The sequence below is a fragment of the Monodelphis domestica genome, chromosome 3 (assembly GCF_027887165.1).
Source record: "Monodelphis domestica isolate mMonDom1 chromosome 3, mMonDom1.pri, whole genome shotgun sequence".
NCBI lineage: Eukaryota > Metazoa > Chordata > Mammalia > Didelphimorphia > Didelphidae > Monodelphis > Monodelphis domestica.
The window spans coordinates 100,960,038-101,032,126 of record NC_077229.1 but is presented as its reverse complement, the minus strand read 5'-3'; the positions used below and the strand labels follow the sequence as shown (position 1 = coordinate 101,032,126).

The following is a 72,089-nucleotide window of genomic DNA, read 5'->3' as shown; positions in this document are numbered from 1 at the left end:
GAGGCAGAGACAGAAATAGAGAAAGATAGACACACAGAAATATAAAGAGACATAGAGAGAAATAGACTGAAAAGGAGAGAAATAAAAAAAAGAGAAAGTTCTGTAGGGAGAATTAGAGAGGGAACAATTAATTGAGAGGAAAGGAAAGAGGAGAGATGGAAGAGAGATGGAGGAAAGGGAGGGAGAGATCAGTCTACTCTTTCAATTCTTGGTTACCTTTTCAGTGGCCCAGGAGCAGGAAGAAATGTTCTGCATATTTCAGAATTGAGCACATGGCAAACAGCATGAAATCACAATTCTAATAGAAGTGGACAGGAAGATCATCCAAAGAAATGAGTCCATCCGTTGCAACTTCTCTATGTAAATATATCCTGCGGTGGGAGTCAAACCCCAAAGCCCATTAGCTAGTGTCCAGGCCTGAGCATATCTGAGTGATTGATTTCTACTTTGATAGCACACCTAGCAGTCCCCAGTGTCCTTAACAAGCATAGAACTAAAGTTTGAGCTACATTCTAAAAGGGCAGCATAATGAATGGAGTGAGTAGGGGCACATTAGGGATAAGAGTTGCATAGCAATTGTGGGGCCTTGAATTCTAATTTCATTTTGTTCCCTCCCCATATCTCCTTCCCATCTTCCCCAACTCTTTACCTTCACAGATCTTCATCATCCACAGATAAGAAATGAGAACGCTAATTTCAAATGTTGAAGCAACAGTGATGATCCCTTTCACATCCAGCATCCATGCAAGGTCCTGGGGAATATGTTCTGAAAGGTATGTGACAATAACATCTCTGACCTCTCTTATTCTTCTCCCCATCAATTAAGGAATAGCTTTTCTTTATGTCCTCCTTCTCCATGTTTTTAGTGCCTCCCCCTTAAATTAGCTTGTATTTCCTTTTCTTACATATTCTGCATATAATTCAACAGTTACTTCATTGTTCTTCCTTCTTAAAGCATGGGTCAAGATCATTCCACTTAGTAAATCCCTGTATTTGGCTGTTAAAACTCTTCTGGACTTCATCCTGTCCTACCTTTCCATCCTTTACACATATTGCTGACCTTCATTTATTGGCTCTATCACCTAGGTGTATGGATATACCTGTTGCTTCTTATGAAACTCCACTTCTCATCTTTATGCTTTTGATAAGGTTGTCCCTCACGTCTGGAATGCTCTCCCCCCTTTTTCAAGAGTTTGAGGTTGAAGAAAGGGACAGGAACCTTTTATCTCCCTACCCTAGGTGATAGCAGACACTTTGCCTATATAGTTGGGACTTCATCCACATTTGCTGAATAAAAGTTATGAGTTCTCAAGCGAGTTAAGGTTTTGATGATGAAACAGTGAGTAAGGAGTGCATTCTAGACATGGGCGATGTCTGTGTAAGGAAATGTAAATAAGAAATAGCTTCATGAGTTTATAGAACATTCCTGTGTGGCCAGAATGTATCATGCATGAAGGAGAGTAATGGGAGAAAAGTCTAGGCTTGAACAGGATTAAGGCTAGAAAAGAGTGTATCTGAAATAGACCTAGACTTTTTAGTGGACAACAAGCTTATTATGAGTAAGCAGTGCCCTGTGGTAGCTGAAGACACCAATTAGATTTTTGACACAGTAAGAGATTGCTTTCAGGACCATGGAGATGATCATGCCCCTGTACTCTGTCTTCATCAGACCCCATCTGGAGTAATGCTTTCACAGTTCTAGAAACTGCAGTCTAAGAAGGATATTGGTAATCTTCCATGTTTCCAGAGAAGGACAGACAGAATGGTGAAAGGCCCTGAATTTTTGTCATATAAAAATCAGATAAAGGAATTGGGTATGTTTAGCTTGGTGAAGAGAAGGAAGATTCAGGGAGACATGTAAGTGGTTGTCAAGCTTTTGAAGGGTTAGTATGCAGAAAAGAGATTAGATTTATTCTATTTGGCCCCAGAAAGTGTGGAACAAAACAAAGGGTGGAAACTGCAAAGAAATAAATTTAGTTTTGTCCTAATACTTTAAGCTTCCAAAGTGTGGAATGGGTTGCCTTTAGAAGTGTTGAGTTTGTACTCCTTTGAGGTTTCCAAGCAGAGGCTGGATGATGGATCACTTGGTGATGTTATATTGGGATTCAGTTTTACATATAGGTTGCCCTAGATGGCCTCTGTGGTCTTTTCCAGTATTGAAATTCTGTCATTATATAACTGTTGGATGAAGACTTAGGGATGGATGGGAATTTTTGAACCTTTCAGAGTCATCCTACTGATGAGGTTTTGTGTATATGTGGAGAAGGGAAATTGAAGGGAGTGAGAAGAATAGTGACTTTGAGAGGAAGGGTGCATTAGATGGAGTGACCTTAAGGTGCAGATCTGGAAGCAGTGACTTATGGGACGTTTTTGGAGATGGTGCCCCCAGGAGTGTTTGGATGTGTGTAGGAAGAAGTGATCAGTGGCTGGGAGATGGATGAGAAGTCAGTACTCTGATTCCTTATTTCTCTCTTGCCCTTCTTTTTTAGATATATCCAGTATGCTGGCCAATAAACTGCCCCCCCACCCCCCAATCCCCTTTATAGTTACCTCTGAATGGTAGGAATAAAATCTCAGATATAATAAATGTCGGTATCCAAAACACTGAAAAGAAGATAGTGACGTTGCTCCACCAAAGTATCTGTTGCTCAGTTCCCTCACCTAAGAGGAGATGGTTTAAATATTACTTTGGAATATTAGCTTTCTGCCACATGGGAGACTATTAGGCTGCATTAATAGAGAGATTCATAATAATTTTATACAGAAATAAGTCAGTTTTCAGAAAAAAGTGGCCAAAAAAGCCTAAAAAGCTCCTAGTCTGCTTGACTTGTCAGACAGAGAGCATCTTCAAATACTTCCTCTCTACTGGTTCCTTCTCTGCTACCTGTAAATGCAACAAAGTTTTCCTCATCCTTTAAAAACTCTTGCTCTCCTACTATCCCTGACAGCTGTCATTCTATATCCCTCTTTTTTTTCTCAGCTTATTTTCTCATTCATTATTCATGAACTTTGTGTACACATTAATTAAGGACATCCTTGATGAGGGTATTAGTAAGGAACAAGACGACTTTGGGCTAATGATGCATCATATCTTTATAGTTTTGTGAATGACTGAAAGCTATAGAGAAAAGGCGATACTTCAGGGCTAACTGTTAGTTGATTATCAGAAAGTATTGACTTTGGTAGAATAAAAACAGTTTTAAAGTTCTCTTCCAACAATGTCTCCTATCCACAGACCAAAATCATTTAAGATTCCCTGGAAGCTACAATAACAGACACAATCCTGTTCAATGATGTTCTGATCACAAATATCAGGCAAAGAATAAAATAAAGAAGCTTATATAGGTTAAGAGTGATCATGATTGTGAGAGAGGAGATTCAGTAGAGTGCTTCACTGACTTACAATTTTCATTATTAGGAGAAATGAAGAGAGATGATGTCACTTAGGTGTTTCAGTAACAGACAATTTCTAGAATGAAGAATATGATAGTCTCACCAGCATCTATCCTGCTTGTATTGTATTTGGATGTAGGGTTTGGTTCTGGAATGACAATAATGATAACAAAAATGCATCTTAATAATGCTTTATAGTTTACAAAGTACTTTCCTCACAACAACCTGTGAGATAATCTGGGACTTGTAATATTATTGAGGCTCAGAGAGGTGGTGACTTGTCCATGGTCACCCTAATTGCAAATGCGACACTGCGTCCTCTGATTCAATTCCAAATTCTCCTTCATTTATGATCAAACGTAAACTACTTTGCTACTAGTAGCAATGCAATGGTCCTAGACAATCTGGAGGGACTCATGAGAACTAATGCTACTATCCATATTGAGAGAAAGAATTGTGGGCGTAGAAATGCAGAGGAAAAACATGATTTATCACTTGTTTGCATGGGTATATGATTTTGGGTTTTGGCTTTAAAAGATTACTCTGTTAGAAAATGAATAATATGGCCAGGAGCAGGGAGGGAAGAGGGGAGGGACAGAAAATGAATCATGTAACCATGGAAAATTATTTAAAATTTAAAAACAAAACAATAACAAATCCTTAATTTGACACAAAAGGCATTGAAAAGCTAGAATAAATCTAGAGTTTGGAGAGTATTGGAGGCCATGTCATCAGAGGAACAATGAAAGTATTCTCTAATTTCTTCCCTCTATAGAAACCTTTAAGAAGAGATAAGCAAACCACTCCTTGGTGATACTGTAGAGGGGATTCTTATTCAAAGTGTGAGTTAGATTAGATGACCTCTGAGGTTCTTTCTGCCCTGAGGTTCCATGATGCTAAAACTTGTGTCCTATCCAGCTCCATTCCAACATGGTATGACCCATATTTTCAGCCCAATTATAGGCCTAGACCAGTGGCTTTTGGGATATCCAACTGAAATTAATAGCTTCAGATAAGTGAAAAAAAAATCAGAAAAGTCTGCATAAAAAGGCTTCACAGGAGATATTCTGGGCTTTTTAACCAAAATGCACTGGCAGAACAAAGAGCTAAAATATGAAGGTAGGAGAAAGGAAAAGGTGAGAAGTAACTCTAAGTCAGATTTCCTCCTAAGACTTTACAGATAAGAGCTGAGAGCAGTTTCAGTTTGCATTAGGGGTTTGGCTGCCACATGCTAATTGCAAATCAAACCAATCTTGACAAATAGCAGATAATGCGAATGAAAAAATGTCTCTTTAGCAGCCCTGAGTATAGCAAATACTTGAGAAAACTCAGAAGAGATTGCAGCAAGAGCAATAAAGAAGTGAGAGTTTTCATTTCAGCATAAGTTGATGGAAGTTGCTGTAATTTGCAGGGAGAAGACTGCATTTCTTAAGGAGTCAACAAATAATTAAGTTCATGTATACACACAAGGGCTGTTCTCCTTTCTAAAGTAGGAGAAAGACTGGAGGCCTGGGGTTAGAGCCATGGAACTGAGATAAGATTAGACTGGAGGAGCAGGTGTGTGGTTGCCCAGATGCCCAGATCCAGGTTAAGAGCTCCTTTGCTTTTCCCTTTTCTTTCCTTATAGAAGTTGCCCAAGGAGACCATTCAATTGATCCCACATTCCCTGCCCTATCCCCCCACTACCTATTTCCCCTCTGCAGTATGGAGAGTGGAAAAATATTGATTTCTGCCTTACGGGAGGAAACATGAATAGTTTTATCCCTTTTGGTGTTCATTTGGATTACAATGGACTTGAAGCTGCCAAAGGGGTAATTTACTATGATTTTTGTCTGGGTATGTGGAGTGGGAGAGAGTTAATCTCAAAATGGAGAGCTTTTCTTTGGCTCAGGCTGTGGTGGTCCCAGACTCAGTTAGACCGTGTGTCTGAAATGTTAGTGATATATAGATCACATCTATAATGTGATATAATATAGATAGAATGTGAGATAATATAGATAATAATCTATAATATAGATCACATCTATAATGAACTGGAGAAGGAAATGACAAACTACTCCAGTATCTTTGCCAAGAAAACACCAAAGATGGGGTCAGAAAGAGTTGGATGTGACTCAAAATGACTGAATGACAGTAACAACAAAAGCTTGTATGAAAAACACGTCGTAGTTCTGTTGGAGTTGGGAATTAGTTTAATTTCTGGAAAATAATTTGTAATTTTATAAAAAATAGTCATCAAAGTATTCATATTCTTTTGAATATAAATTTCACTATTAGAAATAAACCCCAATGAGCTAAGGAAGGAAAGGTTATAGATAGACAAATATGTAGAACTATAAACCGTATTTTTATGGTGGCAAAAAAACTTTAAAAAAAGAGAACAAATTTCCTATCAGTTAAGAGAATGTCTGACCAAATTATGATTTATACACACACATATAGGTGTGTACACAAAATATACATGATAAATAGACTATTATTGTGCTATAAGAAATTATGGATATGAATGTAGAGAAACATGGGAACTTGTAAAAACTGATATAGGAGGAAGTAAGCAAAAATAATAAAATAATGACTATAATAATGTAAATTAAAACAATGTTAAAAAGTCTTTGGAGAAGAAATATGGAATTATGTTGTCAAAAAGCTGGAAGAGTATGGGTGTAGAATGGTATTTAGGGAGTCAGACCCTTGGCTATATTGATTGGTTTTGTCTGACATTTTTTGGTTACAAAGTAGAATGACCCACTGGACTGTGATGTGATAGATGGCATATTCAGAAATAAATACTGTGTGAAAACAAAAGGTACAGATAAAAGTATTCTTTTTTTTTTTAAGAAAAAAAGTTCAAGCAAGACATAGAAAGAATCACAAAATGTAAAATAAATAATTTTGACTACATCAAACTAAAAAGCTTTTGTACAAACAAAACCAATGTAACTAAAATCAGAAGGGGAACTACAAATTGGGAAAAAATCTTCATAGAAACCTCTGACAAAGGTTTAATTACTCATATTTATAAAGAGCTAAATCAATTGTACAAAAAATCAAGCCATTCTCCAATTGATAAATGGGCAAGGGACATGGATAGGCAGTTCTCAGATAAAGAAATAAAAACTATTAACAAGCACATGAAAAAGTGCTCTACATCTCTTATAATCAGAGTGATGCAAATCAAAACAACTCTGAGGTATCACCTCACACCTAGCAGATTGGCTAACATAACAGCAAAGGAAAGTAATGAATGCTGGAGGGGATGTGGCAAAGTGGGGACACTAATTCATTGCTGGTGTAGTTGTGAACTGATCCAACCATTTGGAGGGCAATTTGGAACTATGCCCAAAGGGCGACAAAAGAATATCTACCCTTTGATCCAGCCATAGCACTGCTGGGCTTGTACCCCAAAGAGATAATGGACAAAAAGACTTGTACAAAAATATTCATAGCTGCTCTCTTTGTGGTGGCCAAAAACTGGAAAACGAGGGGATGCCCATCAATTGGGGAATGGCTGAGCAAATTGTGGTATATGTTGGTGATGGAATACTATTGTGCCTAAAAGGAATAATAAAGTGGAGGAGTTCCATGGATACTGGAACAACCTCCAGGAAGTGATGCAGTGCGAGAGGAGCAGAACCAGGAGAACATTGTACACAGAGACTAATACACTGTGGTATAATCGATTGTAATGGACTTCTCCATTAGTGGTGGTGTAATGTCCCTGAACAATTTGCAGGGATCTAGGAGAAAAAAACACTATTCATAAGCAAAGGATAAACTATGGGAGTGGAAACACCGAGGAAAAGCAACTGCCTGAATACAGCGGCTGAGGAGACATGACAGAGGAGAGACTCTAAATGAACACTCTAATGTAAATATTATCAACAAAGCAATGGGTTCAAATCAAGAAAACATGTAACGCCCAGTGGATTAGCGCGTCGGCTATGGGGGGTCGGGGGGGGTGTAAAAGAAAATGATCTATGTCTTTAATGGATAATGCTTGGAAATGATCAAATAAAATATATTTAAAAAAAAAGAAAAAAAGTTGATTTTGGAGAACAGCAAGTTTGATTTGAGAATGAGACATAGCTAAGAAGCTAATTCTAATAAAAACAACCTCCCCTGAATAAGGGAGATAATATTTTCATAGCACTGCTCTGCTCTGAGGACATCTGAAGTATTGTGTTCAGTTATGAGCTCCACGTATTGCAAGGGCTTTGATGAGTTGAAATAGTTCCAGAGAAAGATATCCAGGAAGGGAGGAGAATAAGTATTTATACAGTGCCCACTCTGTGCCAGGCACTGTATAAAACATTAATCTCACTCCACAATATCTCATTTGATTCTGATGACAACATTATAAGTTAAGCTCTATCCCTACTTTACAGTAGAGGAATCTGAGTCAAACAGAGTCTAAATGATTTGCCCATGATAATGTAGCCAGCATCTGAGGCTGGATTTGAACTCAGATCTTCCTGAATCCAAACCTAGTGCCCTCTCCACTGTGCCATTAGCTGCCTTGATGTGGAGTGGATTTATGGGTATGCCTTATGGAAATTTTTTGAAAGAAAGAAAGAGATCTGATATGGAGGGGAGATTTAATCTTTGCCAGGATAATGGAGAGTGCAAGAGGATAACACAGAGGAGAAAGAGAAGGAAAAATATAATTGTGTGATGACTATTTCAATACACACTTGAGGTTCTTTAAAAAAAAATCTCTTACCTTCCATCTTAGTATCATTACTGTGTATTGGTTCCAAGGAAGAAGAGTGGTAAGGCCTAGGCAATGGTCGTTAAGTGACTTGTCCAGGGTCACACAGCTAGGAAGTGTCTGAGATCAAATTTGAACTCAGGATCTCCTGTTTTTTTGGTCTGGCTCTCAATGAACCCCCTAGTTACCCCTTGAGTCTCTTCTTGAAGAGGAAAGAGTTGGATCATCTTGGGAGGATGAAGCTGCTTATTCTCTGAAGGATGATAGAATAGAGCTATAGTGGACATCAGATGAGAGATCATCCAGTTAGGGAAACAGGACTAAGAGAAGAATTATAATTGGTGATTCTTTACTCAGAGACACTAAGGCATCTATTTGTCTTCCAGGGAGCATTCTCTCTCTGTCTCTGTCTCTGTCTCTGTCTCTGTCTCTGTCTCTGTCTCTGTCTCTGTCTCTCTCTCTCTCTCTCTCTCTCCAAGAGAGAACAATTAATTTAACAAAATGTATAACAATTGTTCATTTTCTGTTAACACACCCAAATGATCTAAAGGAATCAAAAAAGTATGCCAACAAATATTATTTTGGGCAAGAATCTAAAGACTGAAGTACCATGGATTATGTTTCTCTTAATACTGTCTATTAAAAGAAAGCGATACTGAATTGAAGTAAGGTGATAGTAAGAGAATACCTAATGAATTCAAATCACTTGGCTCCAATGAAGTACCTCCTCATGTTCTGAAAGAACTAGCAGACACAATTCCTGAATCTTTGAAACTGATATTTGAAAGATCACAGGAAAAGGGAAAGTATACTGTAAGATTGGAGGAAGACAAGTATGATGTTCAAAAAGGGAAAAGAAGAGTCTGAAAATTATAGGCCAATGACCTTGATTTTGTTGGGAAAATTCTAGAAATGAAAGAGATTGTTGGTGAACATTTAGAAAAGGGAGAAAATGAAGAGCATGTATGGACCCATTGAACAAGTAATGCCAGACAGACACCATTTCCTTTTTTGATAGGATTACTAGGCTAGTAGATGAGGGAAATTCTGTAGATAGAGTTTTCCTACATTTTTAGCAAAGCTCATGATTTTAGCAAACTTCAAGTATCTCATATTAGAGTTGTGGATAAGATGGAAAGATATAGGTTCTTCCTCTATTTTTTCCCTCTTTGTTTTCTCTCTTTCATCACCAGTGTCCCCTCTCATCTTTCTTTTTCTCTTTCTTTATTTCCCCTTGCTCATTTCCTTTTTTCTTGTTTACCTCTGAGACCAGTATTGCTAAGCTGTTTTAAATTTCCTGTCATGTTTTCTATATTTCAGGACCCAAGTTTTGTAAACCTTAAAATTTCTTAGTCTTATAAATGTTGGAAATTTCACCATTGGGAAATTTCATACTTGAAAAATTTCCTATTGATAGTGGGTCTTGACTATTGGAATGTGAACCCCATTGGCATGGGAGGTTCCTTCTCCTCCCTTCTTAAGATTACTTTAGGACAGAATTCTTTTGCTGAACAATGGAAAGGACTTTGACCTATGCTTAAGCATAGAACAGAAATTTCTTTGAGTCATGATTGATTTTAGAATTGTTACAATGGAGATACTTGGAATCAATCTCCACCCTATTCAGTCTTAACAGGATTGAGTAAGGGCTGCAGCCTAGATCAAAATTTAATTATTCCAATCTCTACCCTACTCAGGTTAACAGGATTTAGAAAGGGCTGTAGCAAAGGATCAAAGATTTAATTATTTGAAAATATGACCTTCAACAGACATGTGCAAAGCCAGAGACCTCTGGGCGGTCCTGGGTTAAGCTAGAGCCTCCATTGGCACAGGGAAATTGATGGACAGGTGATTGGTAGATGTGAGGACTGAGGGGAGGGAACTTGAATGGTTTCCTTAAGGATAGGGGGGTCTGAAGACTCAAGGTGGTTGAGGAGTTTGTCGGAGTGGTTGCGGTGTGGTCGGAGAAGCTTGCACTGAAGGAAGCTGAAGGTGGGGGCCTCGGGGACTGTTTCTACATTTTTGGTCACGTGAGTAATAGGGACTGATCTCCTTTCATTGCCCCAGCTATCTAAGGGCTTGGGCCTTTTGGCCCAGCCTAAACAGAAGGGGTATTTAAGCCCTATTCCCTTTTCTCCCCTTTCTCTCTCCCTCTATCTCTCTATCTCTAATTCCTTTCTTCCTCCTGTTTGTAATTAAAACTCCATAAAAGGTTGATGGCTGACTTGAGTTTTCATTAAGGAATTACATAGCTGAATTCCTTGGCGACCTTAAATTAATATATATCAGTCTTTTAAAAGTGATATCCTTGTCATATTGTGGCTGACCACACGGGAGTCTAAAGAATCCTCTCAATAAACTTCTGAAATTCCTTGCCTTTTTACTATACGTCTCACCACTTAGTCCCTTTAAAAAAAAAAAAAAACTTGGCTTAAAGACACAGCTGCTAGAACATGTGAGTATAAAATCCTTTTTCTCTCTTCTCTTTTCTCCTTAAGTTAAATTAGAATCAGCAGTTTTTTCTTTTTCTTCCCTTTAATCTTAAGGGACAGCTGGGTAGCACAGCGGATTGAGAGCCAGCCCTAGAGACAGAAGGTCCTGGGTTCAAATAGGACCTCGGATACTTCCCAGCTGTGTGACTCTGATAGACAGAAAACAGCTGTTTTAAATCTCAGCAACAGGACTCTAAAGTCCTGGCTGGAAGAGCTGTTTCTAAATATCCTTTCCCTTAAGGAACAAGTTCCTGGATTAGAAAAAAAAACCCTGTGGAAAGTTTGTTGCTTTGCCCTGCTCCCCACGTGTTTTGTGAAATTACAAAATATATATATAAAAATGAATACTACATTCTTTGGCAATTATATGGCAGCTGAAGAAGTAGGGGCATTGAGGAATGCAGGATACCTCCAAATTTTTATATTAATAGGTACTGTCATTTTTGTACTCCTCAATACTATATTTAGAGATGATAAAATAAAAAAATTGAGGATAAAATAGGAAAAATTGAGGATAAAATGCAAGCCCAATTAGAAGATCTAAAAAGTTTCTTACAGGATCAATTGGCAAACAACCACTCTACCAGAAACAGACCTGTTTCTGAACCTTTGAATGAGGAAATTTCCTTCCCTGAAATAGAGATGGAAAACACCTTCCCTATAGCCCAGTTAACAGACTGCTTCTCTCGTGTAGTGCAAATCTTGTCTGAATTTAATCCCCAAAACCCTTCCCCTGAAATCCCAGCTTCTCATGTTCCTTCTCCTATAGAAAACCAAATTCCAATGCAAGGGAGATCTTGTCCTCCTAGAGAAACCTGTCCTTGTCAAACTGACCCACAGGTGCAAAATTCAACTAGAGGCCTGTTTCTTCTAAGAGAAATACCTGAAATAGGACGAAATGGGGATGTGGTGACTTTAAGACATAGGATACCGTTTACTCCCCAAGAAATAAATGAATTTACACGAAATATCCCCACATATGAACAAGATCCTTTTCTAGTAACAAAAAAGAAGGGAGACATATTTTTTCAGTATAATCCGTCTTACAAGGACGTTGAGAACTTACCACAGGCTTTTTTAAGTGAACGTGAAAAAAATAAAATAATTGCTCATGTCAACAAAACCCGGGGGCGTAATGCAGCACATTGGCCATCTCAGGATCCCGAATGGGAATATAACAATCCTGAGGATTATCTACAACTATACCTTTGAAGAGAGGCCATCCTCACGGCTATGAAGGAATGTGCAGACAGTACAGATAAGTGGATGGAACTGGAAAAAATTAAGCAAAAGGAAGAAGAAATACCCTCCAGATTTATGGACAGAATTATCGAGTTTGGGGACAGATACTTAGATTGGGACTTAACTAAAGAGAGTAGTTTAAGACAAGTTAGAAGAATCTTTGTAAACAATTCTTGCAAAGCAATTAAGAATTATTTTAGAATACAATGCCCAAGATGGTCAGATATGGACCTTGAAGAATTGCGAAAAACAGCTATATATGTTTTAAAGGGAAACAAGGAAAAGGAGGAAGAAAATAATGATGACATAGAGGAAATAAAGAAAAAAATGAGATATTTAATAGATAGGATGACTAAATTAGAAAGTGGGCATGATAATGAACCAACGACAATTGCCCCTCTCCAGAAATCCAAATATCAATCCATTACTTGCCACTTCTGTGGGAAGAAGGGCCACAATATGATGGAATGTAGAACCTTTCTTAGGATGTTTGGAAGGAATACACAGTTTAATAATAGTTTTAGAAATAATAACTATAGAAATGATGATAATGGTTATAGAAACCAGAATTCCAGAAATTATAATAATGACTATGGAAATAACTATAATGAATATAGAAATAAGAACTTTAGAAACCAGAATTATAGAAATAGGAATTGGGAAATTAATGATAATGTTCCAATTAAAGAAAATTATAATGATAATGAACAACAACAATATATGAGAAATGGCGCTCGTCCAAAACATGCTCGAGGTGCTAATGAACCTCAGAGAGGTGCCCTTCAGGAGGGTGCCCAAGGAACTTCCTAATATAATGATGATTCTTCTTAGATTGTATTGATTTTGTTGATATTAATTAACCTTTTTCAGTTTTTTTCTCCTCTCCAAATAGTAGGAAAGATGAATTAAGAACTTAAGACTATGATTGGCAAATTATGCACTGAGACCCATTTAAAATGGCCTGAAATTCTCCCTCTGGCCCTATTTTATCTTAGAAGCAGGCCTAGAGGAGACTTACATATTTCATCATTTGAGATGCTTTTTGGACATCCGCCTATACAGGCTAAGCCTTTCTCCCCGGCTTATACATCGCTATTAGGGGGAGATATTACTATTGCTTCCTATATACAGGAGTTACAGCACAAACTACGTGAACTTTATGAATCCGGAGCTGCAGTACAAGCCGGACCATTAGACTTTTCTCTGCATGACCTGAACCCAGGAGATAAGGTTTATATCAAGAATTTCAAGCGAACTGGAGCAACTCAACCTTCATGGGAAGGACCATTCCAAATATTATTAACTACTCCAACATCTATAAAGATTGGAGAAAGAGACTCTTGGATTCACTGCTCACATGTGAAGAAAGCATCTTCTGCTGAGACTGATTGACTCTATCCTATCATATGAATTGTGACTCTATCTAATCATAAGAATTGGAGGTAATAATCCATAGACAGATGGATGCTGTTTTTTTCAAGAATATATTGAGTTACTGATTTTTTCTTATTTTTTCTTATTTCTTTTCTTTTATTTTTTTTTATCAGAATATTTGATTTTTTTCTCATTTTTGTACTGAAGGTACACATAATTAATATTAATATTATTTTTCCCTGCAGTAATACAAGTTAATATATATACTCTTGCTATAATATCAATATATGCCTAAAAGCTTTAAACTATGGGAACCTGCCATTTATTGATAAAATATTATAGGACTGTGATTAATGTTTGTGTCTGATTCCAGGAAAAGGGATAAAAACAAGGAGCACAGACTAAACCTGAATAGTGCCAATCGAGCACACAAGAAATATTAAAGTGAGACTCGAGGTTGCGACGCTTAACTTATGTTTAAGTCTTAGGACTTCCTTGTATCTACACTCTTTTCGAAGTACTCAAACAAGTACAAAGCTTGACTATCATGCTGGCTCCCTATATCCCTGAGGAAAAATCAGACAAGGGAATGACATTTCCCCATCAAAATAGAATTCTAATTCTTTTCTTCTTACATTATGGCAACTTCCTGTAGTCTTGGCTACAAATGGCTAAGTGAAATATTACTGCATTCTGTCCTACATACTTGTGGGATAGAAATTACTTTAAACTGGACCTATACAAGGTCTATTTTGAATTTTTCTTATGTTTTTGATTATTTTTCTATTCTTTTGATAATTGACACATACACCCCCATAACTGAACATTGCATTCTGAGCTAAACTTGATATTTTTTTTAAATACTTACTTCAGGGGGGATTGTATTTTAATTTAAAATCTAAGAATTTTTGAATTTTTTTTGTTTGAGATTGTATTTTTATAAAAATCCAAGAATTTTGTTTAAGATTTTACTTTTATAAAAAAAAATCAAAGATTTTGATTCTGTTTGAGAAAAGATCTTCAAGAAAGAAGCTTGAAACTTTTATATCCAGAGAATGAACTGTTGCAGAAAGATGCCGAAAACCTACACTTCATCAAGAAGATCAAGAATGAACTTTGGATGTGATTGATTGGACTGAACTTTTGATTGAACATTTATTGTAACTGTACACATTTATGCCAAAAGGGACTGCCCCTAATTTGGCTTTCTGTCAATGCGCCTAGCAAACATTGGTTTTGCTTTCTTTTCTTTTCTATTTCCTCTCTCACTATTCTAATTTGTCTTAGAAAATTGAATATTTTGTATATCTTTAGTTAGAAGTGAATTTAGAACTACAAATTGATTATGTTAAATGATCAATGGGGAGACTAGTCTCCCAATGATCATCAGGGGGGATTGTAAACCTCAAAATTTCTTAGACTTATAAATGTTGGAAATTTCACCATTGGGAAATTTCATACTTGAAAAATTTCCTATTGATAGTGGGTCTTGACTATTGGAATGTGAACCCCATTGGCATGGGAGGTTCCTTCTCCTCCCTTCTTAAGATTACTTTAGGACAGAATTCTTTTGCTGAACAATGGAAAGGACTTTGACCTATGCTTAAGCATAGAACAGAAATTTCTTTGAGTCATGATTGATTTTAGAATTGATACAATGGAGATACTTGGAATCAATCTCCACCCTATTCAGTCCTAACAGGATTGAGTAAGGGCTGCAGCCTAGATCAAAATTTAATTATTCCAATCTCTACCCTACTCAGGTTAACAGGATTTAGACAGGGCTGTAGCAAAGGATCAAAGATTTAATTATTTGAAAATATGACCTTCAACAGACATTTGCAAAGCCAGAGACCTCTGGGCGGTCCTGGGTTAAGCTAGAGCCTCCATTGGCACAGGGAAATTGATGGACAGGTGATTGGTAGATGTGAGGACTGAGGGGAGGGAACTTGAATGGTTTCCTTAAGGATAGGGGGGTCTGAAGACTCAAGGTGGTTGAGGAGTTTGTCGGAGTGGTTGCAGTGTGCTCTGAGAAGCTTGCGCTGATGGAAGCTGAAAGTGGGGGCTCCGGAGACTGTTTCTCCATTTTTGGTCACGTGAGTAATAGGGACTGATCTCCTTTCATTGCCCCAGCTATCTAAGGGCTTGGGCCTTTTGGCCCAGCCTAAACAGAAGGGGTATTTAAGCCCTATTCCCTTTTCTCCCCTTTCTCTCTCCCTCTATCTCTCTATCTCTAATTCCTTTCTTCCTCCTGTTTGTAATTAAAACTCCATAAAAGGTTGACGCCTGACTTGAGTTTTCATTAAGGAATTACATAGCCGAATTCCTTGGCGACCTTAAATTAATATATATCAGTCTTTTAAAAGTGATATCCTTGTAACAGTTTCCCTGCCTCCTCTGACAACAACCCTAAACTTGTCATTATTCAGATGGGAAAAATACTCTCCCAATTCTTCACATTGAAGCCCCCAGTCCCCGGAACATCACTTCTGACTCCTCACCTGAGACAAGTAGTTCTATACCAGCTTCTTCTTGATACAAACCATCATCAAAATGGCATTTGTAGTGTCCTTTGTCAGCTGCTGTAATGTTCCATATCCTCAGGGTGACATTTCCTCTAGTGATGGCATCTTTCACCAGCTCTGTCCTCCCTTGGAATTTAGGGCTTTGATTGTCAAACTTATCCTGCCCATCTTCATAGTGATGCACTATTTCCAGAGATTGGAACCAAATCACCTTCATGGCTTGAGCATTTTTCTGGGGAGACAGGTAACATGGTAGGTCTGCCATTCTTCCTACCCAGGCCCGGATGGGTTCTATAGGTCCAATCACGGAAAATTGCTCTATTGAGGAAGAGAAATGAGTTCATAGAGAAAAAATGTAAAAGGTGGGAGGGGAATTAGGGAGCTATAATGGGACAGAAGAAGGCATCTGGAAAGAAAAAGGAGCAGAACCTATGGAAGAAATCAAGGAAGAAAGGACAGGATGATAAGGATATTGAGAAGACTTTGGAAAGGAAAAAAGAGAAACTGAGAGTTTGTTGGAAGAACTGGTAGTTATTGAGGGAATGACTTGGGAAGTAATTGGAGTGAGATGGGATGACAAAAGTCTTTCTTGAGTTATTCTTCAGAACTCACCTGATAACCCACCTGATAACCCCTTGGGAGCCAGAGAGAAGTAAATACTCCTACCTGAAGCCAATGTATGTGTCTCAAGCAAGAGGAAGATGAGAAAGCTGGAGAGAAAGGAGCCTGAAGAACTGACAATCTCCATTATACCTAAGGGAAAAAATTACCCTGGAGACAGGGTGTTTATGGCAGGGTGAGAGGGTGTCAGTGTATCAGAGTTCCATAACGTCTTTCCTAGGCAGGCCCAAGAGAATGAAAGAATTATGAAGGCGAGCCCTTAGATTCGCTTGTGTTCCATTCCATTCCCGCCACCTTCTTTTTCTAGGTTTCTTCCCACCCATCTCTGTACTCTTGTTTATACTATTTTATGTACCAGAAATGGCCTGGCCTTACCATATGTATCCCTTTAGTTACTACCTTCTCTCCAAGGATTGATCTCCATGAAACTGTTCTAACATTCTTAGCCCATAGGAATTTCTCTTAAGGATGAAGATAGTAAAGAGATTCAATGTTTTGGATGCCCTGGAGACTAAGATATCTAGAACTAAGGGAAAATTGATTTCTTCCAAAAAGGGGAAAATCTGTTTGGATTTAGGGCAAAATAAGGATTGGCAGAAGAATTAAGAAGGAAAGCCAACTTACCTCTTAAGTTTCACTGAGCTGTGCTGTGTAACTACTGCACATAACTGTTGTCTTATGCACTGTGTCCTCCTAGCAGGAAATTCACTTCTGTCCTAGGACTGGGGGAAAAGGGTGGCTTTGAGGATACCACTGGACCCAAAAGTTGGTTCTTCAGTTACAGTTATGTTTTTTAAGTCTGTTCTCTTCTGGAATTTGTATCCCCACCCCTGGTACTCCACCCCTCATCTTTGGGCTGTGTTTTTCTGATAAACTTAATCCAATGGCATGAGGAGAGAGACACACAATCCAGAGATCAGTAGCAAGAATAACGTTGAAATTGAATTAACCTCTTCTGCAGAGAGCCTGTTAATGCTTCTTTTTTTTTTTTAAACCCTTCCCTTCTGTCTTGGAGTCAATACTGTATATTGGCTCCAAGGCAGAAGAGTGGTAAGGGCTAGAAAATGGGGGTCAAGTGACTTGCCCAGGGTCACACAGCTGGGAAGTGACTGAGGTGTTTATGCTTCTAATCAGACCAAGAACTGAGGTTTGGGACTGAGTCCACTGGAAGAGGATGAAGGCATAGTTTCATGGGAGGTATGAAGCAAGGGCACTGAGAACTAGGGGGTGCATTCTATGAGCTAAGGAGATGTTATTGGGAATGGACAAAGTTAAACACAAGAGACAATGGGAAGATAGAATGGACAGAACTTTGAGAGGACTGGAGAATTTCCATGCTGAAAAACATCCCAAAGATCCCTAGATCCAATCCATCCATTCCAGAAAAGGAATTCCTCTTGACACATGTCTGACAAGTGGTTATCCAGCTACCACTTGAAGATCTTAAGTGGTAGCAACAGAGGAAACCCATTTCATTTTGAACTCAAATTATGAGGAAATTCTAAATCTTCCTCTCTGCAACATCCATCCATTGTTCTTGCCTTCTGAGCACAAACAGAAAAAACCTAATCCTCCTCTCACACACCTCTCATATGCTCCTCAGTAAGTCTTCCTTCTCTGGGCTAAACATTTCTCCAATTACTCCATGCCATGCTACACACATATTTTGTATGGCACACTCTCATCAATATGATTACTTCACTCTGGTCATGCTTGTCAAGTGAATGTCCTTACTAAAAGGAATGTTAGCATTGAACACTACATTCCAGAAGTGATCAGATCAGAGTGGTAGACAGAAGAAACAGACTTTCTCTCATTGGAGATCCTCCTTGGAGAAGTAGTGGCATGTGTGCCCAGCCAGCACTTAGGTTGCTGTTCCATTTCCCCTCTTCCCAGTGCCCAGCACATTTTTTGCATGCCTCATCCTTCTGTCCAGCAGCCCAAAGCAAGCACTTTCTCCCTTAAGTCTCTCTGGGGCTCTCAAACTGGGAAAAGGGTTTGGCAACTCTGTTCTAAATCCTGGGTTTCTATTCATAGTCTTAAGAGTTAGCTTTTTGGGTTTCATTACATTTGCTGATTCCTATTGAACTTGCAATCACTACCTCCCTCAGGCCTTTTTTCTTTATATTTTAGAACATTTCCCTTTTGTCCTAACCAACTGGACAAATACCAAACATGAACATTTCCCAATACAAAGAACAGTAAAGGATTACAGGTGAGGTTCTGAATATCTCCTATATATAATTTTTTCCTCACCAGATTTTAAAAATCTAAACTGCTGTCTAACTATTCTTTCATCATCATGTGCTAATACATTGATCTTTGGGACATTACTGTACTGTTAAGAAATGATAAGGGGGAGCTGGGTGGCTCAGTGGGTTGAAAGCCAGGCCCAAAGAGAGGAGATCCTGTGTTCAAATCTGGCCTCAGAAACTCCCTAGCTTTGTGACCTTGGGAAAGTCACTTAACCTGTTTGCCTCAATTCGCCATCTGAACAATAAGTTGGAGAAGGAAATGGCAAACCACTCTAGTATCTTTGCCAAAACCCCCCAACAAAAAACCCCAATTTCAAATGGGGTCACAAAGTCAACTATTACTGAAATAACTAGATAACAGCATTAAAATAAACAAAAGAAATACACACATAATGCTAAACTTTTCTGATATAGGGTTGGGAGAGAGGAAGACAATTTGGAACTCAAAATGTAATAAAAAGAAATAAAATAAAAAATATGTTTAATTTTTTGATCCTAAGTGCAGGACTTTACAAACATTTACATGATGTTTCATCTTCCAGTTGGTGGAGTAGAGAATGTTACTAATTGGAAATGGAGGGGCATCACAAAAGGCATCTTTGCTTGTGCAAAGATATGGAGGTGGAACGTGGAATATTGTATGCAAGGGAATATCAAGTAGGACACTTTGATTGGAATATAATGAGTGGGAAATATAACATGAACTCAGCCTAGAAAGATGGGTTGGAGGTAGATTGTCATTCAAGATAGACTGCTTTAATCAAATAATAGAATTGTGTACCAGGATCTTATTGGCCAATGTGATGTACACATACTAGCCATCTCCTAGACGATCTTTCTTTGAAGACATTATGAGATGGTTCACATGCATAGAAAAAGAAACAAAAGTTACGAGCAGTTTTTGTGCTGCTTGTGAGTTTATGAGAGAATAAGTGAAGGGTTTAAAGGAGAGGATTTGAAAGGACTGTGTCATGGTGAGAAGAATAGAAGGATCACAAACTATCCTGCCAGACCTCTTTTTAGAGAGGTAGATTGCCTACCTGTGTGTTCACCTTCCTGTAGCTGACGTGGGTCCAGAAAGGCTCTTGAGAAGTACAATTTAAAGTCCTCATTTTTGTCTTATTCTGTGACTCTCTACTATTGCCTAGGAGGTGATAGAGGGAGGCTATGCTAGAGGAAACCTGTGCTCTGGGATTACCATTTTAGAACAGACAGCAAGGAATAGACCAGACCAGACCAGAATCAATGCCCAGGTCTCAAGTTTTCCAGCAATGGATCCTGATAATTGCTTTTGGTTCAGACCACCGGGTGGGTAATCTTTATTAAAAATTGGGTATTAGGTGAGGTGGTAACTTAGAAGGAATTGAAATACTTTTGTGATGACTTAATGGATTAGGTAGGCAACATTTTTTAAATATTAAATCTACGTGCCCAGGTTCTAAAGGGAAAAGGGCTAATTCTCCATAGATAACACTTTAGATTTCTGGAGAGAATGAATGTCAGTCAGGGAGGAAGATGCCCTACAGGATATGGCAGCTCAACACAGATTTCTAGCCCATCATCATGCACTTTCAGTGGTTTGCCAATCAATGAAAATCATAAACTCACAGATGTAGAGATGGAAGGGACCTTAGAAGTAATCTAGCTTAATCTTTACAGATGTGGAAACAAGTTTAGAAGTATTCAGTGACTCATTTAGGTCACAGAGATAAGAAGTCAGAAAAGCAGGTTTAGAGTCCAGGTCTTTTGAGTCCAAAGAGAGTTCTCTTGACCAAAAAGAAATGGCTTATACAACATTATAGCAAGGAACCTAGAATTGTGTGGGAGAATGGTTTTAGTCTGGAAGGAAGATCCTGAGAGATATAGGTAGGCTAGTGAGACATATCAAAACTGGCCAGAGTTGGGTTTGGGAAATGGTTACTTGGAGTTGAAATGTTGTAGGAACAATATTTCCTTAAACCCCTGCTACATAGGCTGGGCTAACCTCTCCTAAGGTCCTACCTTATGCCAGTTAGGTTAGTTTTTCATTAAAAGATATTAAGCAATCCTGAGACTTAATTGACCCAATGATGAAACCATTAATATAGCTTCTTGGTGGCCCAAGTACAAAAGTTAGCTCAAGAGGAGGCAGCAGCTCCTCCCTTAGACTTGACTAGTATATCGGCATGGCCAGCCACAAGGCAGAAGAGGCCATGCCCAACGCAATCAGTGCCCTGTCCTCATTGAATACCTTTTCCTTAGCATGGCTGAGTAAACTTCCTTTTGTTAATGATTAGGTGGTCTAGGAGTATCTCATTTGGTTACAACCTTAATTATGCCTAGCCTCTAATAATGTTATTCTACCCTACATGATCCAATGCAAAAGGAAACCTTGTGGGCTTAACCTTAGAATTAAAATATGCCATGGGATTTTTAAAATGCATAGACAAGAACAAAGCTTGTTTGGAGGGGGCACACAGACAAGCTGGCAACTTTGAAAACACCATGTTGAATTTTTAATATAAAGAACTGGCAGATTCCAATAAATATTGAACCTTCTGTCTTGATCTTCTAATTCCTTGAAAAACATCTCTGGGTCAGAAAACAACTAAACCTGGTCTTAATGTGGCTCATACAATTGCTCAAGAGTTGAGGTATCAATTTCTGTCAGGAGACGTCTGGAACCATTAAGGAGGACCTTGAGAGTACCCAGGCTATGGACTACAATATCAATGACAGACATCCCCATGATTTCACTGACAATACCAATAGCAGTGCTATGAAATGCCCAGCTAGTTAAGAGCTGCAAAGGAGATTACCATTTCTTTATTCCAGTAGCTTCACTTTAATTCTGCAATAGAACCAAAAGAGTCAGTATGTCAAGTGTCCTTGCGAGGCTTCCTGCGTCCTCTGTTTATGATCAATTTCTTGAACTCGGGTGGAAGGGAGTCATACTCTGTCTTTACCTGTGGAGACACAAACAAAACCTCGGCATGGCAGGACCACTGGGTGGGGTCCTTGCCAAGATTGATTAACATCTTTCCACATGACAAATTTTTGTTCTGGGGCAGGGAGCACAGGAGTGGTGGTACCTGAATTTCGTTCATTAGAAAATGCAGAGGAAAAAAAATTTCAGCTCTGGATATATTATTGGAAGTGAAGACCAAATTATTTATAGTATATACAGCCTTTGCCAATTGTCAATGTGGGGTGCTGTTTCCCCCTTTTTGTTTAAAAAGAAACATTTTTCTTATTTGATTACTGCGTTCCACAGTGCTTGTCCTTGTGGGTTGTACGGGATACCTGTGAGGTGTTGAATACCCCAAGTTTGACAAAAAAGAAAAAAAATTGTTTGTAAGTATAAGCAGGTCCATTATCTGTTTTAAATGTTCCAGAGGGGGTCAGCCATCTGAAAAGTCATTTAGCAGTGATTTATAGCATGAGAAGTTCTTTTTCCCGCCAAGCATGAAGCCCATAAAAATCTTGAATAAGTATCCACAGTAACATGGATATATTTAAGTTGTCCAAAGTTCGGTTCATGGGTCACATCCATTTGCCATACATCTGTACTACTTAAGCCTCTGGGATTCACACCAATATGCATTGGGGGTGGTTTGGAACACAATTAGGACACTTTTTAACAATACTCCTGGCTTGATCTTTAGTGAGTTGGAACATTTTGCATAAAGCAGGTCTATTTTGGTGAAATCTATGATGTGATTCCTCAGCTAATTACATATTGGTTAGATAACATTGAGCAGTCAAAGCTTTATGTATGAAATAATTTCCTTTAAAAACAGGTGCAGGCAGAGTGGTATGACTGAGTACATGCAGGACATACACTGGATGTGAGAGTTTGTAATTTACAGAATAACATTTGTACATTGCTTTGAGTGGATCTGATGACAGCTTGTTCTATACCCTGCAAAGACTGAAAAACATATTTAGAGTCCATTATCAGGTGGAAAGGCTCCTGAAATAACCAAAAAGTTGGTAAAACAGCTGATAATTCATTGTGTTGGGTAGAAGAAAATGGAATGGTCAAAATGGCCGGTGAGCTACCTTCCTTGTATACTCCTGCCTTGTAACTAGCATTTGCATCAACATTAACATTAGGTCCTAATATGGGACGATCTCTTAGAATATGAGGAACAACAATAGGATGTTGTGACAAAAAAGAAAATAAGCCTTGTGGAGTGTAGGTGGTAATAGCAATGGGGTACAGTAATAGTAAATTCATCATGACTTTGTAAATATTTCTGTAGTAAATCTTTAGCAATGGGTATCTGGATTTCATGAGGATACCATCCTAAACCTGAGACCACATGCTCTATGACTTTCCATATTAATTGAGCCATAGGACAATTAAAACTTTGTAAAGCCTTTCCTGTTTTGCTTTTTAGATGTAACCATTCAATGACTCTGTTTCTGAGTTATGGCAGCTGTTGGTAAAATTGGAGTTGCAAAAACAGTCACTTCCATGGCTAATTGAGGCTGATAATGGTTAAGAAGAGCCTGATTCAATTCATCTTCTACTATCTCTAAAGCATGAGAGGCCTCAGGTGTCAGTATTCTAGGCAAATTTAAATCTGAATTCCCTTACAGTATTTTGGATAACGGTTGTAGTTCAGTTGTAGTAAGAAATGAACATTGCCTAACCCAATTGATGTCACCTAGCAATTTCTGATAATCATTTAAGGTGTTAAGGCAGTCCTTTCTTAATTGTATTTTTGAGGCATAACAGATGTTGCACATAAGTGAGCCCCTAGATAGAGTACAGGACTTGTTTTTTGAATCTTATCTTGAGCAATGACTAAATGGTAATTTTGCAAGGTAATTTCCAATTGACTATAGCACTTGCTTATTTGGGATTCATCTTCAGCCACAATAAGAATATCATCCATATAATGGATGATGTACAGAGCAGGAAAATGTAGTCTTACAGAATGAAGGGCTGAAACTACATATTGTTGGCACATAGAAAGGCTGTTTCTTCATCCCTGGGGGAGTACGTTGAACTCATAATGACTATGTGGTTCAGTTAAATTAACAGAGGGAATAGAAAAGGCAAATCTTTTATAGTCTTGCTCTTGTAAAGGGATAGTATAAAAACAGTCTTTAAGATCAATGGCCCACAATGGTCAATTGTTAGGAATCCAGGGTAAATGTGGTAAGCCCCCATTTCTTCCATATTTTCATTTACTTTTCTGAAATCAATGAGCATTCTCCATTTTCCTGATTTCTTTTTAATAGCAAATACCAGAGAATTCCATGGATTATTACTAGCTTGTATATGCCCTGTTTGTAATTGTTCCTTAATAATTTCTTGCAAAGCAGAGAGCTGTTCTAAAGTAAGGGGCCACTGATCCACACCAATAGGTTTTTCTGATTTCCAAGTAATGGGCATTGCTCTCTTTACCATTATTATAAGTAGAGGAAAGGTATTTAATCCTAATGAGAAAACTTTCTTGATTTCAGGGCTGGTCAAATTTGTCTTGTTAAGGACATACAGTTTGCATATCATCTACCCTCAAATTCCTTCCTATACATTGTGCACATTTTAAAAAGCAATTCATATAACCTTAATCAAAGACAACACCTTTTAGAAATTCTGTCATTTGGAAAATGCCAAATCTTACTACCTTTAATTGTACCTTTAATTGATTCATATTATACAGAGCAAAAACAGGAACCAGCGCTGATGGAGAAATTTAAAGTATTATATGAAAGACCTTCCTGCTCTAATCCACTAGATGGCGCCATTGGCTGAGTTAATGATGCATCTAACTTGGTTCAGTATTTTCAATTTCCTTTTCTTCCTCAGAATCCTCTTTCTCAATAAGTAATAATGTAATTTTCTTTTCTGCCTCCTTATCCTCCAAACATAACTTAACAACATTGTAAATTAGAGCAAATTCAGGTTGTGGTTCTTCAATGCCCTTAAATTTGGATCCAATCCATTCCCAATCCTCTATAGTGACTCTATTTTGGTCCGGGAACCATAGGGCTGATCTCCGGACATATCAGACAAAATCTTTTAACTGCCTCCTTTTTACTTTAACTCCATGTAACCCTAGGACTGTTCTGAGTCGTGATCCTGCAATGTGATCTTCATCTGCGATGAATACCGGGATATTACCCTTCTTATTTTTACCAAACAAATGCAATTATCAGGGGGGAAACAGCAACAACAAAGAAATAGTACTATCAAAAGTCCAAGACCTACTCCAACTAAAATCCAAATTAAAAGAACTGATATATAATTTCCCTCTCACCCTTAGAGTATCATATACTGACCACCCTGGGGATCTCTGTAGCATCAGAACTCTGCATGACCAGCACACAGTGTTGGAGGTTCTCAGAAGAACTGGATAAGTCGGGGGTTCTCCAAAAAGAACCTGGGGGAATTCATGGAAGAACCGGGTTCCATTAAAAGAACTGGAGGGAGTCCCAGTTCTGGGCACTGGGGACATCTACGGAGTTGCAAGAAAGAACGACTGGAACATTATCAAAGCAGGGATAATGAACGTTTATTGTAAGCAACTAGACAAGATTTAAAGGTCTCCTTGAGAAAAACAACCTATCCTCCCCAATCCTCCCCAGAATGTGAACAGGGGAGTTAACCTGTTCTCAAGAGTTCTTGGAACTGTTTATGCAGCCTTGAACTGAGATTTCTATGTTTTGGTTTACTCAGCAGGAATAGTATATCACAAACACCTGGGAAGAGGAACTCTTTTCCATGAGGTCATGGAAGGTTCACTACAGACCAATGCCATGAGAGGTAATGTTTTGACTTATGCATGAATTGAATTTAAGTGGGACAGAGTAGTATAAAGTCATTAGCCTCACTCTCTCTTTCAGAGTCATCAAAGTTAAGTGGCAAGACTTTAAAAATCAGGATACCTGGTGATGACCCCAGATGTAACTTTGACATCTTTGGTGTCTGAACAAGCTCATAAATACCCCACAGAGTCATCTTCAGCTACTTTTATGGCTAATGGACAAATTGTTTTTGTCCATTTAATGAGTGCTGATGGGTTCTGACATTGTGAGAATAAGTAGAGATAGATAGATAGAGACAGAGACAGAGCAGAAAGACAGGGGGGAGAGAGAGAGAGAGACAGAGAGAAAGAGAGAGAGAGAGAGAGAGAGAGAGAGAGAGAGAGAGAGAGAGAGAGAGAGAGAGAGAGAGAGAGAGAGAGAGAGAGAGAGATTCAAAGCAAGGGCCAGATGGACATTTGATTTTTTTTTGGTACTTGAGTACATGGCCTCAGTATTAATGTTTTTGATTTTGAAGAATAAGCTTACAATATCTATTAGCCCTAATACCAGTGAATGCTCAAAAGCTTTAGGCTATTGAAACCTACCATTGATTGCTAAGTATTATGGGACTTTAATTAATAATTCTGTATTGTGTATCGGGTGCTCAGGGAGGAGTAATATCTTTGGTATGGAGGGCTTGTTGTGCCCTGCTAAGGCAGCACTCCAGCCTCTGACCCCACCTGACACCCAGCTTTCACTTGTGGCTCCCAGTAGCTGCTAGCATGCGGCAGCGGCCACACCTCGGGGAACAGCTTCGACAGGCCAAACCTTGTGAGGGTAGCCATCGGGTCGTCATCGACCCCTGGTGCACCAGGGCTTTGGTCACCCAGCATGTTAAGACTGTTTCGGCAGAACAGGCAGTAGAAACCCACAAGAAGGTTCAATGGCTGAGATGGTGAAGCAGCAAAGCACTGTGGAGTGCCCAGGGCGTGTTGGAGTACAAAGGACAACAGGGCCATCCAATGCAGCTGAGGAAGTCTCCAGATGTAACAACTTTTCGTGCCACTGGACCCAGGCTTCCAACGCTGAGAGAGTGGGACTGTCTCTGTGCATCGACTTTTCCACTTAAATCTTCATGCACAAAAACGCACAAAGACAATTGTCATCCTCGGTTACTGAGAGAGACTACTAGTAATAGTAAGTAATAATTGTGTCCGATTTGAGAAAAAAGGGATCACAAAAGAGCTACTGCACAGAATAAAAGAAGCACAAAGTCAAGACCAACAATCCTTTTGGGAGTCATGAGGATCTATGCCAAGACAGAGGACTTGTTTTGCACCTTGAGGAAGTGGCTGTTTGAGAAATGCAGTTGTTGAACTTCACCCTCCTAAAGGGGGATTATCCTAAAAATCCAAGGTTCCTATAAGTACGTCCATTTGGCTTTCATTTTAGCTCCCTATTTCCTGATATTGAAGATAAAATTAGTTCGGGGAATCATACTCTCCTTTTACCTCAGATTCTAGTTCCTTCTCTTTTATATTATGGAGATTTTTTGTAGTTCTGACTGCCAATGGATAATTGCAATATTTCTGCAATTGTTCTGTATTCTTGTAGGACACAAGCCACTTTAATTGGGCCTTGCTGGTGATTCAAGGACCTGTTATGGTTTTCTTTGTTTACTTATAATTTTATATACATAGGATTTTGATATATATATATATATTTATTTATCTATATTTTTATTTTTTTCTCTTCTATTTGATTTTGGATTTTTGGTTTTCTTTTGAGAATTTATTCATATACTTCATAACTCAGCCATGTATCCCAGGATGATTCCAGTGCCGGTCAATACTCTCTTAAGGGGGGATTGCATAATTATATTTAAGATCTTTTAAAGCAATTTTAGGAAAAGAAAATTGCCAACACCCTGAATCAGGAAAGTGAATCTTTCAGAGAAGGTGACATAAGGATGCCTCCAGAAACGACATACCACATCAAGAGATCCAGAATGAACTTTGGGTTATAATGAACTTAAGTGAAGGAAGTTAAAACTATCATTTAGTCTGAATGTAAACTCTTATGGCAAAGGGGAGTGCCCCCAATTGGCTTTTTGTCAATGTGTCTATCAATCATTTTTTGTTTTCTTTCTCCTTTTTTCTATTTCTCTCTTATATTGAAATTTTTGTAATTCCTCCTTTGTAAAGTGCAATATTTTATACACCTCAAGAAAGAGTTTTTTACATATATGAGCTACATATGTGGAATGATTCATTTGGGAGACCTGATATGTTAATCTGCTAGACATGTTAGTCTCCCAAAGAATCAAAGGGTGGTTTGTATGAAGGGAACCCTTTCCCAGGATCATACTTAGGGTCTTACCTGTTTCCCTATGATCCTAGTTATGCCATCTAGTGCAGGTTATGTGATTGAATTTGAATCAGAAGTGATTAAAGTGGATCCAGAAAGGAAAGGGAGGAAAAAAAGGTTCAAGACAAGGAAGTAGGGTCTCTTTTTGGAGGAATTGGCCAAGTGGAAGGTGACTGAGTGAGCCATGTTGGGAGCACCCACAAGGTTTAAAAGGCTTTTCTCTAAAATTCTCTGCCTCTACCTAACCAAGTAAATTCAATAAAATTCATGAAAAATAAGGATCAGAATCCTAAATTTTAATTATTATACTGGCATATACCGAATAGTGGTTTCTGACTGTAGCTCAGAGTTGTGTTGAGATGATTAGTCAAAAGAGACTTTGAGAAGCAAAGATAGAAGTGGGTGTGAAGCTAGGGGACAACTGAGAATGGAAACCAGACACTTCTAAACCTTGCTGAATTATGTGGATCTTACTGAACCTAAACCTTGTGTAACTATGGTTTATTTGCTGATCTTGCAGTTTGTGCTGACTCCTCCCTGTGCAAGATAGCCACTGTGGGTGCTTGGTGGCAGCTCATTGTGTATCTGGGAATGCCATTGGTGTGGTAGACAAGCTTGCTGCCACAGTTATAGCCTATATGTCTTCTTACATCTTTCTGCCCAAGGGCTGAGTCCTTCTGATAAGTTCAAGTTCAGGAAGGCAGGAATCTAATACAGAGCTCAGAAGTAAGAAAGAACTTGATATAAATCCAACCTTTTCCAAGGCCAGGGTTTCTTCAGTGCTGTGGATCAGGGCCAGAACTATAGACACAGAATTAGGGTAAAGGTACTTACAAGGAAAAGAAACAAGAAGAGCTGTCTGGAAGAGGAATTCAGGGCCTTGGAGTTACAAGATGCCCAGTGTGATTGGAAAGGCAATGTGGGGGAGAGAGAGGGATAGATATGAGAAATTTCAGGAAGGAAGACTACTCAGGACCTTCACTTAATATATTGTGGCTTTTAAAAATAGGGAACTCTTGTGTAGAGGGAGTTGGTGTGATGGGTAATCAGAGTTGTTCAGACATTCTTAGTCATCCCCATCCTTACCCTATGTAAACCTTAAAATTTCTTAGACTTATAAATGTTGAAAATTTGACCATTGGGAAATTTCATACTTGAAAAATTCTCTATTGATAATGTGAACCCCATTGGCATGGGAGGTTCCTCCACCTCCCTTCTTAAGATTACTTTAGGACAGAAACCTTTTGCTGAACAATGGAAAGGGCTTTGACCTATGCTTAAGCATAGAACAGGTATTTCTTTGAGTCATGATTGATTTTAGAATTGATACAATAGAGATACTTGGAATGACAGAACCAGGTCTTGGAAAATACAATTTCCACCCCACTCAGTCCTAACAGGATTTAGGAAGGGCTGCAGCATAGATCAAAATTTAATTATTCCAATCTCTACCCTACTCAGTCCTAACAGGATTTAGGAAGGGCTGTAGCAGAGGATCAAAATTTAATTATTTGAGAATATGGCCTTCAACAGACATGTGCAAAGCCACAGATCTCTGGGTGGTCCTGGGTTAAGGTAAAGCCAACATTGGCACAGGGAAGACATGGGCAGTGATTGGTAGATGTGAGAACTGAGGGGAGGGAACTTGGATGTTTTCCTTAAAGATAGCAGTGTCTGAGGACTGAGGAGGTTGGTAGGAGGTTTTGGCTCTGAGAGGTTGTGCTGGCTCTGAAGGAAGCTGATCTGAAGGAAGCTGGAGGTGGAGGCCCTTGAGACTGTTTCTCCATTTTGGTCACGTGAGTAATAGGGACTGACCTCCTTTCTTTGCCCCAGCTATCTAAGGGCTTGGGCCTTTTGGCCCAGCCTAAACAGAAGGGGTAATTAAGCCCTATTCCCTTCTCTCCCCTTTATCTCTCCCTCTCTCTCCCTATCTCTAATTCCTTCCTTCCTCCTGTTTGTAATTAAACTCTATAAAAGGTTGACGGCTGACTTAAGTTTTCATTTAGGAATTACATAGCTGAATTCCTTGGTGACCTTAAATTAATATATATCAGTCTTTTAAAGTGATTTCCATGTCACACCTACTACTGATTCTTTGCCTAGATGGGTTTCCCAGGATAAATATTGTCTCTATTCCAGGAAGCTGTAACAAAAGGAATCTATAATCTTCTACTTTCTAGGCTCAGATCCTACAATACTATTAATGAAAAGTAAGGAGCAGTCCTAAATTTTAATTATTATACTGGCATATACCGAATAGTGGTTTCTGACTGTAGCTCAGAATTATGTTGAGATGATTAGTCAGAAAAGACTTTGTGAAGCAAATACCTGTATACTAGGTATATAATCATGCTTGTAAAAATTATTCTTTTAAACAGGTTTTCCCTATTTTCTTCCATATTATTTCATGTTATAGGCTTCTGTGTAGGAGCTTCTCCCTTCTTCCACAGAGACTAAACAAGTCTCTATCACCTTTTCCTTTTGATTCAGAATTATCACCAAACTGAACTAAAGGATTCTCTTTTTCTTGAGGTCAGCACAAACCCATAAAATGAGTGAGCAACTGTTTTGCCTCTTCCATGCTATTAGAAAGCAAAGCATCTCCCAACAATACCATCCATTGGTCCTCTGAGCACTTTCTGGGAAGGAATTGTCTGAACCATCCCAGAGGAAAGGAAATCTATTAATTGGGGGAATTTAAGCTACTCCAGGGTGTATGGGCCCCTCTGTAGGGTCAAGGAGCTTGAAATCAAGGCAACTATGGACTGAGGAAGGAATAACAAAGTGTCAGAGAAGATAAGCCAGAAGTTGTCAATGATAAAACGTGGTTTGCCAAGACTGTGAATTGCCAAAACTGTAAAGGTTTTGGCCAAACTGTAACCTTGGAACTTCCCAGAATTCCCCAGAATCTCACCTGAGTGTGAGATCACAAATTATTATTTAAAGGGTCTCTCCGCCTACTTGAGGCTCTCTCTCCCTGCCTTGCTTCCAAGCACATGTGTCTCTCAAGATGTAGAGTAAATGAAATTGAAACGGCCTTTTGGTCCTCCTAGGCACGTGCTTTCTTATTTTGTATTTTCTTTATTTCTTAACCTTTAATAAACCTCATATAAATATAATACTTTTAGCAGAGAAACTAATTTTAATCTTAACAAAGCACATAACAAAACATGTTGTGTTATTCTTATGTTTAGCTTTCCTGGAGACTGAATTCTAGAAACCTAAAGATCAGAGGATCCTTTCTTTTCCCAAAGTGGCATAGATTTGTCACAGGCATGGCTTCTGGTAGTTTGGACAGCTGATCTAGAGAGTCAAATTTATAATGATTCAGCTTTTGATTAGCAAGGGCAAACTTCTTACCCTGAGATGAGAGCACACCATTTTGCCAGCTGAGGACAGGCTGAAGGCCACTTTGGGGTGACTTCAAAATAACTTGTGAGAGATCTTCAAGTCATAGAGTGGCTCCCTCTATGCTGTCTTTTTCTCTCTCCTTTCTTCCCTTCCCCTCTCTCTTTCTCTTCCTCCATTTCTCTCAGATTGTCTTTGCAGAAATGTTTAGATTAGAATAATCTAAATTAATTGTTCCTGGTTGTTTGGTGCCTCAAATATAGGTTATTGTACATACTATCAACAACTTTCCTGAAATGTGGTAACCAGAATTAAACAAAATGATCTCAATCATCTGACCAGAGCAGAGAACAATGGGTTTAGTACCTATTTTGTTAATACACTCTAAGATTATATTAACCTCTTTTGATTCTGTGGTTGACTCACATCGTGCTTGCAGTCCACTAACATTCTGTGCAGGGACCATGCTTTTTTTAGTATGCATGGTAAGCACCCTTGCCTCTGGCTATTGTTTCTTTCCCAAGTCTGTTAGTGTAGTTTGAATATTCCCATTTCATCATTTCTTTGTAGCTGTGGTAATGTCAATCAATCATATTTCCCCTAAAGTTCCCCTAAAATTTCCTTAAATTCCACAGTGCTTTGGAGCTCTTAATCTAGTGAGGATGCTATTCCCAGGGGTGGGTAGCCAGAGTAGCCAGTCTCCTTTTGGAAATACCAGTCTTTCTTATATATACAATATAGAAATACATATACAATATAGAAATTTCTGTTTTCTTTCTTTCTTTGTTTCTTTGTTTCTTTCTTTCTTTGTTTCTTTCTTTGTTTCTTTGTTTGTTTGTTTGTTTGTTTGTTTGTTTGTTTGTTTGTTTGTTTGTTTGTTTGTTTCTTTCTTTCTTTCTTTCTTTCTTTCTTTCTTTCTTTCTTTCTTTCTTTCTTTCTTTCTTTCTTTCTTTCTTTCTTTCTTTCTTTCTTTCTTTCTTTCTTTCTTTCTTTCTTTCTTTCTTTCTTTCTTTCTTTCTTTCTTAAGATTTGTTAAGATTTCTTAACAAGTACAGGCAAAGAGATCGCATATGCCAAAGACATCATGCAACTTCTTGAGGCCTTACATTTGCCCAAAGAAGTGGCAATAATCCATTACAGATCATACACAGGTAATAAAGATCATGTGTTGTTAGGAAACTATAGAGTCAACATTACAGCAAAATTTGGAGCTAGAGAAGGACCTCTACATGTATTGAATTTCTCAATAGTTGAAGAGGACAATCTAACTAACACCTATAATGAACGGAAATTCAATCATGGATGAAGAACTTAGGGGCAAAACAAATAAATGGCATATGGTTTTCACAACTTGGCAAGCCCATCCTGCCTATAAGAGTCTGTCAAAAATGTAAAATTTGTATGCAGTTGTTGAAGTGAAAATATCACCTTTAAAAGATTGTTATAATATTAAAACTATGGCCGCCAAGGAATTTACTTATGAAATTCCTAAAATGAAACACTCAAGTCAGAATGGAATTTATGGTGGTTTTAATCACAAAGGGAGTAAGAAAATGGAGAGGGAGAGAAGTAGAGAGGAGAAAAGGGGAAGGGGCTACTCAACCTCTGGACTAGCCAGAGGGAGTTTAGGCCCAAAGGGCCAAGGTAGAGAAGGAATCAGTCCTTGACTCAAGTGACCGATCTGAAGGGAAGCTCTCTGTGGTCCTCCACCCTCCTCAAGTTCTTGCATGAACTGGCCTCCAGCTCTGTCCTCAGGAAGTCCGCGAATTCCAGAGGCTCTTCCCTACCTCACTTCCTGTTCCTTACAAGTGCCAATGGTGGCTCAAGCTTGGCTTAGGACAGCCCAGGTGGGCAGTTAGTTATTTCTGATTATTCATTGACTAGCACATGCCCGTGTAGTGTGGGTGTGCACAATTTTGGGTGCTAGCCCAAGCAAGATGGAGATTTTAAAATTTACAATCCCTCCTGATGATGATTGGGGGACTAGTCTCCCCAATTGATCACTAACATAAGTGTACTGCACCCCGAAAAATTCTAACTGCAAGTGTATACAAAATTTTGCCCTCTAAGAGGAAAACTATAATAGTTATAGATTAGGGGAAATAGAGGAGAGAGAAAGACAGCAGACCAATGTTTTGCTGGGAGCATTGACAAAAGCCAATTAGGGGGCAGTCCCCTTTGGCATAAGAGTGTACATTCAAAAAAAATGTTCAATCAACCTCACCCCAAGGTTCATTCTGGATCTTCCTGTAGTGAAAAGGTTTAGATATCTTTCTGCAAATAGTTCATTCTCTGGACTCAGTTAGTTCGCAAGCTTCTTCTCTGAAGATCTATCTTGAACAAAATTCAAATCTTGGATTTTATGAAATACAACCCCCCCTGAAGAAAGTGTTGAAAAAACACTGAGTCCAGCTGAGGATGCAAGGTTTAGTTGTGGGTGTGTGTGAGTTAATTTAAATGGAAAACAAATACAAAATGAAAACAAAAGAAAAAAGAAAAAAGAAAAGAAAAAAAGGAAAAATTAAGGGAAAAATATAAACCCTTTAAATATACTTATATTAAAGAATTCAAAATCAGTGTCAAAATATCAAAATTCTATGCATACAAAATTTTGAGAAAGCAAGAATAAAATTTTCTCACAGGGTCCAGTTAAGTAATTTCTAATCCCACAAGTCTGTAGGACAGAATGTAGCAAATTTCACTTACCCATTTGCAGCCAAGTCTACAGGAAGTTGCCATACTATAGGAGAGAACGAAGGACCAGATTTTTATTTTATATATATATATATATGGGGTGTATGGGGTGCTCAGGGAGGAGTAATATTTTTGGCATTGGAGGGCTTGTCGTGCCTTCCTAGGGCAGCTCTCCAGCCTCTGACCCTCACCTGACACCCAGGTCTCACTTGTGGCTCCCAGTAACAGCTAGCATGTGGCAGCGGCCACACCCTGGGCAACGGCTTCGACAGGCCAGCTAAACCTTGTGAGGGTAACCATCGGGTCTTCATCGACCCCTGGTTAACTCGGGCTTTGCTCACCCAGCATATGAATACTGCTTTGGCTGAATAGACAGAAGAAATCAATAAGAAGATTCATTGGCTGAGATGGAAACGCTGCTAGGCACTGTGGAGTGCCTAGGTCGTGTTGGAGCACAAAAGACAACATGGCCATCCAATGCAGCTGAGGAAGTCTCCAGATGTAACGACTTTTCGTGCCAATGGACCTAGGCTTCCAAAGCTGAGAGAGTGGGACTGTCTCTGTGCATCGACTTTTCCACTTAAATCTTTATACACAAGTGTCTTTGTGCACAAAAATGCACAAAGACAATAGTCATTCTCGGTTACCGAGAGACAACCACCAAGACCATATATATATATATATATATATATATATATATATATATATATACATATATTTATATATATATATATATATATATATATATATATATATATGGAAGTTTCATTCCCTCGTCTGATTTTACCTTCATTCTAAGGGATGGAGGGAGCCAGAATAGTAACCAACCTTTGGTACTTGTCTATAGGTATTTTCACAAAGAGTGTGGATACAAGGAAGGCCTACATCTTAACGTATGTCAAGTGTTGCAACCCCGAGTCTCACACTAGGTCAAGTCTTTAGTATTCGCTTAGAAGTGCATTAATCCTACCTGGATTGGTCTTTGATTTTTAGACCTGTGAGCTCTTTTGGCATTATCCAGGTTATCTCTGTGCTCCTCTTTGATCCTGTTCCAAGAATCAGACACAAACATTAATCATAGTCCCACAATAATTATCAATAAATGGCAGGTTCCCATAGTCTAAAGCTGTTTTAGCACATATTTATAACAATAGCAAGTATATATATATATATATATATATATATATATATATATATTTAAACAAGTATTATTGTAGAATAAAAATGAATATTGATTTTATGTACCTTAAGTACATAGAAATGAGAAAAAGGGGGAAAAATAAAATATTTTAATAAAAGAATAATAATAAAATAAGGAAAAGAGAAAAAAGGAAAAAGAAGAAAAAAATTAAATTTAGGAATTCAATGTGTCAAATGTAGAATAAAACAGTTCCACTTGTCAATGCGTAATTACCTCCAATGCATGTATAGGATACAGTCAATAAATCTCAACAGAACATGCTGTATTTACATGTGAGCAATGAATCCAAGAATCCTTTTCTCCAACCTTTATAGATGTTGGAGTAGTTAACAATATTTGGAATGGTCCTTCCAGGAAGGCTGAGTTGCTCCCGTACACTGGAAGTTCTTTATATATACTTTGTCTCCTGGGTTCAGGTCGTGAAGTGAGAAGTCTAGTGGTCCGACTTGTACTGCAGTTCTGGATTCATGTAGCTCACTCAGTTTGTGCTGTAATTCCTGTATATAGGAAGCAATAGTAGTATCTCCCCTAACAGCAATGTATAAGCCGGGGAGAAAGGCTTAGCCTGTATAGGCAGATGTCCAAAAAGCATCTCAAATGGTGAGATGCGTAAGTCTCCTCTAGGCCTGCTTCTAAGATAAAATAGGGCCAGATGGAGAATTTCAGGCCATTTTAAATGGGTCTCAGTGCATAATTTGCCAATCAGTTTTAAGTTCTTTGTTCATCCTCTCAACTTGGTCTGAACTCTGGGGATAATATGGAACATGGAATTTGGGAGTTATCCCCAAGCAAAAATATATCTGATTTAGGACAGAATCAGTAAAATGACTTCCTCTATCAGAATCAATACGTGCTGGCAGGCCAAAGCGAGGAATAATTTCTTTTAAAATTACCTTAGCAACAAAAGCCGCTGTAGCTCAGGCTATAGGAAATGCTTCTGGCCATCTGGTCAGTTGGTCTTCTAGGACCAGACAAAATTTATATTGTCCAGCCTTTGTCATTGTTATAAAATCTATGTGCAGGTGCTCAAAAGGTGTGTAAGCCAGAGGGTGCCCACCAAAGGCTTTACCATGAAAGGCATATTGGTTATATGCCTGTCAGGTAGAGCAGGCTGAACACACTTTAGATGCTTTGGTAGTAATACCAGGGGCTATCCACACTCTCTTAACAGAGTCCACAATGCCCTGGGACCAAAGTGGCCATTATTATGAACAGATTGGCAAAGTTGGTGATAGAAACTTCTAGGGAACGGGTTTCCCTTCAGATGATACCCACACTCCATTAATCTGTTTTGCTTTAACTTTTTGTTTCCATTTTTCCACTTTCTTTTCATTATAGGAAAGTGATAAATTTAAATCATCAGTGGTTGTTAATGCTAAAATTAATCTAGGTCCTTCTATGGCTGCTAGCTTTGTAGTGGCATCTACTAAGTCATTTCCCCTAGAGACAGGGTCAGAGCCACCTCTATGGGCAGAGCAATGAACTACAGCTAGGGATTCAGGCAGTTTGAGAGCAGAAAGAATTTCATTCATAATTTCTGCATTAGGTATGAATTTTCCAGCTGAGGTTAAAAATCCTCTCTGGAGCCATAGCATCCCGACTGAGTGACAAATGCCAAAAGTATATCTAGAATTTGTATAAATTGTTGCCCTTTTACCCTTGGCAATTATACAGGCATGTTTCAGAGCTATGAGTTCTGCCCCTTGAGCTCTAATATTAGAGGGCAGTGAAGCTGATCACTCAGTGGCAAATTCTGAGACTATGGCAGCTCCACTGTAGCGTATGCCATCCCTCATAAAAGAAGAACCATCAGTAAATAAGACCAGATCTGAGTTGTTTAAGGGAGTGTCCAAGAGATCATCCTGAGGCTTTTCTGCCATTGACACTAGTGTTTCACAACTGTGTAATGGTTCTCCTGAACTTGGAAAGTCTGGAAGCAAGGTGGCAGGATTAAGGGTTGTACAGCCTTTCAGAATAATATTTTCATTGTTTAGCAAGGTTATTTCATATCTTGTAATTCGCTGATCAGAAAATGCCTGTGTTCTCTGTCTTAGCAATAATGCTTCTACCTCATATGAGCACATAATTGTCAATGGGCATCCCAATACTAGATCAATGGTTTTTGTCACTAGTAAAGCAGTAGCAGCCACGCCTCTAAGCCATGGTGGTGCTCCTGAAGCTATTGGGTCCATCTGGGCTGAATAATAAGCAACTGGGCACTGAGAAGGCCCCAAAGTCTGAGTTAAAATGCCTGAAGCTACTCCTCTTCACTCATGTACATACAAAGTAAATGGCTTATTGTAATCTGGGATGCCTAGAGCAGGGGCAGACATGATAGCCCTTTTCAGCTCTGATAGAGCTGATAGGTGTTCAGGCTCTAATTTGAGGGGTTTAGGGACTGAATCCCTTGTTAGGGTTATAAGGGGTTTAGTAATTTTCCAATAGCAAGGAATTCATTGTCTACAAAACCCCTTTGCTCCCAGAATTGCTCTTAACTGTTTTTTAGTGGTAGGAGCACTCAATTTTTGAATATTCTCAATTCACTTGAGAGAAATAGAAAGGGCACCTGTTGTTAGAATGAACACCAAGTATTGTACTTTGGGGAGACACCACTGAACTTTATCTTTTGAGATCTTATGACCTCTTTTGTGCAATTCCAAAAGAAGGTGCTTACTATCTTCCTGACATGCTTCTGCATCTGCAGAAGCCAAGAGTAGGTCATCTAGGTATTTTATTAATTTGCTGTTTTTAAATTTTATATTATCTGTATCTTGTCCCAAACTTTGTGCAAATAAGGTCAGACTTTCTACATAAACCTGGGGCAAACGACTCCAGGAATATTTTGTGCCTTTCCAGGTGAAAGCAAAAATATGCCTTGAGTTCTCATGTATGGGTATGGAAAAGAAGGTTAAACACAAGTATACTACTGTAAAGTATGTAGCTGTGATAGGAATAGATGAAATAATAGTATTGATATTGGGAACTACAGAGTTTCTCTTTATAATATGATTATTCCTTGCCCTCAAATCCTGTATGCATTTATAGAGGTGTTTGCCATCGGGCCCCCTTTTTGTTTTTTTAACAGGGAGGATGGGTGTGTTGTATTCAGATTTACAAGGGAAAATTATTCCTTGGTCAATTAATGAGTTTATAATTGGGGTAATGGCCTCTGTTGCTTCCTTGGAGAGAGGATACTGAGGAATGCAAGGAGGTGGGCTGGATTTAGTTTTTATTTGCACAGGAGCAGCTGATTTAAGTAAGCCTACATCAGTAGAGGATGTGGTCCAAAGATACTCTGGTATATCTGTAGGTATTTCAAAGGTAGGATGCTCCTTTGCTTCCTGGCTCTCTGAGAGAAATACAGGGAGTAAATTTAAGGTTTCCTCGGGCACTTCTAAAGAGAGAGAGCCATCTGGGGCGCACATTATTGTGGCTTGTAATTTGCATAGTAAATCTCTCCTCAGCAAATTTGTGGGGGATCCAGGCATTACAATAAAAGAATGTTCAACAGTTAGGGGTCCCACATGTACCATGCAAGGAGAAAGCTTTGGGACCTTCACCGGTTTTCCTGAAACACTTACTACATTTAAGGAGCCAATAGAATCACATTTCTCATCTGGTTTGCTTACTAGAACTGACCTAGATGCTCCAGTGTCTAAAAGACAGTCATAGTATAAATTTCCTACCTTTAAAGTGACATCAGGTTCCTTATTATTTGGGGGGGGCAATGTATAAGGATTATTGGCATTGAAATATCAGGGTCTGGAAAATCAAAGGTTTCATTCTTTGATTCCAAGGCCCTCACCCCCCCTTCACACCTTCATAAAGATGTTTGGGCAGTTTTTTGAGACCCTCAGGGTGGAAATTGCAAAGAAATAAATTTAGTTTTGTCCTAATACTTTAAGCTTCCAAAGTGTGGAATGGGTTGCCTTTAGAAGTGGTGAATTTGTACTCCTTTGAGGTTTCCAAGCAGAGGCTGGATGATGGATCACTTGGTGATGTTATATTGGGATTCAGTTTTACATGCAGGTAGCACTAGATGGCCGCTGTGGTCTCTTCCAGTATTGAAATTCTGTCATTATATAACTGTTGGATGAAGACTTAGGGATGGATGGGAATTTTTGAACCTTTCAGAGTCATCCTCCTGATGAGGTTTTGTGTATATGTGGAGAAGGGAAATTGGAGGGAATGAGAAGAATAGTGACTTTGAGAGGAAGGATGCATTAGATGGAGTGACCTTAAGGTGCAGATCTGGAGGCAGTGACTTATGGGAAGTTTTTGGAGATGGTGCCTCCAGGAGTGGTTGCATGTGTGTAGAAAGAAGTGATCAGTGGCTGGGAGATGGATGAGAAGTCAGTACTCTGATTTCTTATTTCTCTTTTGCCCTTCTATTTTAGATATATCCAGTATGCTGGCCAGTAAACCTCACACCTCCTTAATAGTTACCTGTTAATAGTAGGATTAAAATCACAAATATAACAAATAGCAGTATCCAAAACTCTGCAAAGAAGTCAGTGACGCTTTTCCACCAAGGTATCTGTTGCTCAGTTTCCTCACCTAAGAGGAGATGGTTTAAATATTACTTTGGAATATTAGCTTTCTGCCACATGGGGGACTATTAGGCTGCATTAATAGAGAGATTCATAATAATTTTATACAGAAAATAAGTCAGTTTTCAGAAAAAAAGTGGCCAAAAGAGCCTAAAAAGCTCCTAGTCTGCTTGACTTGTCAGAGAGAATCTTCAAATACTTCCTCTCTACTGGTTCCTTCTCTGCTACCTATAAATGCGACAAAGTTTTCCCCATCCTTTAAAAGCTCTTGCTCTCTGCTATTCCTGACAGCTGTCATTCTATATAACTTTTTTTTCCCAGCCCATTTTCTCATTCATTATTCATGAGCTTTGTGTACACATTAATTAAGGACATCCTTGATGAGGGTATTAGTAAGGAGCAAGAAGGCTTTGGGCCAATGATGGATCATATCTTTATAGTTTTGTGAATGACTGAAAGCTATAGAGAAAAGGCTATACTACAGGGTTAACTGTTAGTTGAGTATGAGAAAGTATTGACTTTGGTATAGTAAAAACAGTTTTAAAGTTCTCTTCCAACAATGTCACCCATCCAGAGACCAAAATCATTTAAGATTCCCCGGAAGCTACAATAACAGAAACAATCCTGTTCAATGATGTTCTGATCACAAATATCAGGCAAAGAATAAAATAAAGAAGCTTATATAGGTTAAGAGTGATCATGATTGTGAGAGAGGAGATTCAGTAGAGTGCTTCACTGAGTTACAATTTTCATTATTAGGAGAAATGAAGAGAGATGATGTCACTTAAGTGTTTCAGTAACAATCAGACAGTTTCTAGAATGAAGAATATGATAGTCTCGCCAGCATCTATCCTGCCTGTATTGTATTTGGATGTAGGGTTTGGTTCTGGAATGACAATAATGATAACAAAAATGCATCTTAATAATGCTTTATAGTTTACAAAGCACTTTCCTCACAACAACCTGTGAGATCATCTGGGACTTGTATTATTATTGAGGCTCAGAGAGGTGGTGACTTGTCCATGGACATCGTAGATTGCAAATGGGACACTGGGTCCTCTGATTCAATTCCAAATTCTCCTTCATTTTTGATCAAAGGTAATCTGTGATCAAATGTAATCTACTTTCCTACTAGTAGCAATGCAATGGTCCTGGACAATCCAGAGGGACTCATGAGAACGAATGCTACTATCCACATTGAGAGAAAGAATTGTGGGCGTAGTAACGGAGAAGAAAAACATGATTTATCACTTGTTTGCATGGGTATATGATTTTGGATTTTGGTTTTAAAAGATTACTCTGTTACAAAAATGAATAATATGGTCAGGAGCAGGGAAGGAAGAGGGGAGGGACAGAAAATGAATCATGTAACCATGGAAAAATATTTAAAATTTAAAAACAAAACAAAAACAAATTCTTAATTTGACACAAAAGGTATTGAAAAGCTAGAATAAATCTAGAGTTTGGAGAGTATTGGAGGCCATGTCATCAGAGGAACAATGAAAGTATTCTCTACTTTCTTCCCTCTATAGAAACCTTTAAGAAGAGATAAGTAAACCACTCCTTGGTGATACTGTAGAGGGGATTCTTATTCAAAGTGTGAGTTAGATTAGATGACCTCTGAGGTTCTTTCTGCCCTGAGGTTCCATGATGCTAAAACTTGTGTATGTCCAGCTCCATTCCAAGATGGTCTGACCCATATTTTCAGCCCAAGTATAGGCCTAGACCAGTGGCTTTTGGGATATCCACCTGAAGCTAGTAGCTTCAGATAAGTGAAAAAAAAAAATCAGAAAAATTTGCAATAAAAAGGCTTCACAGGAGATATTCTGGGCTTTTTAACCAGAATGCACTGGCAGAACAAAGAGCCAAAATATGAAGATAGGAGAAAGGAAAAGGTGAGAAGTAACTCTAAGTTAGATTTCCTCCTAAGATTTTACAGATAAGAGCTGAGAGCAGCTTCAGTTTGCATTAGGGTTTTGGAACTGAGGTAAGATTAGGCTGGAGAGCAGGTGTGTGGTTGCCCAGATGCCCAGATCCAGGTAAGAGCTCCTTTGCTTTTCCCTTTTCTTTCCTTGTGGAAGTTGCCCAGGGAGACCCTTCAATTGCTCCCATATTCCCTGCCCTGTCCCCCCACTACCTATTTCCCCTCTGCAGTATGGAGAGTGGAAAAATATTGATTTCTGCCTTACGGGAGGAAACATGAATAGTTTTATCCCTTTTGGTGTTCATTTGGATTACAATGGACTTGAAGCTGCCAAAGGGGTAATTTACTATGATTTTTGTCTGAATATGTGGAGTGGGAGAGAGTTAATCTCAAAATGGAGAGCTTTTCTTTAGCTCAGGCTGTGGTGGCAGCAGACTCAGTTAGACCGTGTGTCTGAAATGTTAGTGATATATAGATCATGCCTTTGATTCTTCCATATTTGAACTTGGAGAGACTTCTAAGCCAGTTGCAATATGAAGTGATGTATCAAGGGAGCATATATGTACGCTGTAACCCTCTACAATTGGTCAACTCTCTTTGGTTGGCAGTAGAAGGCTCCTGATATTATTTAGCTCTTCCTTCTCCTGTAACCACATTGGCTAGAAGTACAAATGTCAGTTCCTACATGTGACTTCAAAAAAATCAACTGGTCAGGTATAGGATGAGGGAGGCACACTGAATAGTTCATAATAAAGGTATTTAATGGGGCAACTCAATGGCACAGTGGATAGAGTGCTGGGCCTGGAGTCAGAAAAAATCACCTTCCTAAGTTCAAAATAAGTCTCAGATGCTTATTAGCTATGTGACCCTGGACAAGTCACTTAGCCTCTTTGCCTCAGTTTCCTCATATCTAAAATGAACTGGAGAAGGAAATGACAAACTACTCCAGTATCTTTGCCAAGTAAACACCAAAAATGGGGTCAGAAAGAGTTGGATGTGACTAAAAATGACTGAGTGACAGTAACAACAAAAGCTTGTATGAAAAACACGTCGTAGTTCTGTTGGAGTTGGGAATTAGTTTAATTTCTGGAAAACAATTTGTAATTTTATAAAAAATTGTCGTCAAATTATTCATATTCTTTTGAATAAGAATTTCACTATTAGAAATAAACCTCAATGAGCTAAGGAAAGAAAGGTTATAGATAGACAAATATGTAGAACTATAAACAGTATTTTTATGGTGGCAAAAAAACTTAAAAAAAAAAAAGAGAACAAATTGATTTCCCATCAGTTAAGAGAATGTCTGACCAAATTGTGATTTATACACACACATATATGTGTACACAAAATATACATAATAAATAGAGTATTATTGTGCTATAAGAAATTATGGATATGAATGTAGAGAAACATGGGAAGTTGTAAATACTGATATAGAAGGAAGTAAGCATAAATAATAAAACAATGACTATAATAATATAAATTAAAAGAATGTTAAAAAGTCTTTGGAAAAGAAATATGGAATTATGTTGTCAAAAAGCTGGAAGAGTATGGGTGTAGAATGGTATTTAGGGAGTCAGGCCCTTGGCTATATTGATCGTTTTTGTCTGACATTTTTTGCTTACAAAGTAGAATGACCCACTGGACTGTGATGTGATAGATGGCATATTCAGAAATAAATACTGTGTGAAAACAAAAGGTACAGATAAAAGTATTCTTTTTTTTTTTAAGAAAAAAAGTTGATTTTGGAGAACAGCAAGTTTGATTTGAGAATGAGACATAGCTAAGAAGCTAATATAATAAAAACAACCTCCCCTGAATAAGGAGATAATATTTTCATAGCACTGCTCTGCTGAGGACATCTGAAGTATTGTGTTCAGTTATGAGCTCCACGTATTGCAAGTGCTTTGATGAGCTGAAATAGTTCCAGAGAAAGATATCCAGGAAGGGAGGAGAATAAGTATTTATAGAGTGCCCACTCTATGCCAGGCACTGTATAAAACATTAACCTCATTCCACAATATCTCATTTGATTCTGATAACAACATTATAAGTTAAGCTCTATCCCTACTTTACAGTAGAGGAACCTGAGTCAAACAGAGGCTAAATGATTTGCCCATGATAATGTAGCCAGTATCTGAGGCTGGATTTGAACTCAGATCTTTCTGAATACAAATCTAGTGCCCTCTCCACTGTGCCATTAGCTGCCTTGATGGTGAGTGGATTCATGGGTAATATCTTATGGACATTTTTTGAAGGAAAGAAAGAGATCTGAGATGGAGGGGAGATTTAATCTTTGGTCGGATAGTGGAGAGTGGAAGAGGATAACACAGAGGAGAAAGAAAAGGAAAAATACAGGTGTATGATGACTATTTAAATACACACTTGAGGTTCTTTAAAAAAAAAAACACTCTTACCTTCCATCTTAGTATCATTACTGTGTATTGGTTCCAAGGCAGAAGAGTGGTAAGGGCTAGGCAGTGGGGGTTAAGTGACTTGTCCAGGGTAACACAGCTAGGAAGTATCTGAGATCAAATTTGAACTCAGGATCTCCTGTTTTTTTGGTCTGGCTCTCAATGAACTCCCTAGTTACCCCTTGAATCTCTTCTTCAAGAGGAAAGAGTTGGATCATGTTGCGGCAATGAAGCTGATTATTCTCTGAAGGATGATAGAATAGACATCTAGTGGATGTCAGATGAGAGATCATCCAGTTAGGGAAAGAGGAATACGAGAAGAATTGTAATTGTTGTTTCCTTACTCAGAGACACTAAGGCATCTATTTGTCTTCCAGGGAGCATTCTCTCTCTCTCTCTCTCTCTCTCTCTCTCTCTCTCTCTCTCTCTCTCTCTCTCTCTCTCTCTGTCTCTCTCTCTCTCTCTCCAAGAGAGAACAATTAATTTAACAAAATGTATAACAATTGTTCATTTTCTGTTAAAAGTCCCAAATGATCTAAAGGAATCAAAAAAGTATGCCAACAAATATTATTTTGGGCTAGAATCTAAAGACTGAAGTACCATGGATTATGTTTCTTTTAATACTGTCTATTAAAAGAAAGAGATACTGAATTGAAGTAAGGTGATAGTAAGAGAATACCTAATGAATTCAAATCACTTGGCTCCAGTGAACTACCTCCTTATGTTCTGAAAGAACTAGCAGATACAATTCCTGAATCTTTGACACTGATATTTGAAAGATCACAGGAAAAAGAAAAGTATACTGCAAGATTGGAGGAAGACAAGTGTGATGTTCAAAAAGGGAAAAGAAGAGTCTGAAAATTATAGGCCATTGAACTTGATTTTGTTGGGAAAATTCTAGAAATGAAAGAGATTGTTGGTGAACATTTAGAAAAGGGAGAAAATGATTACCAAGAGCAGGTATGGATTCATTGAACAAGTAATGCCAGAAGACACCATTTCCTTTTTTGATAGGATTATTAGGCTAGTAGATGAGGGAAATTCTGTAGATAGAGTTTTCCTACATTTTTAGCAAAGCTCATGATTTTAGCAAAGCTCAAGTATCTCATATTAGAGTTGTCGATAAGATGGAAAGATATAGGTTCTTCCTCTATTTTTTCCCTCTTCGTTTTCTCTCTTTCATCACCAGTGTCCCCTCTCATCTTTCTTTTTCTCTTTCTTTATTTCCTCTTGCTCATTTCCTTTTTCCTTGTTTACCTCTGAGGCCAGTATTGCTAAGCTGTTTTAAATTTCCTGTCATGTTTTCTATATTTCAGGACCTAAGTTTCCCTGCCTCCTCTGACAACCACCCTCAACTTGTCATCATTCAGATGGGAAAAATACCATCCCAATTCTTCATATTGAAGCCCCCAATCCCCGGAACATCACTTCTGACTCCTCACCTGAGACAAATAGTTCAAAACCAGCTTCTTCTTGATACAAACCATCATCAAAATGGCATTTGTAGTGTCCTTTGTCCGCGGCTGTAATGTTCCATATCCTCAGGGTGACATTTCCTCTAGTGATGGCATCTTTCACCAGCTCTGTCCTCCCTTGGAATTTAGGGCTTTGATCGTCAAACTTATCCTGCCCATCTTCATAGTGATGCACTATTTCCAGAGACTGGAACCAAATCACCTTCATGGCTTGAGCATTTTTCTGGGGAGACAGGTAACATGGTAGGTCTGCCGTTCTTCCTACCCAGGCCTGGATCGGTTCTGTATGTCCAATCACTGAAAATTGCTCTATTGAGGAAGAGAAATGAGTTCATAGAGAAAAAGTATAAATGGTGGGAGGGGAATTAGTGAGCTATAATGGGGACAGAAGAAGGCATCTGGAAAGAAAAAGGAGCAGAACCTATGGAAGAAACCAAGGAAGAAAGGACAGGATGATAAGGGTATTGAGAAGACTTTGGAAAGGAAAGGAGAGAAACTGAGAGTTTGTTGGAAGAACTGGTAGTTATTGAGGGAATGACTTTGGAAATAATGGGAGTGAGATGGGATGGCAAAAGTCTTTCTAGAGTTATCCTTCAGAACTCACCTGATAACCCACCTGATAACCCCTTGGGAGCTAGAGAGAAGTAAATACTCCTACCTGAAGCCAATATATGTGTCTCAAGCAAGAGGAAGATGAGAAAGCTGGAGAGAAAGGAGCCTGAAGAACTGACAATCTCCATTATACCTAAGGAAAAAAAATACCCTGGAGACAGGGTGTTTATGACAGGGTGAGAGTGTGTCAGTGTATCAGAGTTCCATAACGTCTTTCCTAGGCAGGTCCAAGAGAATGAAAGAATTCTGAAGGTGAGCCCTTAGATTCCCTTGTGTTCCATTCCATTCAGGCCACCTTCTTTTTCTAGGTTTCTTCCCACCCACCTCTGTCCTCTTGTTTATACTATTTTATGTGCCAGAAATGGCCTGGCCTTACCATATGTACCCTTTTAGTTACTACCTTCTCTCCAAGGATTGATCTCCATGAAACAGATTCTAACATTTTTAGCCCATAGAAATTTCTCTTAAGGATGAACATATTAAAGAGGTTCAATGTTTTGGAGACCTTGGAGACTAAGATATCTAGAACTAAGGGAAAATTGATTTATTCCATAAAGGGGAAAATCTGTTTGGATTTAGGGCAAAATAAGGATTGGCAGAAGAGTTAAGAAGGAAAGCCAACTTACCTCTTAAGTTCCATTGAGCTGTGCTGTGTAACTACTGCACACAACTGTTGTCTTGTGCACTGTGTCCTCAACCAGCAGGAAATTCTCTTCTGTCCTAGGACTGGGGGAAAACGGTGGCTCTGGGGATACCACTGTACCCAAAAGTTGGTTCTTCAGTTACAGTTATGTTTTTTTTAGTCTGTTCTCTTCTGGAATTTGTATCCCCACCCCTGGTACTCCACCCCTCATCTTTGGGCTGTGTTTTTCTGATAAACTTAATCCAGTGGCATGAGGAGAGAGAGACACAATCCAGAGATCAGTAGCCAGAATCACATTGAAATTGAATTAACCTCTTCTATGGAGAGCCTGTTATTGCTTTTTTCTTTTTTTTTAAACCCTTCCCTTCTGTCTTGGAGTCAATACTGTATATTGGCTCCAAGGCAGAAGAGTGGTAAGGGCTAGACAATGGGGGTCAAGTGACTTGCCCAGGATCACACAGCTGGAAAGTGACTGAGGTGTTTATGTTTCTAATCAGACCAAGAAATGAGGTTTGGGACTGAGTCCACTGGAAGAGGATGAAGGCATAGTTTCATAGGAGGTATGAAGTGAGGGCACTGAGAACTAGGGGGTGCATTCTATGAGCTAAGGAGATGGTATTGGGAATGGACAAAATTAAACACAAGAGACAATGGGAAGATAGAATGGACAGAACATTGAGAGGACTGGAGAATTTCTAAGCTGAAAAACATCGCAAAGATCCCTTGATCCAATCTATCCATTCTAGAAAAGGAATTCCTCTTGACATATCTCTGACAAGTGGTCATCCAGTGACCACTTGAAGATCTTAAGTGGTAGCAACAGAGGAAACTCATTTCATTTTTAACTCAAATTATGAGGAAATTCTAAATCTGCCTCTCTGTAACATCCATCCATTGTTCTTGCCTTCTGAGCACAAACAGAAAAAACCTAATGCCCTTCTCACACACCTCTCTTCTGCTCCTCAGTACGTCTTCCTTCTCTGCGCTAAACATTTCCCCAATTACTCCATGCCATGCTACACACATATTTTGTATGGCATAATCTCATCAATCTGGTCACTTCCCTCTGTTCATGCTTGTCAAGTGAATGTCCTTACTAAAAGGAATGTTAGCATTGAACACTATATTCCAGAAGTGATCAGACCAGAGTGGTAGACAGAAGAAACAGACTTTCTCTCATTGGAGATCCTCCTTGGAGAAGCAGTGGCACGCGTGCCCAGCCAGCACTCAGGTAGCTGTTCCATTTCCCCTCTTCCCAGTGCCCAGCACATTTTTTGCATGCCTCACCCTTCTGTCCAGCAGCCCAAAGCAAGCACTTTCTCCCTTAACTCTCTCTCAGGCTCTCAAACTAGGAAAAGGTTTACCAACCCTGTTCTAGATCCTGGGTTTCTATTAATAGTCTTAAGAGTTAGCTTTTTGGGTTTCATTACATTTGCTGATTCCTATTGAACTTGCAATCACTAGCTCCCTCAGGCCTTTTTTCTTTATATTTTTGAACATTTCCCTTTTGTTCTAAACAACTGGACAAATACTAAACATGAACATTTCCGTATACAAAGAACAATAAAGGATTACAGATGAGGTTCTGAATATCTCCTATACATAGTTTTTTCCTCACCAGATTTTAAAAATCTAAACTGCTGTCTAACTATTCTTTCATCATTATGTGCTAATACATTCATCTTCGGGATATTACTGTATTGTTAAGAAATGACAAGAGGACAGCTGGGCGGCTCAGTGGATTGAGAGCCAGTCCCAAAGAGAGGACATCCTGTGTTCAAATCTGGCCTCAGAAACTCCCTAGATGTGTGACCCTGGACAAGCCACTTAACCTGTTTGCCTCAATTCGTCATCTGAAAAATAATCTGGAGAAGGAAATGGCAAACCACTCCTGTATCTTTGCCAAAACCCCCCAACAAAAAACCCCAACATCAAATGGGGTCACAAAGAGTCAACTATTACTGAAATAACTAGACAACAGCATTAAAATAAACAAAAGAAATACATACATAATGCTAACCTTTTCTGATACAGGGTTGGGAGGTAGGAAGACAATTTGGAACTCAAAATGTAATAAAAAATAAATAAAATAAAAAACATGGTTGATTTTTTGATCCTAAGTGCAGGACTTTACAAACATTTACATGAAGCTTCACCTTCCAGGCGGTGGAGTAGAGAATGCTACTAATTGGAAATGGAGGGGCATCACAAAAGGCCTCTTTGCCTGTGCAAAGATCTGGAGTTGGAACGTGGAATATTGTATGCAAGGGAATATCAAGTAGGACACTTTGATTGGAATACAATGAGTGGGAAATATAACATGAACTCAGCCTAGAAAGATGGGTTGGAGGTAGATTGTCATTCAAGATAGACTGCTTTAATCAAATCATAGAATTGTGTACCAGGATCTTATTGGCCAATGTGATGTACAGATAGTAGCCATCTCCTAGACGATCTTTCTTTGAAGACATGAGATGGTTCACATGCATAGAAAAAGGAACAAAAGTTATGAGCAGTTTTTGTGCTGCTTATGAGGTTATGAGAGAATAAGTGAAGGGTTTAAAGGAGAGGATTTGAAAGGACTGTGTCATGGTGAGAAGAAGAGAAGGATGACAAGCTATCCTGCCAGACCTCTTTTTAGAGAGGTAGATTGCCTACCTGTGTGTTCACCTTCCTTTAGCTGACGTGGGTCCAGAAAGATTCCCGAGAAGCACAATTAAAAGCCCTTGTTTTTGTCTTATTCTGTGACTCTCTACTATTACCTAGGAGGTGAAAGAGGGAGGCTATGCTAGAGGAAACCTGTGCTCTGGGATTACCATTTTAGAACAGACAGCAAGGAGTAGACCAGTCCAGAACAGAATCAATGCCCAGGTCTCAAGTTTTCCAGTAAGGGATCCTGATCATTGCTTTTGGTTCAGACCACTGGATGGGTAATCTTTATTAAAAATTGGGCATTAGGTGAGGTGGTAACTTAGAAGGAATTGAAATACTTTTGTGACGACTTAATGGATAAGGTAGGCAACATTTTTTAAATATTAAGCCTACATACCCAAGTTCTAAAGGGAAAAGGGCTAATTCTCCATAGATACAATTTAGATTTCTGGAGAGAATGAATGTCAGTCAGGGAGGAAGATGCCCTACAGGATATGGCAGCTTAAAACAGATTTCTAGTCCCATCAACATGTACTTTCAGTGGTTTAGCAATCAACAAAACTCATAAAGTCATCAATGTAGAGATGGAAGGGACCTTAGAATTAATCTAGCTTAATCTTTACAGATGTGGAAACAAGTTTAGAAATATTCAGTGACTCATTTAAGTCACAGAGATAGTAGTAGTGGTAGTCTCTCGGTGACCGAGAATGACTATTGTCTTTGTGCACTTTTATCTACGGTGTACCCTCATGTGGCTTTGGAGTCCAAAGGCTGAGGCGCTGAGTTTGTGGCACATGGGGCATGGGACGCCAGTTGTTACAGGAGGTGCGGTTGTGGCCTGGTGTTGGCGTTCATGCGCAGCGGCAGTACATCGATGTCACTCATCTTTAAAGGTGGTGGCGGCATGGTTAATGTGGGTTTGCCAGCTGCTTCTGTCAGAGGCAGCGAGTTCTAGTTGCTTTGGTGTCATGCCAGCCCACTTCAAGTTGGACTTTAGTTGATCCTTGAATCTTTTCTTTGGTCGGCCTTGTTTCCTGAGTCCAGCTGACAGTTCACCATAGAATACCTGTCTTGGTATTCGCTGTGGGTCCATGCGGATGGCGTGTCCAGACCATCGTAGCTGGGTTTTGAGGACCATGACTTCGATGCTGGTGGAGTTGGCTCTGTCAAGGACTTCATGATTGGTGATTTGGTCCTGCCATAGGATCCTCATGATTGACCGGAGGGAGCGTCGGTGGAATTGCTCCAGCTGTTTCTTGTGCTTCCGGTACAGTGTCCATGTCTCGCAAACGTACAGGAGCGAGCTGAGGACCACTGCATTATACACTTTGAGCTTTGTTGCAGTGCTTACACCTCTGTGTTGGAGGACTTTGGAGCGCAGCCACCCAAGTGCCTGGCAGTCCTTTTGGATCCTGGCATTAATCTCGTGGTCTAGGGACCCGTCGTTGGCGATGGTGCTGCCCAGGTACTTGAAAGTGTTGACTTTAGAAAGCTGCGTGCCATCGATTGTAACGCACGGCTGGTTCGTTGGCCTCCCTGGTGCAGGTTAGAACGGCACCTCTGTTTTGCTGAGGCTGATAGTCAGGCCAAACAGTTTTGTTGCGGTGGAGAACCTGTCCAAAATGGTTTGAAGATGATTTTCTTGGTGGGCCATGAGAGCACAGTCATCTGCAAAGAGAGCTTCCAGGATGAGTCTCTCTGTTGTCTTTGTTTTTGCAGTCAGGCGGCGAAGGTCAAATAGTGAGCCATCCAGTCGGTATTTGATGTAGACGCCCAGGTCTAGATTCATCACAGCATGTCGTAATACTTGGGTGAAAAATAGGTTGAATAGTACCGGAGCGAGGACACAGCCTTGTTTCATGCCATTGGAGATGTTGAAGAGATCGGAAGTCTCCCCACCAGATAGGACTTCCCTTGTCATGTCGACACGAAAGAGCTGGATCAGTTTGACGAATTTTGCTGGGCAACCGAGCTTGCTGAGGATCACCCACAATGCGTCCCTGTTCACTGTGTCGAATGCCTTTGTCAGGTCTATGAAGACAATGTAGAGACTCAGGTTCTGCTCAAGGCATTTTTCCTGCATTTGCCTCACCATGAAGACCATGTCGATGGTGCTGCGATCTGGTCAGAAGCCGCATGTGATTCAGGCAGGTTCTGCTCTGAAACAGATGACATGAGTCTGTTGAATATAACACGGGCGAGGATCTTTCCAGCAGTGGAGAGTAGTGAGATGCCTCTGTAGTTGTCACAGGCTGCTCGTGAGCCTTTGTTCTTGTATAGGGCTACGATGGAGGCATCTCTGAGTTCTGGGGGCATGTCTTCCTCTTCCCATATGTTGGTCAGCACTATGTGGAATGCCTGAAGTGCCTTTCCATTTAAGGCCTTTTACACCTCAGTTGGGATCCCATCTTTACCAGGTGACTTGCCTGCGCTCATTTGTTTAATGGCTTTTTGGACTTCCTCTATTGAAGGAGGGACGTCAAGTTGTTCAACGGTGCGGTTTTGGGGGATCTGGTCAAGGGAGCTTTGGTCGACTGAAAAAGGTTGGTTGAGAAGCTGACTGAAGTGAAAATCAGGATTAGAATCCAGGTCTTTTGAGTCCAAAGATGGTTCTCTTGCCCATAAAGAATTGGTTCATACAACATTATAACAAGGAACCTAGAATTGGGTGGGAGAATGGTTTTTGTCAGGAAGGAAGATCCTGAGAGATATAGCAAGGCTAGTGAGACATATCAAAACTGGCCAGATTTGGGTTGGGGAAATGGTTACTTGGAGTTGAAATGTTGTAGGGACAATATTTCCTTAAACCCCTGCTAGGTAGGCTGGGCTAACTTCTCCTATGGTCCTACCCTATGCCAGTTAGGTTAGTTTTTCCTTAAGATATTAAACAATCTTGAGACTTAATTGACCCAATGATGAAACCATTGATATAGCTTCTTGGTGACCGAAGTACAAAAGTTAGCTCAAGAGGAGCCAGCAGCTCCTCCCCTAGACTTGACTAGTATATCGGCATGGCCAGCCACAAGGCAGAAGAGGCCATGCCCAAAGCAATCAGTGCCCTGTCCTCATTGAATACCTTTTCCTTAGCATGGCTGAGTAAACTTCCTTTTGTTAATGATTAGGTGGTCTAGGAGTATCTCATTTGGTTACAACCTTATTTATGCCTAGTCTCTAATATGGTTATTCTACCCTATATGATCCAATGCAAAAGGAAACCTTGTGGGCTTAACTTTAGAATTAAAATATGCCATAGGATTTTTAAAATGCATAGAAAAGAACAAAGATTGTTTGGAGGGACACACAGACAAGCTGGCAACTTTGAAAACACCATGTTGAATTTTTTATATAAAGAACTGGTAGATTCTGATAAATATTGAACCTTCTGTCTTGATCTTCTAATTCCTTGAAAAATATCTCTGGGTCAGAAAACAACTAAACCTGGTCTTAATGTGGCTCATACAATTGCTCAAGAGTTGAGGTATCGATTTCTGTCAGGAGACGTCTGGAACCATTAAGGAGGACCTTGAGAGTACCCAGGCTATGGACTACAATATCAATGACAGACATCCCCATGATTTCACTGACAATACCAATAGTGGTGCTATGCAATGTCCAGCTAGTTAAGAGCTGCAAAGGAGATTACCATCTCTTTATTCCAGTAGCTGTACTTAAATTCTGCAATAGAACCAAAAGAGTCAGTATGTTGACTCTCCTTGCGAGGCTTCCTGCATCCTCTCCTTGTCCTTCACTTTATGATCAATTTCTTGAACTCGGCTGGAAGGGAGTCATACTCTCTCTTTACCTGTGGAGACACAAACAAAACCTCAGTGTGGCAGGACCACTGGGTGGGGTCCTTGCCAAGATTGATTAACATTTTTCTACATGACAAATTTTTGTTCTGGGGCAGGGAGCACGGGAGTGGTGGTACCTGAATTTCGTTCATTAGAAAATGCAGAGAAAAAAAAATTCAGCTCTGGATATATTATTGGAAGTGAAGACCAAATTATTTATAGTATATACAGGCTTTGCCAATTGTCAATGTGGGGTGCTGTTTCCCCCTTTTTGTTTAAAAAGAAACATTTTTCTTATTTGATTACTGTGTTCCACAGTGCTTGTCCTTGTGGGTTGTACGGGATACCTGTGAGGTGTTGAATACCCCAAGTTTGACAAAAAAGAAAAAAATTGTTTGTAAGTATAAGCAGGTCCATTATCTGTTTTAAATGTTCAGGATGGGGGCAGCCATCTGAAAAGTCATTAAGCAGTGATTTATACCATGAGAAGTTCTTTTTCCTGCCAAGCAAGAAGCCCATAAAAACCCTGAATAAGTATCCACAGTGACATGGATATATTTAAGTCGTCCAAAGGACAGTTCATGGGTCACATCCATTTCCCATATCTCTGTACTACTTAAGCCTCTGGGATTCACACCAATGTGCTTTGTGGAGTGGTTTAGAACACAATTAGGACACTTTTTAGTAATCCTTCTGGCTTGATCTTTAGTGAGTTGGAACATTTTGCGTAAACAGGTCTATTTTGGTGAAATCTATGATGGAATTCCTCAGCTAATTGCATATTAGATAACATTGAGCAATCAAAGCTTGATCTATGATATCATTTCCTTTAAAAATAGGTCCAGGCAGAGTGGTATGACTGAGTACATGCAGGACATTCACTGGATGTGTCCTTTGTCGTAGGACAGTTTGTAATTTACAGAATAACATTTGTACATTGCTTTGAGTGGATCTGATGACAGCTTGTTCTATACCCTGCAAAGACTGAAAAACATATTTAGAGTCCATTATCAGGTTGAAAGGCTCCTGAAATAACCAAAAAGCTAGTAAAACAGCTGTTAATTCATTTTGTTGGGTAGAAGAAAATGGAATGGTCAAAATGGCAGGTGAGCTACCTTCCTTGTATACTCCTTCCTTGTAACTAGCATTTGCATCAACATTAACATTAGGTCCTGATACCGGACAATCTCTTAGAATATGAGGAACAACAATAGGATGTTGTGACAAAAAAGAAAATAAGCCTTGTGGAGTGTAGGTGGTAATAGCAATGGGGTACACTAATAGTAAATTCATCATGACTGTGTAAATATTTCTGTAGTATATCTTTAGGAATGGGTACCCGGATTTCATGCGGATACCGTCCTAAACCTGAGACCACATGCTCTATGCCTTTCCATATTAATTGAGCCATAGGACAATTAAAACTTTGTAAAGCCTTTCCTGTTTTGCTTTTTAGATGTAACCATTCAATGACTCTGTTTCTGAGTTATGGCATTGATTGGTAACATTGAAGTTGCAAAAACAGTCACTTCCATGGCTAATTGAGGCTGATAAAGGTTAAGTAGAGCCTGATTCAATTCATCTTCTACTATCTCTAAAGCATGAGAGGCCTCAGGTGTCAGTATTCTAGGCAAATTTAAATCTGAATTCCCTTCCAGTATTTTAAATAATGGTTGTAGTTCAGTTGTAGTAAGAAATGAACATTGCCTTACCCAATTGATGTCACCTAGCAATTTCTGATAATCATTTAAGGTGTTAAGGCAGCCCTTTCTTAATTGTATTTCTGAGGCATAACAGATGTTGCATATAAGTGAGCCCCTAGATAGAGTACAGGACTTGTTTTTTGAATCTTTTCTTGAGCAATGACTAAATGGTATTTTTGGAAGGTAATTTCCAATTGACTAGAGCACTTTCTTATTTGGGATTCATCTTCAGCCACAATAAGAATATCATCCATATAATGGGTGATGTTCAGAGAAGGAAAATGTAGTCTTACAGAATGAAGGGCTGAAGCTACATATTGTTGGCACATAGTTGGGCTGTTTCTTCTTCCCTGGGGGAGTACGTTGAACTCATAATGACTATGTGGTTCAGTTAAATTAACAGAGGGAATAGAAAAGGCAAATCTTTTATAGTCTTGCTCTTGTAAAGGGATAGTATAAAAACAGTCTTTAAGATCAATGGCCCACAATGGTCAATTGTTAGGAATCCAGGGTAAATGTGATAAGCCCCCATTTCTTCCATATTTTCATTTACTTTTCTCAAATCAATGAGCATTCTCCATTTTCCTGATTTCTTTTTAATAGCAAACACCAGAGAATTCCATGGATTATTGCTAGCTTGTATATGCCGTTTTTGTAATTGTTGCTTAATAATTTCTTGCAAGGCAGAGAGCTTTTCTAAAGTAAGGGGCCACTGATCAACACAAATAGGTTTGTCTGATTTCCAAGTAATGGGCATTGCTCTCTTTACCATTATTTTAAGTAGAGGAAAGGTACTATCTTGAAGTGTATTTAATCCTAATGAGAAAACTTTCTTGATTTCAGGGCTGGTCAAATTTGTCTTGTGAAGGACATACAGTTTGCATATCATCTACCCTCAAATTCCTTCCTATACATTGTGCACATTTAAAAACGCAATTCATATAATCTTAGTCAAAGACAACACCATTTAGAAATTCTGTCGTTTGCAAAATGCCAAATCTTACTACTTGTATTATTAAATCCCATGCACAGATCAACCACTTTAAAAACTTCTTTTGTGGCATATGATTTCTTGTTACTAGTTCTGACAGCACATGCATTAAAATAAATTTGATTTGAAAAAAAATCCCAAATTTAAATTCTAGAATAAGTTCTTCTCAACAACATAACAACTTTTTCTGGATGACTTTTACATCTATGAAGTATCTAGTATATTTTCTGTCCTTATTGAATAAAACATTCCCTCTCTGAGTCAGTCTGGCTATCAGTCACATTTTATACAATTCTCCAATTCACTGAAACCATTATGTATAGCAAGATCTAACAAAACAAACTTCTAACCATGACTTTTGTTGTGTTCAATAAAATCTGGTTAACATTTCACATTTATCTGACAGTTACCACAATACATGAAATTATATTTGTACCATATCAAAATCATTAGCAATCCTCCCAAATTGCATACATCAAACTATTAATCTTAAATGAAAAGTAACTTCTAATTATGGAGTAAAAATCTCCCTTTTTCTGCTCTGAATTTTTGTCCTTTTTGCTCTTTTGGGGGTCCATCCAAAGGAATAAAGAGGAAAAAAATCATTGAACAGGCATTTGCTTTTGTTCTCTGCAGAGTATTTTTGACAGTGGGATGTTCAATCTTGCAACTATGCATTTTTCCTCTCTATTTCTAAGTGTCCAATTTAAGAATCCATAGAGACGAGACTGTGGAAAAGACAATGACAAACAGAAACATACAACATTGTGACAAGCATACTTTGAAAGAAAAAAAAATCAGTGTTTTAGGATCCATTCTTTTTTTCTTTTTTAGTCAGAATTCTTGTCTTTATTATGCATGTATATTTGAAGCAAAATCCTGTTTCTCTGAGGCTTCTTCTTTAAAAAATAATGTTTTATTTGATCATTTCCAAGCATTATTCATTAATGACAAAGATCATTTTCTTTTCCTACTCCCCACTTCCCCCATAGCCGACGCATGATTCCACTGGGTGTCACATGTGTTCTTGATTCGAACCCATTTCCATGTTGTTAATATTTGCATTAGAGTTTCGTTTAGAGTCTCTCCTCTGTCATGTCACCTCAACCGCTGTATTCAGGCAGTTGCTTTTCCTAAATGTTTCTATTCCCATAGTTTATCCTTTGCTTATGAATAGTGTTTTTTCTCCTAGATCCCTTCAGATTGTTCAGGGATATCATTCCACTACTAATGGAGAAGTCCATTACATTCGATTATACCACAGTGTATTAGTCTCTGTGTCCAATGTTCTCCTGGTTCTGCTCCTCTCGCTCTGAATCACTTCTGGAGGTTGTTCCAGTCTCCATGGAACTCCTCCACTTTATTTTTCCTTTTAGCACAATAGTATTCCATCACCAACATATACCACAATTTGCTCAGCCATTCCCCAATTGATGGGCATCCCCTCGTTTTCCAGGTTTTGGCCACCACAAAGAGCGCAGCTATGAATATTTTTGTACAAGTCTTTTTGTCCATTATCTCTTTGGAGTACAGACCCAGCAGTGCTATGGCTGGATCAAAGGGTAGATATTCTTTTGTTGCCCTTTGGGCATAGTTCCAAATTGCCCTCCAGAATGGTTGGATCAGTTCACAACTCCACCAGCAATGAATTATTGTCCCTACTTTGCCACATCCCCTCCAGCATTCTTTTCTTACCTTTGCTGTCATGTTAGCCAATCTGCTAGGTGTGAGGTGATACCTAAGAGTTATTTTGATTTGTATCTCTCTGATTATAAGAGATTTAGAATACTTCTTCATGTGCTTATTAATAGTTTTGATTTCTTTATCTGAGAACTGTCTATCCATGTCCGTTGCCCATTTATCAATTGGAGAATGGCTTGCTTTTTTGTACAATTGATTTAGCTCTTTAGAAATTTGAGTAATTAAACCTTTGTCAGAGGTTTTTATGAAGATTATTTTCCCAATTTGTTGTTTCCCTTCTGATTTTAGTTACATTGGTTTTATTTGTACAAAATCTTTTTAATTTGATGTAGTCAAAATTATTTATTTTACATTTTGTGATTCTTTCTATGTCTTGCTGGGTTTTAAAGTCTTTCCCCTCCCAAAGATCTGACATGTATACTATTCTGTGTTTACCCAATTTACTTATGGTTTCCTTCTTTATGTTTAAGTCATTCACCCATTTTGAATTTATCTTTGTGTAGGGTGTGAGGTGTTGATCTATTCCTAGTCTCTCCCACACTGTCTTCCAATTTTCCCAGCAGTTTTTATCGAATAGTGGATTTTTGTCACTAAAGCTGGGATCTTTGGGTTTATCGTATACTGTCTTGCTGAGGTCGCTTTCCCCCAATCTATTCCACTGATCTTCTTTTCTGTTTCTCAGCCAGTACCAAATTATTTTGATGACTGCTGCTTTGTAATATAGTTTAAGGTCTGGGACTGCAAGGCCCTTATCATATGTGTTTTTTTTTTCATTATTTCCCTGGATATCCTTGATCTTTTGTTATTCCAAATGAATATTGTTATGGTTTTTTCTAAATCAGTAAAGAAATATTTTGGGAGTTCAATGGGTATGGCACTAAATAGATAAAAAAGTTTGGGTAGGATGGTCATTTTTATTATATTGGCTCGTCCTATCCATGAGCAGTTAATGTTTTTCCAATTCTTCAAGTCTAGTTTTAGTTGTGTGGCCAGTGTTTTGTAGTTGTGTTCATATAATTCCTATGTTTGTCTTGGGAGATAGATTCCTAGGTATTTTATTTTGTCTAAGGTGTTTTTGAATGGGATTTGTCTTTCTAGTTCTTGCTGCTGAGCTATGTTAGAGATATATAGAAAAGCTGATGACTTATGTGGGTTTATTTTGTATCCTGCAACTTTGCTAAAGTTGTTGATTATTTCAATTATCTTTTTGGTTGAATCTCTAGGATTCTTTAAGTAGACCATCATGTCATCTGCAAAGAGTGATAACTTGGTCTCCTCCTTGCCTATTTTGATGCCTTCAATTTCTTTTTCTTCTCTAATTGCTACTGCTAGTGTTTCTAGTACAATGTCAAACAGTAGAAGTAGAGGTGATAATGGGCATCCTTGTTTCACTCCTGATCTTATTGGGAATGGATCTAGTTTATCCCCATTGCAGATGATATTAGCTGATGGTTTTAGATATATACTGTTTATTATTTTTAGGAATGACCCTTCTATTCCTATGCTTTCTAGTGTTTTTAATAGGAATGGGTGTTGTATTTTATCAAAGGCTTTTTCTGCATCTATTGAGATAATCATGTGATTCTTGTTGGTTTGTTTGTTGATGTGGTCAATTATGTGGATGGTTTTCCTAATATCTAACCAGCCCTGCATCCCTGGTATAAATCCTACTTGATCATGGTGGATGATCCTTCTGATCACTTGCTGGAGTCTTTTTGCTAGTATCCTATTTAAGATTTTTGCATCTATATTCATTAGGGAGATTGGTCTATAGTTTTCTTTCTCTGTTTTTGAACGGCCTGGTTTTAGAATCAGTACCCTGTTTGTGTCATAAAAGGAGTTTGGTAGAACTCCCTCTTTGCTTATTATGTCAAATCATTTGTATAGTATTAGGATTAACTGTTCTCTGAATGTTTGATAGAATTCACTGGTGAATCCATCAGGCCCTGGGGATTTTTTCTTAGGAAGTTCTTTGATGGCCTGTTGGATTTTATTTTCTGATATGGGATTATTTGAGAATTTTATTTCCTCTTCTATTAGTCTAGGCAGTTTGTATTTTTGTATATATTCATCCATATCACCTAAATTGGTGTATTTATTGCCATATAATTGGGCAAAGTAATTTCTAATGATTGCCTTAATTTCCTCTTCATCAGAGGTGCTGTCCCCCTTTTCATCTTTGATGCTGTTAATTTGCCTTTCTTCCTTCCTTTTTGAATTAGATTGACCAGTATGTTGTCTATTTTGTTTGTTTTTTCAAAGTACCAGCTTCTTGTCTTATTTATTAGTTCAATAGTTCTATCACTTTGATTTTATTAATTTCTCCCTTAATTTTTAGGATTTCTAGTTTGGTTTTCTGCTGGGGGTTTTTAATTTGATCGTTTTGAGTTTTTTTATTTGCATTTCCAATTGATTGATCTCTGCTCTCCCTAGTTTGTTGATTTATGCACTCAGGGATCCACAGAGACAAGACTGTGACAAAGACAATGACAAACAGAAACATACAAAATTGTGACAAGCTGCTTTGAAAGAAAAAAAATCAGTGTTTCACAATCCATTCTTAAGACGAAATATTTGCAGGGAGAAAAATCATTAAAACAGTTTCAGTGTACTGACTTTAACAGGGAAGCTGTGCTGAACTAAGCTACTGAGATTAGCCATCTGAGTGGCTGGGCTGACTTTCTGCTTCCCTAATTTTCCCTGAACTTTACATGCTGAATTATCTAAACTTTCTCTCTTTTGACTATGATTTCTAACAAAATGCTCTTGTTCTAACATATCCTTCCACAAAGCTCTCCATTGCACTGCCTGTCCAGGGCTTAAAGTAAGACTCGCAATCTGTTTCCAATCATATGGGGTCAAATTATCAGTGGCTATCATTTCCAACTCCGTATTTAACACAAGCCTCCCTAAGGTCTTTTAGTAATTTGAATGGAATTTTACCAAAGGACCCGTTCCTTGTAAGGGGATATTCTAAAACCAGACACATCCCTACCTTCCCAGTTCCAGACTCACATAGCTGTAATTGTACCTTTAATTGATTCATATTATACAGAGCAAAAACAGGAGCCAGCCCCATGTAGAAATTTAAAGTATTATATAAAAGACCTTCCTGCTCTATTCCACTAGATGGCGCCATTGACTGAGTTAAGGATGCATCAAACTTTGGTTCAGTATTTTCAATTTCCTTTTCTTCCTCAGAATCCTCTTTCTCACTAAGTGATAATGTAATTTTCTTTTCGGCCTCCTTATCCTCCAGTCATAACTTAACAACATTGTAAATTAGCGCATATTCAGGTTGTGGTTCTTCAATACCCTTAAATTTGGATCCAATCCATTCTCAATTCTCTATAGTGACTCTATTTTTGTCCGGGAACCATAGGGCAAATCTCCGGACATATCTTTTAACTGCCTCCTTTTTACTTTAACTCCATGTAACCCTAGGACTGTTCTGAGTAGTGATCCTGCAATGTGATCTTCATCTGCGATGAATACGGGGATATTACCCATCTTATTTTTACCAAACAAATGCAATTATCAGGGGGGAAACAGCAACAACAAAGAAATAGTACTAGCAAAAGACCAAGAACTATTCCAACTAAAATACAAATTAAAAGAACTGAAATATAATTTCTCTCTCACCCTTAGAGTATCATATACTCCCCACCTCGGGGATCTCCATAGCGTCAGAACTCTGCATGACCATCACACAGTGTTGGAGGTTCTCGGAAGAATTGGATAAGTCGGGGATTCTCCAAAAAGAACCTAGGGGGGTTCATGGAAGAACCGGCTTCCAATAAAAGAACCAGAGGGTGTCTCTCTTTTGGGCACCGGGGACATCTACAGAGTTGCAAGAAAGAAAGACTGGAACATTATCAAAGCAGGGATAATGAACGTTTATTGTAAGCAGCTAGACAAGATTTAAAGCTCTCCTTGAGAGAAACAACCTATCCTCCCCAATCCTCCCCAGAATGTGAACAGTGGAGTTAAGAGTTCTTGGAACTGTTTATGCAGCCTTGAACTGAGATTTCTATGTTTTGGCTTACTCAGCAGGAATAGTATATCACAAACACCTGGGAAGAGGAACTCTTTTCCATGAGGTCATGGAAGGTTCACTACAGACCAATGAGAGGTAATGTTTTGACTTATGCATGAATTGAATTTAAGTGGGATAGAGTAGTATAAAGTCATTAGCCTCACTCTCTCTTCCGGAGTCATCAAAGTTAAGTGGCAAGACTTTAAAAATCAGGATTCCTGGTGATGGCCCCAGATATAACTTTGACATCTTTGGTGTCTGAACAAGCTCATAAATATCCCACAGAGTCATCTTCAGCTACTTTAATAGCTAATGGACAAATTGTTTTTTGTCCATCTGATGAGTGCTGATGGGCTCTGACATTGTAAGAATAAGTAGAGATAGATAGATAGATAGGTAGATAGATAGATAGATAGAGAGACAGAGACAGAGACAGAAAGACAGGGGGAGAGAGAGAGAGAGAGAGAGAGAGAGAGAGAGAGAGAGAGAGAGAGAGAGAGAGAGAGAGAGAGAGAGAGAGAGAGATTCAAAGCAAGGGCCAGATGGACATTTGATTTTTTTTTGTACTTGAGTACATGGCCTCAGTATTAATGTTTTTGATTTTGAAGAATAAGCTTACAATATCTATTAGCCCTAATACCAGTGCATGCTCAAAGCTTTAGGCTATGGAAACCTACCATTGATTGCTAAGTATTATGGGACTTTAACTAATAATTATGTATTGTGTATGGGGTGCTCAGGGAGGAGTAATATCTTTGGTATGGAGGGCTTGTCCTGCCCTCCTAGGGAAGCTCTCCAGCCTCTGACCCCACCTGACACCCAGCTTTCTCTTGGGCTCCCAATAGCTGCTAACATGTGGCAGAGGCCACACCCCAGGCAAGGGCTTCGACAGGCCAGCTATACCTTCTGAGGGTAGCCATTGGGTCATAGACCCCTGGTGAACCAGGGCTTTACTCACCCAACATGTGAAGACTGTTTTGGCAGAACAGGTGGAAGAAACCAACAAGAAGGTTCAAAGGCTGAGATGGCGATACAGCAAGGCACTGTGGAGTGCTTAGGGCGTGTTGGAACACAAAAGACAACATGGCCATCCAATGCAGCTGAGGAGGTTTCCAGGTGTAAAGACTTTTCGTGCCACTGGACCCAGGCTTCCAAAGCCGAGAGACGGGGACTGTCTCTGTGCAACGATTTTTCCACTTAAATCTTCATGTACAAGTGACTTTGTGCCCCAAAACGCACAAAGACAATCATCATTCTCAGTTACTGAGAGAGACTACTAGTACTAGTAGGTAATAATTGTGTCTGATTTGAGAAAAAGGGATCACAAAAGAGCTACTGCACAGAGCAAAGAAGCACAAGGTCAAGACCAACAATCCTTGTGGGAGTCATGAGGATCTATGCCAAGACAGAGGACTTGTTTTGCACCTTGAGGAAGTGGCTGTTTGAGAAATGCAGTTGTTGAACTTCACCCTCCTAAAGGGGGATTATTCTAAAAATCCAAGGTTCCTACAAGTACGTCCATTTGGCTTTCATTTTAGCTCCCTATTTCCTGATATTGAAGATAAAATTAGATCAGGGAATCATACTCTCTGTTTACCTCAGACACTAGTTCCTTCTCTTTTATATTATGGAGATTTTTTGTAGTCCTGACTGCCAATGGATAAGTGCAATATTGCTGCAATTGTCCTGGATTCTTGTAGGACACAAGCCACTTTAATTGGGCCTTGCTGGTGATTCAAGGACCTGTTATGGTTTTCTTTGTTTACTTATAATTTTATGTATATAGGATTTTGATATATATATATATATATTTATCCAGATTAATTTTTTTCTCTTCTATTTGAATTTGGATTTTTGGTTTTCTTTTGAGAATTGATTCATATACTTCATAACTCAGCCATGTATCCCAGGATGATTCCAGTGCTGGTCAACACCGTCTTAAAGGGGGATTGTATAATTATCCTAAAATACAAGATTTAAGATCATTTAAAGCAATTGTAGGAAAAGAAAATTGCCAACACCCTGAATCAGGAAAGTGAATATTTCACAGAAGGTGCCATAAGGATGCCTACAGAAACGACATACCACATCAAGAGATCCAGAATGAACTTTGGGTTATAATGAACTTAACTGAAGGAAGTTAAAACAATCATTTAGTCTGAATGTAAACTCTTATGGCAAAGGGGAGTGCCCCCAATTGGCTTTTTGTCAATGTGTCTATCAATCATTTTTTTTCTCCCTTTTTAAATTTCTCTCTTATCCTGAAATTATTGTAATTCCCCCTTTGTAAAGTGCAATATTTTATACACCTCAAGAAAGAGTTTTTTAAATATATAAGCTACATATGTGGAATGATTCATTTGGAAGACCTGATATGTTAATCTGCTAGACATGCTAGTCTCCCAAAGAGTCAAAGGACGGATTGTATGAAGGGAACCCTTTCCCAAGGTCATGCATAAAGTCTTACCTGCTTCCCTATGATCCTAGTAATGCCATCTAGTGCAGGTTATGTGACTGAATTTGAATCAGAAGTGATTGAAGTGGACCCAGAAGGGAAACAGAGGGAAAAAAGGTTCAAGACAAGGAAGTAGGGTCTCTTTTTGGAGGAATTGGCCAAGTGGAAGGTGACTGAGGGAGCCATGTTGGGAGCACCCACAAGGTTTAAAAGGCTTTTCTCTAAAATTCTCTGCCTCTACTTATCCAAATAAATTCTAATAAAAATCATGAAAAATAAGGATCAGAATCCTAAATTTTAATTATTATACTCGCATATACTGAATAGTGGTTTCTGACTGTAGCTCAGAGTTGTGTTGAGATGATTCGTCATAAAAGACTTTGAGAAGCAAAGATAGAAGTGGGTGTGAAGCTAGGGGACAACTGAGAATGGAAACCAGACATTTCTAAACCATGCTGAATTACGTGGATCTTACTGACCCTAAACCTTGTTTAACTATGGTTTATTTGCCGATCTTGCAGTTTGTGCTGACTCTTCCCTGTGCAAGATAGTCACTGTGGATGCTTGGTTGCAGCTCATTGTGTATATGAAAACTGCTTTGGCTGAAGAGATAGAAGAAACCAATAAGAAGATTCATCGGCTGAAATGGCAACGCAGCAAGGCACTGTGGAGTGCCCAGGGCGTGTTGGAGCACAAAAGACAACAGGGCCATCCAATGCAGCTGAGGAAGTCTCCAGATGTAATGACTTTTCGTGCCACTGGACCCAGGCTTCCAAAGCCGAGAGAGTGGGACTGTCTCTGTGCATCGACTTTTCCACTTAAATCTTTATGCACAAGTGTCTTTGTGCACAAAAATGCACAAAGACAATAGTCATCCTCAGTTACTGAGAAAATTACCAAGAATATATATATACATACATATACATATATACATATATACATACATATATATATATATATATATATATATATATATATATATATATATATATATATACATGTGGAAGTGTCATTCCCTCGTCTGATTTTACCTTCATTCTCAGGGATGGAGGGAGCCAGGATAGTAGCCCACCTTTGGTACTTGTCTATAGGTATTTTCACAAAGAGTGTGGATACAAGGAAGGCCTACATCTTAATGTATGTCAAGTGTTGCAACCCCGAGTCTCTCACTAGGTTCAAGTCCTTAGTATTGGCTTAGAAGTGAATTAATCCTACCTGGATTGGTCTTTGATTTTTAGACCTGTGAGCTCTTTTGGCATTATTCAGGTTATCTCTGTGCTCCTTTTTGATCCCATTCCAAGAATCAGACACAGACATTAATCATAGTCCCACAATAATTATCAATAAATGGCAGGTTCCCATAGTCTAAAGCTGTTTTAGCACATATTAATAACAATAGCAAGTATATATGTATATATTTAAACTAATATTATTGTAGAATAAAAATTAATATTGATTTTATGTACCTTAAGTACATAGAAATGATAAAAAGGGGGGAAAATAAAATATTTTAATAAAAGAATAATAATAAAATAAGGAAAAGAGAAAGAAGGAAAAAGAAGAAAAAAAATTAAATTTAGGAATTCAATGTGTCAAAAGTAGAATAAAACAGTTCCAGTTGTCAATGGGTAATTATCTCCAATGCATGTATAGGATACAGTCAATAAATCTCAACAGAACATGCTCTCTTTACATGTGAGCAATGAATCCAAGAGTCCTTTTCTCCAACCTTTATAGATGTTGGAGTAGTTAACAATATTTGGAATGGTCCTTCCAGGAAGGCTGAGTTGCTCCCGTACACTGGAAGTTCTTTATATATACTTTGTCTCCTGGGTTCAGGTCGTGAAGTGAGAAGTCTAGTGGTCCGATTTGTACTGCAGCTCCAGATTCATGTAGCTCACGCAATTTGTGCTGTAATTCCTGTATATAGGAAGCAATAGTAGTATCTCCCCCTAACAGTGATGTATAAGCCGGGGAGAGAGGCTTAGCCTGTATAGGCAGATGTCCAAAAAGCATCTCAAATGGTGAGATGCGTAAGTCTCCTCTAGGCCTGCTTCTAAGATAAAATAGGGCCAGAGGGAGAATTTCAGGCCATTTTAAATGGGTCTCAGTGCATAATTTGCCAATCATAGTTGTAAGTTCTTTGTTCATTCTCTCAACTTGGCCTGAACTCTGGGGATGATATGGAATGATATGGAATTTGGGAGTTATCCCCAAGCAAAAATATATCTGATTTAGGACAGAATCAGTAAAATGACTCCCCCTATCAGAATCAAGACGTTCTGGCAGGCCAAAGGAAGGAATAATTTCTTTTAAAAGCACCTTAGCAACACAAGCCGCTGTGGCTCTGGCTGTAGGAAATGCTTCTGGCCATCTGGTCAGTTGGTCTTCTATGACCAGACAAAATTTATATTGTCCAGCCTTTGGCATTGTTATAAAACCGATCTGCGGATGCTCAAAGGTGTGTAAGCCAGAGGGTGCCCACCAAAGGCTTTGCCACGAAAGGCATGTTAGTTATATGCCTGGCAGGTAGAGCAGGCTGAACACACTTTAGATGCTTTGGTAGTAATACCAGGGGCTATCCATACTCTCTTAACAGAGTCCACGATGCCCTGGGTACCAAAGTGGCCATTATTATGAACAGATTGGCAAATTTCATGATAGAAACTTCTAGGGAGCAGGGCTTTCCCTTCAGATGACACCCATACTCCATTAATCTGTTTTGCTTTAAATTTTTGTTTCCATTTTTCCACTTTCTTTTCATTATAGGAAAGTGACAAATTTAAATCATCAGTGGTTGTTAATGCTAAAATTAATCCAGGTCCTTCTATGGCTGCTAGCTTTGTAGTGGCATCTGCTCAGTCATTTCCCCTAGAGACAGGGTCAGAGCCACGTATGGGCAGAGCAATGAACTACAGCTAGGGATTCAGGTAGTTTGGGAGCAGAAAGAATTTCATTAATAATTTCTGCATTAGGTATGAATTTCCAGCTGCGGTTAAAAATCCTCTCTGGAGTCATAGCATCGTGATTGAGTGACAAATGCCAAAAGTATATCTAGAATTTGTATAAATTGTTGCCCTTTTACGCTTGGCAATTATACAGACATGTTTCATAGCCATGAATTCTGCCCCTTGAGCTCTAATATTAAAGGGCAGTGAAGCTGATCACTCAGTGGCAAATTCTGAGACTATGGCAGCTCCACTGTAGCATATACCATCCCTCATAAAAGAAGAACCATCAGTAAATAAGACCAGATCTGAGTTGTTTAAGGGAGTGTCCAAGAGATCATCCTGAGGCTTTTCAGATATTGACACTAGTGTTTCACAACTGTGTAATGGTTCTCCTGAAGTTGGAAGGTCTGGAAGCAAGGTGGCAGGATTAAGGGTTGTATAGTCTTTCAGAGTAATATTTTCATTGTTTAGCAAGGTTATTTCATATCTTGTAATTCGCTGATCAGAAAATGCCTGTGTTCTCTGTCTTAGCAATAATGCTTCTACCTCATGTGGGAATATAATTGTTAATGGGCATCCTAATACTAGATCAACAGTTTTTGTCACTAGTAAGGCTGTAGCAGCCACGCCTCTAAGCCATGGTGGTGCTCCTGAAGCTATTGGGTCCAGCTGGGCTGAATAATAAGCAACTGGATGCTGAGAAGGCCCCAGAGTCTGAGTTAAAAAGCCTGAAGCTACTCCTCTTCTCTCATGTACATACAAACTAAATGGCTTATTGTAATCTGGGATGCCTAGAGCAGGGGCAGACATGATAGCCCTTTTCAGCTCTGATAGAGCTGATAGGTGTTCAGGCTCTAATTTGAGGGGTTCAGCGACTGAATCCCTTGTTAGGGCTATAAGGGGTTTAGTAATTTCCCTATAGCAAGGAATTCATTGTCTGCAAAACCCCTTTGCTCCCAGAATTGCTCTTAACTGTTTTTTAGTGGTAGGAGCACTCAATTTTTGAATATTCTCAATTCTCTTGAGAGAAATAGAATGGGCACCTGCTGTTGGAATGAACCCTAAGTATTCTACTTTGGGGAGACACCACTGAACTTTATCTTTTGAGATCTTATGACCTCTTTTGTGCAATTCCAAAAGAAGGTGCTTACTATCTTCCTGACATGCTTCTGCATCTGCAGAAGCCAAGAGTAGGTCATCTACGTATTTTATTAATTTGCTGTTTTTAAATTTTATATTATCTGTATCTTGTCTGAAAATTTGTTCAAATAAGGTCGGGCTTTCTACATAAACCTGGGGCAAACGACTCCAGGAATATTTGGTGACATTCCAGGTGAAAGCAAAAATATGCCTTGAGTTCTCATGTATGTGTATGGAAAAGAAGGCTGAGCACAAGTATACGACTGTAAAGTATGTAGCTCTGATAGGAATAGAAGAAATAATAGTATTGATATTGGGAACTACGGAGTGTCTCTTTATAATGTGATTGTTCACTGCCAACAAATCCTGTACACATTTATAGAGGTGTTTGCCATCGGGCCCCCTTTTTGTTTTTTTAACAGGGAGGATGGGTGTGTTGTAATCTGATTTACATGGGAAAATTATTCCTTGGTCAATTAATGATTTTATTATTGGGGTAATGCCCTCTGTTGCTTCCTTGGAGAGAGGATACTGAGGAATGCAAGGAGGTGGGCTGGATTTAGTTTTTATTTGCAGAGGAGCAGCTGATTTAAGTAAGCCTACATCAGTAGAGGATGTGGTCCAAAGAGACTCTGGTATATCTGTAGGTATTTCAAAGGTAGGATGCTCCTTTGCCTCCTGGCTCTCTGAGAGAAATACAGGGAGTAAATTTAAGGTTTCCTCGGGCACTTCTAAGGAGAGAGAGCCATCTGGGGCGCACATTATTGTGGCTTGTAATTTGCATAGTAAATCTCTCCTCAGCAAATTTGTGGGGGATCCAGGCATTAAAATAAAAGAATGTTCAACAGTTAGGGGTCCACTCGTACCATGCGAGGAGAAAGTTTTGGGACCTTTACCGGTTTTTCTGAAACACTTACTACATTTAAGGAACCAATAGAATCACATTTCTCATCTGGTTTGCTTACTAGAACTGACCTAGATGCTCCAGTGTCTAAAAGACAGTCATAGTATAAATTTCCTACCTTTAAAGTGACATGAGGTTCCTTATTATTTGGGTGGGGGATGTATAGGAATTATTGGCATTAAAATATCAGTGTCTGAAAAATCAAAGGTTTCATTCTTTGATTCCAAGGCCCTCACCCCCCCCTTTACACCTTCATAAAGATGTTTGGGTAGTTTTTTGAGACCCTCAGGGTGGAAATTGCAAAGAAATAAATTTAGTTTTGTCCTAATACTTTAAGCTTCCAAGTGTGGAATGGGTTGCCTTTAGAAGTGGTGAATTTGTACTCCTTTGAGGTTTCCAAGCAGAGGCTGGATGATGGATCACTTGGTGATGTTATATTGGGACTCAGTTTTACATGTAGGTTGCACTAGATGGCCACTGTGGTCTTTTCCAGTATTGAAATTCTGTCATTATATAACTGTTGGATGAAGACTTAGGGATGGATGGGAATTTTTGAACCTTTCAGAGTCATCCTCCTGATGAGGTTTTGTGTATATGTGGAGAAGGGAAATTGGAGGGAGTGAGAAGAATAGTGACTTTGAGAGGAAGGGTGCATTAGATGGAGTGACCTTAAGGTGCAGATCTGGAGGCAGTGACTTATGGGAAGTTTTTGGAGATGGTGCCTCCAGGAGTGGTTGCATGTGTGTAGAAAGAAGTGATCAGTGGCTGGGAGATGGATGAGAAGTCAGTACTCTGATTTCTTATTTCTCTTTTGCCCTTCTATTTTAGATATATCCAGTATGCTGGCCAGTAAACCTCACGCCCCCCCCCCATCCCCGTTATAGTTACCTGCATATAGTAGGAATAAAATCGCAAATATAATAACTGTCAGTATCAAAAGGTCTATAAAGATATCAATGACGATGCTCCACCAACGTATCTGTTGCTCAGTTCCCTCACCTAAGAGGAGATGGTTTAAATATTACTTTGGAATATTAGCTTTCTGCCACATGGGGGACTATTAGGCTGCATTAATAGAGAGATTCATAATAATTTTATACAGAAATGTCAGTTTTCAGGAAAAAGTTGCCAAAGGAGCCTAAAAAGCTCCTAGTCTGCTTGACTTGTCAGAGAGAATCTTCAAATACTTCCTCTCTACTGGTTCCTTCTCTGCTACCTATAAATGCAACAAAGTTTTCCCCATCCTTTAAAAGCTCTTGCTCTCTGCTATCCCTGACAGCTGTCATTCTATATTGCTTTTTTTCCCAGCCTATTTTCTCATTCATTATTCATGAGCTTTGTGTACACATTAATTAAGGACATCCTTGATGAGGGTATTAGTAAGGAACAAGAAGGCTTTGGGCTAATGATGGATCATATCTTTATAGTTTTTTGAATGACTGAAAGCTATAGAGAAAAGGCGATACTTCAGGGTTAACTGTTTGTTGATTCTGAGAAAGTATTGACTTTGGTAGAATAAAAACAGTTTTAAAGTTCTCTTTCAACAATGTCACCCATGCAGAGACCAAATTAATTTAAGATTCCCTGGAAGCTACAATAACAGAAACAATACTGTTCAATGATATTCTGATCACAAATATCAGGCAAAGAATAAAATAAAGAAGCTTATATAGGACAAGGGTGATCATGATTGTGAGAGAGGAGATTCAGTAGAGTGCTTCACTGAGTTACAATTTTCATTATTAGGAGAAATGAAGAGAGATCATGTCACTTAAGTGTTTCAGTAACAATCAGACAATTTCTAGAATGAAGAATATGATAGTCTCGCCAGCATCTATCCTGCTTGTATTGTATTTGGATGTAGGGTTTGGTTCTGGAATGACAGTAATGATAACAAAAATGCATCTTAATAATGCTTTATAGTTTACAAAGCACTTTCCTCACAACAACCTGTGAGATCATCTGGGACTTGTATTATTATTGAGGCTCAGAGAGGTGGTGACTTGTCCATGGACATCGTAGATTGCAAATGGGACACTGGGTCCTCTGATTCAATTTCAAATTCTCCTTCATTTTTGATCAAAGGTAATCTGTGATCAAATGTAATCTACTTTCCTACTAGTAGCAATGCAATGGTCCTGGACAATCCAGAGGGACTCATGAGAACGAATGCTACTATCCATATTGAGAGAAAGAATTGTGGGCGTGGAAACGGAGAAGAAAAATATGATTTATCACTTGTTTGCATGAGTATATGATTTTGGATTTTGGTTTTAAAAGATTTTTTAGTGATATATAGATCATGCCTTTGATTTTTCCACATTTGAACTTGGAGAGACTTCTAAGCCAGTTGCAATATGAAGTGATGTATCAAGGGAGCATATATGTATGCTGTAACCCTCTACAATTGGTCAACTCTCTTTGGTTGGCAGTAGAAGGCTCCTGATATTATTTAGCTCTTCCTTCACCCGTAACCACATTGGCTAGAAGTACAAATGTCAGTTCCTACATGTGACTTCAAAAAAATCAACTGGTCGGGTATAGGATGAGGGAGGATTAATAAATAGTTCATGTAGAGCTTTTTAATGGGGCAACTAAATGGCACAGTGGATAGCGTGCTGGGCCTGGAGTCAGGAAAATTCATCTTCCTAAGTTCAAATTAAGTCTCAGATACTTATTAGCTATGTGACCCTGGACAATACACTTAGCCTCTTTGCCTCAGTTTCCTCATATCTAAAATGAACTGGAGAAGGAATTGACAAACTACTCCAGTATCTTTGCTAAGGAAACACCAAAAATGGGGTCAGAAAGAGTTGGGTGTGACTCAAAATGACTGAATGACAGTAACAACAAAAGCTTGTAGAAAAAACACCTGGTAGTTCTGTTGGAGTTGGGAATTAGTTTAATTTCTGGAAAACAATTTGTAATTTTATAAAAAATAGTCATCAAAGTATTCATATTCTTTTGAATATGAATTTCACTATTAGAAATAAACCTCAATGAGCTAAGGAAAGAAAGGTTATAGATAGACAAATATGTAGATCTATAAACAGTATTTTTATGGTGGCAAAAAAATTTAAAAAAAGAGAGAACAAATTGATTTCCCATCAGTTAAGAGAATGTCTGACCAAATTGTGATTTATACACACACATATATGTGTGTACACAAAATATACATAATGAATA

The 72,089-nt window shown here is 38.8% G+C and overlaps 2 protein-coding genes across 2 annotated transcripts; both read right to left on the bottom strand.

Annotated features, from left to right (window-relative positions):
- Nucleotides 1–14,195: 14,195 nt before the first annotated feature.
- Nucleotides 14,196–17,159, bottom strand: LOC107648942 (myelin-oligodendrocyte glycoprotein-like). The gene is made up of 2 exons (XM_056822814.1): nucleotides 16,401–17,159; nucleotides 14,196–16,052 (listed from the first exon to the last, which is right to left on the bottom strand). Exons 1-2 carry the CDS (start codon nucleotides 16,480–16,482, stop codon nucleotides 15,664–15,666), a joined length of 471 nt encoding a protein of 156 aa, XP_056678792.1. The 5' UTR covers nucleotides 16,483–17,159; the 3' UTR covers nucleotides 14,196–15,663.
- A 17,877-nt stretch (nucleotides 17,160–35,036) lies between these two features.
- LOC100016506 (myelin-oligodendrocyte glycoprotein-like) lies at nucleotides 35,037–45,629 on the bottom strand. The gene is made up of 3 exons (XM_056822812.1): nucleotides 45,292–45,629; nucleotides 39,408–39,518; nucleotides 35,037–35,458 (listed from the first exon to the last, which is right to left on the bottom strand). The coding sequence occupies exons 1-3, from the start codon at nucleotides 45,530–45,532 to the stop codon at nucleotides 35,436–35,438; spliced, it is 375 nt and encodes a 124-aa protein (XP_056678790.1). The 5' UTR covers nucleotides 45,533–45,629; the 3' UTR covers nucleotides 35,037–35,435.
- Between the last annotated feature and the right edge of the window lie 26,460 nt (nucleotides 45,630–72,089).

Bases quoted from the DNA above. Each gene is read 5' to 3' on its own strand.
- LOC107648942 (XM_056822814.1), bottom strand. From the start codon at position 16,482: ATGGAGATTGTCAGTTCTTCAGGCTCCTTTCTCTCCAGCTTTCTCATC. The intron at 16,053-16,400 runs GTAGGAGTATTT...CTTCCTCAATAG, and splicing joins GACACATACATTGGCTTCAG to AGCAATTTTCCGTGATTGGA.
- LOC100016506 (XM_056822812.1), bottom strand. From the start codon at position 45,532: ATGAAGGTGATTTGGTTCCAGTCTCTGGAAATAGTGCATCACTATGAA. The intron at 39,519-45,291 runs GTGAGGAGTCAG...ATCTCCTCTTAG, and splicing joins TTTTGAACTATTTGTCTCAG to GTGAGGAAACTGAGCAACAG. The intron at 35,459-39,407 runs GTAACTATTAAG...TCCTATATACAG, and splicing joins TTTAATCCTACTATTAACAG to GAATTACAGCACAAACTGAG.